General features: G+C 39.2%; 3 protein-coding genes and 1 pseudogene across 3 annotated transcripts; 2 read left to right on the top strand and 2 right to left on the bottom strand.

Moving 5' to 3' along the window:
* Nucleotides 1-14585: 14585 nt before the first annotated feature.
* LOC113276815 lies at nt 14586-14685 on the top strand (annotated as a pseudogene).
* A 5274-nt stretch (nt 14686-19959) lies between these two features.
* LOC113276587 (ABC transporter G family member 28-like) lies at nt 19960-23866 on the top strand. The gene is made up of 3 exons (XM_026526207.1): nt 19960-20063; nt 20189-20261; nt 20354-23866. Exon 3 carries the CDS (start codon nt 20496-20498, stop codon nt 23766-23768), a length of 3273 nt encoding a protein of 1090 aa, XP_026381992.1. The 5' UTR covers nt 19960-20063; nt 20189-20261; nt 20354-20495; the 3' UTR covers nt 23769-23866.
* Nucleotides 23867-24260: 394 nt separating this feature from the next.
* Nucleotides 24261-27817, bottom strand: LOC113276588 (mechanosensitive ion channel protein 10-like). Its single transcript, XM_026526208.1, has 5 exons — nt 25879-27817; nt 25632-25755; nt 25247-25540; nt 24945-25147; nt 24261-24835 (listed from the first exon to the last, which is right to left on the bottom strand). The coding sequence occupies exons 1-5, from the start codon at nt 27516-27518 to the stop codon at nt 24565-24567; spliced, it is 2532 nt and encodes an 843-aa protein (XP_026381993.1). The 5' UTR covers nt 27519-27817; the 3' UTR covers nt 24261-24564.
* Nucleotides 27818-37933: 10116 nt separating this feature from the next.
* LOC113276586 (ribonuclease J-like) lies at nt 37934-44677 on the bottom strand. Its single transcript, XM_026526205.1, has 17 exons — nt 44375-44677; nt 43790-44018; nt 43540-43663; nt 42882-42938; nt 42543-42731; nt 42384-42461; nt 42095-42277; nt 41909-41989; nt 41753-41818; nt 41554-41646; nt 41295-41420; nt 40942-41055; nt 40010-40117; nt 39829-39926; nt 39283-39734; nt 38733-39175; nt 37934-38457 (listed from the first exon to the last, which is right to left on the bottom strand). The coding sequence occupies exons 1-17, from the start codon at nt 44484-44486 to the stop codon at nt 38371-38373; spliced, it is 2640 nt and encodes an 879-aa protein (XP_026381990.1). The 5' UTR covers nt 44487-44677; the 3' UTR covers nt 37934-38370.
* Between the last annotated feature and the right edge of the window lie 27412 nt (nt 44678-72089).

Raw genomic sequence — 72089 nt, 5'->3', positions numbered from 1 at the left:
ATTGAGTTGTAACTTCCTTTGTTTCCCCGCATTTTCATAATCCATGTTGCACATATTTATCGCCCAATAAGCCTTGTGTTCAAGTTCTATATGCCCAAAGTGCATCGTTAAGCCTATAACTCCAATCTTTCCGTGAAGTGTTCACGGTTTTCTCAAGAATGGATTTAATCACACGGTTTGAGATTTCGGCTTGCCACTAGTTTGTGGGTAATACAGAGTACCAACCTTATGTGTTATGTTGTACTTCTTGAGTAGAGCATGGAAGGATTTATGAAAATGTGAGCCTCCGTCACTGATAACCACTCTTGGTATACCATGTCTAGAAAAAATATATTCCGTCACAAACTCACAAACAACTTGAGAATCATTAGTAGGGGTGGCTTTAGCTTCCACCCATTTCGAAACATAATCCACAATAAGAATTATATAAAATTTTCCATTAGAATTGACAAAAGGACCCATAAAATCAATTCCCCACACATCAAATACTTCAACAACAAGAATTGGTGTGAATGTCATTTGATTTCGAGCATCTAGATTGCCCGTTCTTTGAAATCTATCACAAGATTTGCAAAATATATATGCATCCTTAAATAAGATATGCCGATAAAAACCACTTTCAAGTACTTTGAAAGCGGTACGTTTAGAAGCAAAGTGACCACCACATGCATAAGTATGACAAAAAATAAGAATTGATTGAAATTCAGAATTAGGTACGCACCTGCGAATGATTTGATCAGAACCGTATTTCCACAAGTAGGGATCATCCCACACATACTGCTTGGCTATTTTCTTAAGCTTAAGCTTTTGAAAATTAGACATTGTACTAGGTACTTGTCTTGTAACCAAGTAGTTCACTATATCCGCGTACCAAGGTGTTGAATCTTCAACTGAGAAAAGTTGCTCATCCGGAAAACGATCTAGTAAAGGAAGTTCTTCTTTGAAACAACAAGTCTACTAAGGTGATCAGCAACAGTATTTTCAACACCTCTTTTATTTTTTATTTCATAATCAAATTCTTGCAACAGTAGAATCCACCGCATAAGTCTTGGCTTAGCTTCTTTCTTCTTTAGCAGGTACCTAAGTGCTGCATGATCAGAATATACAACCACTTTTGAACCCACTAAATAGGACCTAAATTTTTCTAGTGCAAACACTATAGCCAAAAATTCTTTCTCAGTGGTAGAATAGTTGATTTGTGCATCGTTTAGGGTCCTAAATGCATAATAAATCACATGAGACAGCTTGTCTACTCTTTGACCCAAAACGGATCCAACTGCATAGTCACTTGCATCACACATTAATTCAAATGGAAAACTCCAATCCGGTGACTTGATAATTGGTACAATTGTCAATAATTCTTTCAATTTATCAAAGGCATCCTTGCACTCTTTGTTGAAGTCAAAAATAACCTCCTTTTGCAACAATTTGCACATCGACATTGAGATTTTGGAGAAATCCTTGATAAATCGCCTGTAAAAACCTGCATGACCAAGAAAAGAACGAATCACCCTCACTGAAGTGGGATATTGTAAGTTTCTTATCAAATCTATCTTTTCTTTGTCAACTTCAAGCCCTAGAGAGGACACAATGTGACCTAGCACTATACCATGGTTTACCATAAAGTGACATTTCTCCCAATTTAAAACAAGATTAGTGTCTATGCATCTTTTAAGCACAAGTTCAAGATTTTGTAAACAAATATCAAACGAATCACCATAAACACTAAAATCATCCATAAATACCTCAATGATGCTTTCCACATAGTCAGAAAACATACTAACAATACACCTCTGAGTGACAGGCGCATTGCAAAGACCAAACGACATTCGCCTATAAGCAAACATACCAAAAGGACAAGTGAAAGTAGTCTTCTCTTGATCTTCTGGTGTAATAACAATATGATTGTACCCCGAATAACCGTCCAAAGCAATAATGTGAGTGTCTCGCTAACCTTTCTGACATCTGATCAATGAAAGGCAAAGGAAAGTGATCCTTTCGGGTTACGGCATTAAGCTTTCTGTAGTCTATGCACACTCTCCATCCAGTTTGAACTCTTGTAGGAACAAGTTCATCATCTTGATTTCTAACAACAGTGACGCATGCTTACTTAGGTACCACCTGTAGCAGACTAACTCATTTGCTGTCAGAAATTGGGTAAATCACCCCCACACTTAGTAATTTGAGGATCTCTTTCTTCACGACTTCCTTCATTGGGGGGTTAAGCCTACGTTGAGAATCACGTACGGGCTTAAAATCATCTTCCATTAGGATTCTATGCATGCACATGGATGGACTAATGCCTTTGATATCAGCAGTTGTCCACCCAATAGCCGTTTTGTGCTCTTTCAGAACCCTAAGTAGACGTTCTTCTTGTATTGGGGTGAGATTATTTGCAACAATCACCGGAAGTTCTTCTTTGTCACCCAAGTACACGTACTTTAGGTGGTCAGGAAGTGGCTTCAATTCTAGTTTCGGTTCCTGCACAATAGAAGGTAATGGAACCTCATTAGTTATAAGTAACGAAATATAAGAAATATTACCCGTTTTTCCTTCTTGTATTGCTGTTAAGGCACCACACATCTCTACTATATCTTTGGCTAAGTAAACATCCAGGTTCGGCTATCCGTGAACGTCCAAATCAATATTGTTCCGTAATACAACTCCAAGTTCATCTCCATTATTCAAATCAAATATTTGTTGCGCTAACGAACCAATAACATCAATAGAGAAAGCTGAGTGAACATCACTAGGATAGCGCATGGTTTCAAAAATATTGAACCGTATGATCTCCTTATCAAATTCCATAGTGAGTGCACCACTATCAACATCAATCTTCGTCTTTGCAGTTTTCATGAACGGTCTCCTAAGAAGTAACGAAGTAGATGAACAATTATCTCCATTGTGCATATCCACAATGTAAAAATCAACCGGAAAGATTAATTGATTCACTTGTACTAACACATCCTCCACGACTCCCTTAGGATATATATTGGACTTGTTAGCCAATTGAATAGTAATATTTTCCTCTTTTAAAGGTCCAAGATTCAAAGAATCATAAACATCGGCTGACATAACACTTATGGAAGCTCTCAAAAGCAAAGCACGCTCGAATCATCGGTTACCAATGGTAACGGGAACTGTGAAGCCGCCAGGATCTTCACATTTTGTAGGCATCTTCTTAAGTAACATTGCTGTAGCACTCTCTCTTACTTGAGTAATCTCATTAGAGATCAACCTATCCTTCCTTGTATACAAATACTTCAAAACCTTGGCATACCTGGGTACGGTTATGATGGCCTCAATAAATAGAATATTAATGTGTATCTTGCTGAAAATGTCCATGATTTCCTTGTCTTGAGATTGCTTCTTCGACTTGGCAAAACGACTAGGGAAAGGAGGTGGTATGGTAAAAGTGGGAACCATATCCTTAGGTTGGCCGTTTGAGGTTGGATTTTCCTTTGGGACGGTTTCCTCTTCTATTTCCTTTTCGATGTCGTTACTAACATGTTTTTGTTGATGTGGCTCTTCAGTTTGTCTCCCACTTCTTAGAGTTATTGCATTAACATGCTCTCTTGGATTCACAAAAGGTTGAGATGGGAGTGTTATAGACGCATGATCCTTCATAAGATTCATATATGTTTCCAATTCCCCAATCTGAGTATGCAAATCTTTAATGGAAGCATCGTTCTTTTGTTGATTTTTCATTATTGTTTCCTTAATACCCTCATTAGAAGAAGCAAAACTCTGCATAGTTCGCAAGATGTTATTGAGCTTATCTTCTACAGATGAATCTGTATTTTGTGCTTGATTCTATTGTGGTTGCTGAAACTGTTGTTGAAAACCACCCTGTCTTGCATATGGATTAGGAGTTGCAGCTTGCTTGTTAGCATAACTGAAATTATGATGATCTTTCCAACCAGGATTATAAGTACTAGAATATGGATCATACTGGCCTCTGATTAGGAAATATAGCATTTACCTCAGCTTCATCTTCATATGAAGGAATGATCACTGCTGCCATCCTTTGTATTACCTTCTCCATGTTGTTCATTCGTTACTCTGATTGCGAAGTTTCTTCCATGTTGCTAACTCTTCTAACATTTGAGTCATGTATGGTGTAAAATTGTTGAGCATTCGAAACCATACTCTCAATCAAACGGGTTGCCTGCGAGGTTGTCTTTTCAGTTAGTGAACCACCAGCAGCCGCATCAATCAAATTTCGTTGCTCTGGAAATAATCCTTCGTAGAAATATTCAATGATGAGTGTTGGTGATATGTTGTGGTGAGGGCAACTCGCCACTAACTTTTTGTACCTATCCTAGTATTCATAAAGAGATTCCCCAGTAATATGAAGAATACCACTAATCTATTTACGAACAGAGGCTGCCTTAGAAGCAGGAAAATATTTCTCTAAAAATAGCTTTTTCATCTCATTCCATGTTGTAATACTCCCTGGAGGAAGGTAATAAAACCATTCTACCGCCGAATCTATTAAAGAGAATTGAAAAGCTTGCAACAATGTTGTATCACTGTTTTCGGTACTTTGCCTAAGACTCGTCATCTTATGTTGAAATTTCCCAAGATGATGATTCAGATCTTCACATGGAATTCCCTTGAACTTTGGTAGATGCTGAAGAACATTCAATTTCAGTTCTGTTGGGTTAGTGATTGTAATACACAATAGTTGCGAATCTAAACATGGAGATGTCAACTCTCGCAGCTTCCTCACCTGAGGTGGAGGAGGATCTATCTCGTCGTATGTATTAACCATCTCTTCTGTAGAGGGTTCTAGTTGCGTTTGCTAACGTGCTTGTAATACCGTTCCTTTATGGGTTTTTATTCTGCACCTCTGGTATTCCCAGTCTTTTGGTGCCAGAGATTAAGTACCTGAAACAAAAATCTAGAAAAAAAAATTAAAAGCTAAAAAGAAATTCTAAAAACAAGATCAAAACTAAAAAATAACAACTAAATCTACCGACTGCTCCCCGGCAGCGGCGCCAAAATTTGGTGGGTGTCGTAGCTCAATCAAATTAATAATATTATTTCCACACAATTAACTGGTAATATAATGGAAGTAAGGATCGTTCCCACAAAGAGCAGTGAGTTTTAGTTGTCAAAGTGTCACAAAGGGAGGGGGTTTTGTTTTTAGATTGTGAACAAAATAAATAATCAAAGCAAATAAAATTGTATTGTAATCAATATAGAGAGATATGATCGAGGAATCTTTCTTCGTTAATAAACCGTCAATGAGTTATTATAGTTGCCTACTCGTCGTTAATCATATATTATCACCAACCTTAGAATAACAGCTAGATCAGTGCTATCCCCTAAATTCCTTACATCACTGGATACGGAAGTTCTCGCCTACCAGATTCTATTCAACGAACCACCAAGTAGTAGATCACCCAAGGTGTAATCCAATCGAATGCTTTTTCTTTTGTGAATTTATAGGTTGATCCTACTAGTTAGACTCTTAGATCAAGGTCCACTTTTTAGTGTTGTTTATACACACAATCGCTCCACAGAATCCCTATTTAAGGTTTTGTGTTCTCTACTTGTGTACAAGTTATTAGACGATTACTTATCTCCTAACTCAATACTATCAATAGATTGAATCAACAAATCAATTTAGTTGGCCACCTAAACAATCTATCAATCAATCATAGATATTCAAATAGTATAATCAAACGATAATCATATGAAGAACTTCAAAGTAGATTAATATAATAACTCAAATATTGTTTACAACTTAGAATTCATCCTCAATCAATAGATGTTTAGATACTCATGGATGTAGAAACATCCATGATATACATATGAGAAAAGTGAAGAGATAACGTTACGATTGATAATCGCTCCGTATGATGTTCGTTCTCTCCAAACCCTAACAATTTTCGTGACCTAATGATATGATCATATTTCACATAGCCTAATACCTTTTTATAGGTTTACATTGCTTGGTCTTCACGTATTTAATTTGGTCCGAAATAACGAATCCAAACCTGCCCTTAGGCTTTCCAAGGTGTGAATACACGTTTTCCATTTGCTAAGTGCGCGAACCCAGTCCGCGAAATTCAAAATACAGCAGAAATTTTCGGAATTAAGTCTGCGAACCCAGTCCGTGAACCCAGTTCGCGGACTTCACTGTCTTCGGTATTTGATAAAAACTGTTTTGGCCACAACTTCTTCATCCGAACTCCGAATGACCTCATTCTTTTTGAATTCTTTTTATATTTTAATTATCTTAAAGATTATGATGATAAATACTTAATTTGAATGAGTTAACATCGGTTTTTGTCCCTTCTCTTGATTATGTGTGTTTTGCTCCTTTTCGTCGCATTTCTTCCACTTCTCTTGGAATTGGACACTTGGAATACTTCTCTTCCTATATATTTTCAGTAATTTTTAGCTCCTTTGTGGATGATTCACCTAATAGAGTAAAACAAAAGAAAACAAGAGTAATAATACAAAAATATGCAAGAATAATAGCTAAAACAAGTATGGAATGGACCCTAAAATCATATGAATTATGCACTTATCAGCCTCCAACAGAAAGATGAATCCAACAGTAAGCCATGAGTCAGTAATACCCAGAAAATTCAGAAATGCTAGAAGGAACCCTCTTAAAATACTAAAAATGCTTTCATGGGGAAAATATATACCTTGAGGCATATTGCAACTTCCATAGCATGCAATACAGTTGCAATCTTAGATTGTGAAAATGCCTACCATATACAATACCTGTAAGATTTTTTTTTACTTTCTTTTTTACCTAAAAGGTTAAAATTCATTGAGAAAATGTAGAGTTCAGTACCTATAAGATAAAGAGAGAATAAATCAAGTAATACTACAAGGCAGTGATGCTTAAGCCATTTTGCATATTGAGAAAAGGTAGAGAACACCAGAACAACTTGTTGTAGATATCACAAGGAATTTTGCATATTGGCATCCACAAACTCTTAACATTGACACAACAGAACCTAGAATTAAGACAGTGATGCTTAATCCATGGAACTTTCCTGCAAAAGATACTCCCAAATTAAACTGTGATGCCTCTTGGGTTTCAAAATACACTGATGCAAAGGAGCAGGAATGGGAGTTTTCAGAGCATCAACAGCTGAAGAAGAAGAAGCTCTAGCTCTCCTGCAAACTACCAGATGGGCTAATCAGAATAATCTACATAATCTGGTCATAGAGGGAGACAATCAACTCACTATCAACTATCTGCAGGGGAAATCTGTTTCAGTTTAATGGTTGTCTGCTTCGAAATTGGTTAGGAACAGGTAAAGGAGCATGAATGGGAGTTTTCAGAGCATCAACAGCTGAAGAAGCAGAAGCTCTAGCTCTCCTGCAAACTACCAGATGGGCTAATCAGAATAATCTACATAATTTGGTCATAGAGGGAGACAATCAACTCACTATCAACTATCTGCAGGGGAAATCTGTTTCAGTTTAATGGCAAAGTATACCTATTTTGGAAGAAGTAAAATCGGAATCAACTAAACTAGTTTCTTTTTTGGGATGTAAACATGTCGACAGGCGATCCAACAAGGTTGCAGACTTATTAGCAAAGAAAGGGAGAAAGGAACACTTGACGACACGTTGGTTTAATTATGTACCTACGTTTTTATTTCCTTTAATTTCTTATGACTCTGTCAAAGCACAACAACTATGTAACAATCAAAACTCTCTTGTAATCATTACAGAAACTGTTAATTCTGAAGATTCAGTCACCAGCAGAACAACTTTTACAAAGTTGATTCCAAATGGGTCTGAATCAAGGAATTAATTTTCTGCTTAGCAATATATATTATTTTCAAAAAAAAAGTAATACTACAAACCTGATCCCAACTGCAGAGGTCTTCTGAATAAACTACTATCAACTTGCTTCCACCTAACTTTTCACATTAACTGATCACAACCGCTTACACCCTTCGATTTATTGGTTGTGTAAGCTACTATTTGTTGCCGCATAGGATAAGGGTTAAGTTTATATTCCGATTTAAACGTATGTCAATCCTAAAACAGAATCAAACTATATGAACCAAAGATTTAGTTCAATAACCATGATTTAAAAAAAAACTAAAAAAAACATAATGATCCACGCAACTATGTACTTCCAGGGTCTCTTGATATTCCCACGATGACTACAAAATAAACATACAAATAGACAAATTAAAATCTAGCTAGCATCTCCTTCAAAGAAAAGAAAAAAAAGAAACGAAAACCTAGCTAGGATCACCAGTATAAACAATTTCATTAGTTAAAGAGTTGAAACCAAATGAGGAATATACCTTCACATAAGAGAAAGAATTCTTCTTTACCCATCTCTATGTTTGTTGTTTCAGCAAAGAAGAGTAACACCTCTCGCATTGATGAAGGAAATTATTTTGACATGGATTTTGTATTGACCTGAATAGTTTCACGGTGACGATGGCAGGAAAATAGTGACGGATTTGACATAATAATAAGAAGCTCCATCTAGGCCATTCTTTATATACCCAAAATGTAGATTTCCATCGAGTAAACTACGAATGTGTATTATTTGGTGGCTCAATCTGGAACGTCCTTTATATATGCAATTTTTTGAGAGCCGCCGGTGTAGCAAAACACCATTGTCCCTTATAATATAGATATGTTTTATTTAACACCCATCCTCATTAAAATGGAGGAGGTGAACTATATAAGTTGGAGCTTCATTATGAGCCCATCATCCGTTTACATAATTAGATATTGTAATTGACATAAATCATGAGCAATTGATTTGTGCATCTTGGAACATCAGTGGATATGGCTTCACTAAAGTCCTCGATATGATCTTTAATATACAAGACAATAGGAATGCATACACCAAGGAATGTCTTGAATATTTCCAGTAATGAAAACTGGAATAGCCATGGCATGCCCTTCTATTAGATTTGTGATACGAGAATAGACAACGATTAAAGTGGTTCGCCACTAACGCCTCCGTCCACTGACAAACCCTGTAGGGTGAATAATATTGATGATCATCAGAAATACTGAGATGAGATTTACAGTTATATAGATATTCCTATTTATAAGAATATAGGATAATCAGAAACCCTAGAGGATTAACAACTAATTGATGACTAGCTAGGTTAAGCTTATCTAGCTACATTATAGAAATCTTGTTACTGACTTGGTCTTCTGATCCTGTCAGTGACTTGGGTTTCCTATTACTGACTTGGTCTTGTTACTTGCATACGCCATATATTCCAATACCTACAACGATGATGTTTGAAAATTTGAGTCTTTGAGCTAGCTGTAGACCCAACTTATACGCATGTGCTTCGGAAACTACTAGAGAAAAAGCATCGAAGCGTATAGTGCCGTAAATACCAAAAGAATCTCGAGATGATGTATTTTCAAAAGTTGTTGTAGATAGTGGTTTTAAAACAGGGTTCTTTTCAGACTTGTGAAGATAGATTTTTTTTTAAACTTAGAAATGTAACAAAATTAAACAAAGTGATGTGAATTTTTATGGAGAAAAATAGAGGTGAAGATTCCACCATTCAACAATATTTATGTAATGTTATTTAATTTTTAATTATGCAAATTAAACAATTGATTTGATTCTTAATAATTGCCAAAAGCAGATTTCCAAAATATCAAATGTTAGTCGCAAGCATAATGCATCAAGAGCATAAAACTAAGCATGCATTATCAAGAGAAAATACAATTGATTAATAAAAACCATTTAAATCATTTTTTTTTCAATGCAATTAATCATATAAAAATATTGCAAAAATTAAATAAATAACAATTACCACATAAATATTGTGTGAATGGCTTCCTCCGTCACCCCTGGGATTGGGTTTAGCTCATCATGGTGTAATGCATCTCAAAATATATTATTATTGCTCCAAAGTTGATTACAAATGAGTAAACAATGCAACAGAGAAATCGCAACAGCAGTTCCTGTTGCGAAGACGATGTTGAACTATTACAGAGAAACAATTGGTGACGGAAATTAAAGTTTTGTGGTTGAATATGCTGTTGCAAATCGGATGAAGGAACCGTGGCCGATTCCTTGTTCTTCAGAGCAGCAGCAACGTGTATTTCTGTCAAGTTTTCTCTTGATGATTTCGACCTCTTCTTTTGATTCTCTCGGCTCTAACTCTCTCCCAATGACTTGCCAACCCCCTTCTACTCGACCCAAGGGGTCCTTTTATACCCTCCAGAAGCCTTTAATCCCTCTCATTAACTCGTATAAATCTTCATAACTCGGAATATTTTTTTTATTTTCTTGAGCAAAAGTTTCCTGAATTAGATTCTTCACGCGTTATATATCCCCCAGCACGTTCCAAATCATCTAGTCATCACCCAAGATGTTGCTCGAACCCTCACACATCATCAGAACACACATTGATCCTCCCAGAACTCACGATTATCCCTTTCCTTCACGTGCAGCTCTGTTTTCTGCCCGTGACTTCCCTAGCTAATCCTAGCCAAATTCGATCGACCAGAGCGCAACCAATAGATTTATACATGTCCCAGGAACAATCCCACCAAGTTTCAGCCATTGAATCTCTTTGTAGATCGTTCAAAAATCGAAACAAAAATCTGCCAGAACCTGTTCTTGGTTTCCCGCCATTTCTCAAAATTTGAATTTTTGAGAACAAAATGTCCTCCCCCTAATCCTGTACGGGTGTCCCTTTAGCAATTTGGGCTGAAATAGTAATTCTTGGGTGGAAATAGTAATTTTTCTGGGTTCCTCCGGGACATTTCTGGGACGTTTCCGGTGCATTTCTGGGGTGCCTTTAGTACTTTTCTCCGGGGTGTAAATCATCACTTTTTGAGCAACTCTTTCCATACAAGGGTATTTTCTCCAAAAACATATAAACAAACATAAAAACACCATAATGAGAACAAATGGGTACTAATAAAATACATAAAAGAGATCAAAATAGACACATAAATGCGTCTATCAAATACCCCCAAACTTATTATTTGCTAGTCCTCGAGCAAAATTTATTCTTGAAAAGTGACCGAGTTAATCTCGGGTGGGTTTATCAGAGGTGTACCCACAAAAACCAATACTCTAGACCCTATCTATCTACGCAGAACCTTGGAAAGCACTAAAGAACCTCCTTGGTTGGCATACAATTATTGACTCTAAGAGGAAGAACCCTGATACGAAATTCCAATTGTTGTACACGAGTTTGCACTCAAGCATACTAAAATTCATATAAGTGACAGAGCTCTACTAAGATAGTTTCACAATGTACATCATACTCGGAGTCAGACTAATCACATGAAAAGATTAAGAAGATGGAAAAAGAAAAATGTAGATGGTTGAAAAGTGAACGGTGTTTCCCATATCTGTCTGAAGGCCTCTGCCAAGATGAACCTAACCTAAATGATTGAGATACCGGTCTGACTAATATTAACACACTGGCATATACAAGGGAACCAGTGGTCAATAACTTAAATCTAGATCAACAAACTGGCAAATACAAGGGAACCAGCAGTTGACTACACATAACAATAACCATTTTTTATTTTTTTATTATTTTTTTTTTATTTTTTTTTAACTTAACGGCATGAATAGATCTTTTTGATCCAAGCGCATGCTTCTTGTCAGCAGATTACACGATAGTTCCCACGGGTCCTGCATTCCACGCTTGCTTAGGCGACGGAAACAGGGAGAACACACGCATATTGCTATCTAAGTGTTAATACTTATTCCGATTGGTCTAACTGGTCCGGTCTTTTTTTTTTTTTGGTGTAACTCAGTCACTCTATTTCACCCTAGCAAAGGTAACAACTTGAATCGTGTGCCCCACCAAATCACTTGAAATAAAAGAAAACTAAAAATAGAAAGTGAAAAGGACTCGACGAGATATGGCGAAACTATCATGTTATTTCTAACACCTGAGCTCTGTGCTTTTATGAATAGAATCTATAGATGTTTCCATCTAGTCAGGTTGGTTCCTCAACTCCTAAAACAAAAATGTTTCCATCCACTTAGATTGGTTAGTGCTATCCTTAATAGGCGTAAATTTCTAGGCTCTGGAGTTTATTTATTGCAACTTAAAACTAACAAAAAGTTTCTTCCCCACCCCCAAACTTAAATCTAACATTGTCCTCAATGTTCTAAAGATAAAATTAAAAGCATGAACAAGGAGAAACTGTTACCACTTGAAGAAAAAGAGTTAAGGAAAGATATTACCATGTTGCATGAGATTGGGTTACCTCCCAAGAAGTGCTAAGTTTAAAGTCTTCAGCCAGACATCAAATACCACAAAAAGTATTGTCACCTTCCCAAGTCATATACCAATAGCCGAAAAAGCTGCGGGTCCTCGGAACCAAAAAGAGCTGACACAAATATAGAACTACCATCTTGAATTATAAAAATGAGCAACCAGACCCTAACTTTATCTAGGGCTTTTCTCAAGGCAACTAGATTTATCTGGGGTGTCCCTTTGGGCTCTATATGAGTGTCTAGGAAATTAGGTTCAACTGGATGACTTGTTTCTAAGAACTGGATTTCCTCATGGAAAGTATCGGGAGGATCAGGTAGCAGAGTTTGAAGAAACTCAAGTAAGACCTTAGAGGCACAAAGCTCGAGTCCCAAGTTAGGGACTTCAATTAGGGATGCTTTCCGATCACTAGAATCATCATTACCCCAAAACTTAGGGTGAACACTATCCTCAAATGGACCAAAATCTATGGGATGGATTCTAGGGTCCATAAAGTCAACACAATGTCTAACTTCTCTTGGGGATTGGTCATCTAAACGAACAACATCATCGTATAAAGGATTATCGAAGAAAATCTCTATCATAGGCTCATCAACTAAGGTGTTCGTCATGTTTATCTCCTCCGAATCAGTAAAGGGTTCCTCAAATAAAGGATTATCAAACATACTGCAGGCTAACTGATCAGGAGCTACAGTGCTAATCATGTTCACCACTTCTAAATCATCTATTTCAGAAGACTTAATGACATTAAATACATTTAGCTCAGAAGTCATATTACCAAAAGATATGTTCATAAGTCCGGTTCTACAATTGATGACAGCATTAGATGTGGCCAAAAATGGGCGACCTAAAATCACCGGGATTTGAGCACCTTGGTTCTGAACAGGCTGGGTATCTAGAACAACAAAATACACTGGGTATATAAACCTATCGACCTCAATGAGAACATCTTCTATGACACCACGAGGCACTTTGATAGACCTATCAGCTAATTGAAGTGTCAAATTGGTCGGTTTCAGCTTACCAAGACCTAGCTGGGTGTACACATGATACGGGAGTAAGTTAACACTAGCTCCTAAGTCAAGCAATGCCTTATCAACTACATGATTACCAATAACACAAGATATGGTGGGGCATCCAGGGTATTTATACTTAGGGGGTGTTTGGTTCAGAAGAATTGAACTTACTTGACCAGCTAAAAAGGCTTTCTTATGGACATTCAGCTTACGCTTTCTTGTACAAAGATCTTTAAGGAACTTGTCATAAGCAGGCATTTGCCTAATTGCTTCTAATAATGGAATGTTGATGTTCACCTGCTTAAATGTTTCCATTATCTCGTTGAAAATCGACTCCTTCTTTGTTGGGGCTAACAACTGTGGATATGGGGCTCTAGGCACAAAGGCAGTCCTATGATAAATTTCTTGGGAATCCTTAGATATTGTTTCAGTTTCCTCAGCTGCGGGTTCCTCTTGGGAAGTAGAAGGTGGAACTACAGTATGTTCACTTTCAGGCATGGTGACCTTGTTGTCAATTTTCTTTACACTCCTAAGGGTTGTAATAGAATTCACATGATTGTACGGTTTCTCTCCTTTAGGATTGGGTTGAGTTTGACTAGGAAACTTACCTTTTTCCCTAAAAGACTCATTTATATGATTAACCTGGGTTTTCAACTCGGAAATAGCCTGAGAGTCAGCCTGACCTATTCTCTTATTTTCTTCTATACCTTGAGCAACAGATTGCTGAAACTGCATAGTGTTACGAGTTAACAAAGCAAGAGACTCTTCTAAACTCATAATCTTCTCATCCGAAGGGTTCTGAAATTGTGCCGGGGCTGAAGGATTCTTAGGATAGCCAAAACCTGGGGGAGCTTGAGAGTTACTATACTGACCTTGATTCTGGCCCTTAGACCAAGAAAGGTTGGGATGGTTTCTCCATCCAGGGTTATAGGTTTCTGAATAAGGGTCAAACTTCTGACGGTTATCGAATCTAGTGTGGTTATAAAGAGCATTTGCTTGCTCTTCAACAGTATGGTCTTCCCTAAAAGGCTCTATTCTACCACTAGTACCACTAGAATGACCTAATTCCAACGCTTCTAACCTTTTGGCTATGGCTGCTATTTTAGCATCTGACTCATAGGATCCTTCTACCCTATTGACATTTCCTCTACTTAGAAGAATTGTTTTCTGGGGTTCCCTAATATTTTCCCATTGTTGGGTCTTATTGGCGATTTCATTCAAAAATGTCAACGCCTCATCAACAGTTTTATTCTCAAACCCACCTGTGCATAAGGACTCAACCATGGTCGTTGTTGAATAGTCTAAACCCTCGTAGAGGATCTGAACTAACCTAACCTTCTCTAAACCATGATGAGGACATTGAGAAATTAAGTCATTGAACCTTTCTAAATACCTATATAAAGATTCTCCCTCTTGTTGAGAAAAAGTACAAATTTGTGTCCTAATAGACGATGTTTTGTGCCTTGGGAAAAACTTATGTATAAAGGCAGATGTAAGTTGTTCATAGGTTTCAATTGACTCAGAATCCAAACTATACAGCCAAGATTTGGCTTTATCTTTTAAGGAAAAGGGGAATAACCTAAGTTTCAGTGCATCATCACTAAGGTTTTTAATTTTCAGAGTACTACATATTTCCTCAAATTCCCTAACATGAAAATAGGGGTTCTCATTCTCTTTTCCTAAAAAGGTTGGGAGCATCTGTAAAGTCCCAGGTTTGAGTTCATAATTTGCCTCGGTTTCAGCTAACTTTATACAAGACGGACGAGAGGTCCTAATTGGGTTCAATAAAGCTTTTAAAGTTGCCATTTCTGGCACTACCAAAGGACTAGGAGAAATTTCTTCACAAAGACGCAGATTCTCAAAACTGAAGTTTCCAAAAACAGGGCTCTCAAAAGAACAATCTTCGAGCTCCCTGCTTATATCAGAAGAACTACTAGGTTTTTTGCTAATCAATCGACCTAGAGTATCTCTTTTGCAAGCCCTATTAACAAAATCGGGCATACACTAAAAAAAAATCAAAAAAGAAATAAAAATCCTAACAGGAAGGTTCTAGCAATCACACAGCAGGCTGACTCGACTTTACCACAGCAAACCTAGAGATTTCTAGCAAACAACAAGCATGATGGCTCACTTAGATTGTTTCTAGACTAGCTTCTATATCTCGAAAGGGAATTCGTTACAATTTAAGAAAACCCCTCTGGAATCAATCCGAGTCAAAGTAAGTTGAATTGAGGCGAGGGAAGCTCAGTGGAGCTTTGATACCCAAGGCCTCACCGCAGTACAAGGCGGGGCAGTCACGCATTCAACTGACAGAAACCGTCATGAACTTCGAAGTATGCTAAAAGAATAACCAATATCCTTCGAAAATTTTTCCTAACAAGCTTGATACCCTATAGGTCTCTTTCTAATCAGATTTTAAAGCTTGGGTTCGCGTTAGGTTTTGTTCTCCTAAAGCGGGCAAGAAGGGAGCGGTGATGAAATCCGAACCCTTATCTTGTTTAGGCCAGGCCTTGCCCTTTACTAGGAAAATAAAGACAGTCCAAATTCGTCCTCAATCAATGATCACCTTAAGGAATACAGTAACTCGCTTACAGGAGATTCGCGAGTGTTTCGATTGGACTTACCTCCCGTACCAGACGGGGGATGAACCGTTGTCGTCGACTCGGGCCACGACTCCTATGCCGTGTGCGAACCCGAGGGGCCGAGGTGATATTGTAATCACCGTCCTTCCCTGCACACAGTTTGTAATTAACTACCCTTCCGTAGGGTTTAAAAAAATATAATAATAAAGTCCAAGAGTCCAGTCCAAAGTCCAAATAAAGTAAAGTGCAAAAGAAAAAGAAAAATACCCTAAAAAATATATATATATAAAAATCTCTCTTTTTTTTTCTCTCTTTTCTATATATAAAACAAAAAAAAAATTCCTCTTTCGCTCCTTTCGGTTTAAGCTTTTCCTTCCAAGGTCCCTAGTACTCCACTCTGAACCTGCAAATCAAAGAAAAAAGAAACGTAAAAAGGAAAAAAAAAATAATAAACCTAAAAAAAAAAATCTACCTAAGCACAGGTCCGCGTCGGCGGCGCCAAAAATTTGATGTATTTTCAAAAGTTGTTGTAGATAGTGGTTTTAAAACAGGGTTCTTTTCAGACTTGTGAAGATAGATTTTTTTTTAAAACTTAGAAATGTAACAAAATTAAACAAAGTGATGTGAATTTTTATGGAGAAAAATAGAGGTGAAGATTCCACCATTATGTAATGTTATTTAATTTTTAATTATGCAAATTAAACAATTGATTTGATTCTTAATAATTGCCAAAAGCAGATTTCCAAAATATCAAATGTTAGTCGCAAGCATAATGCATCAAGAGTATAAAACTAAGCATGCATTATCAAGAGAAAATACAATTGATTAATAAAAACCATTTAAATCATTGTTTTTTCAATGCAATTAATCATATAAAAATATTGCAAAAATTAAATAAATAACAATTACCACATAAATATTGTGTGAATGGCTTCCTCCGTCACCCCTGGGATTGGGTTTAGCTCATCATGGTGTAATGCATCTCAAAATATATTATTATTGCTCCAAAGTTGATTACAAATGAGTAAACAATGCAACAGAGAAATCGCAACAGCAGTTCCTGTTGCGAAGACGATGTTGAACTGTTACAGAGAAACAATTGGTGACGGAAATTAAAGTTTTGTGGTTGAATATGCTGTTGCAAATCGGATGAAGGAACCGTGGCCGATTCCTTGTTCTTCAGAGCAGCAGCAACGTGTATTTCTGTCAAGTTTTCTCTTGATGATTTCGACCTCTTCTTTTGATTCTCTCGGCTCTAACTCTCTCCCAATGACTTGCCAACCCCCTTCTACTCGACCCAAGGGGTCCTTTTATACCCTCCAGAAGCCTTTAATCCCTCTCATTAACTCGTATAAATCTTCATAACTCGGAATATTTTTTTTATTTTCTTGAGCAAAAGTTTCCTGAATTAGATTCTTCACGCGTTATATATCCCCCAGCACGTTCCAAATCATCTAGTCATCACCCAAGATGTTGCTCGAACCCTCACACATCATAGAACACACATTGATCCTCCCAGAACTCACGATTATCCCTTTCCTGCACGTGCAGCTCTGTTTTCTGCCCGTGACTTCCCTAGCTAATCCTAGCCAAATTCGATCGACCAGAGCGCAACCAATAGATTTATACATGTCCCAGGAACAATCCCACCAAGTTTCAGCCATTGAATCTCTTTGTAGATCGTTCAAAAATCGAAACAAAAATCTGCCAGAACCTGTTCTTGGTTTCCCGCCATTTCTCAAAATTTGAATTTTTGAGAACAAAATGTCCTCCCCCTAATCCTGTACGGGTGTCCCTTTAGCAATTTGGGCTGAAATAGTAATTCTTGGGTGGAAATAGTAATTTTTCTGGGTTCCTCCGGGACATTTCTGGGACGTTTCCGGTGCATTTCTGGGGTGCCTTTAGTACTTTTCTCCGGGGTGTAAATCATCACTTTTTGAGCAACTCTTTTCATACAAGGGTATTTTCTCCAAAAACACATAAACAAACATAAAAACACCATAATGAGAACAAATGGGTACTAATAAAATACATAAAAGAGATCAAAATAGACACATAAATGCGTCTATCACGAGCCACTGCTCATGATGCGCCTCTTCCACTATCAAAAGATCCATCCACGTAATCTTCACAAATAGAGGAGGAGGAGTTTCCCAAATAATATAGAGAAGGAGTTTCCAAAAGTAGGAAATACCATATAGTCCTAGGAATAATATATTAGAGTGAGTCTAGTCCAATTGACCTAGTCAATTGTCTGTTTGGTCCTTTTTGTAAATATAAATTATAGTTTGGTCCTAGAAATAATGATTTGGTCCTAGGGTGGACAATACCCACGCGAGATGATGTCATGGATGATGTAATTGTCAAATGGTAGTGGCAGAAATACCCTTTTAATTGGGACCATATATATACTCATTATTAAGAGAGAAGAGAATAATTTTCAAATTTATTTTCTCTCACCTCTATTTTTCTAGGTCTACTTTTTTTCTTCTTCTTTTTTCTTTCTCTTTTCTCTTTCCGCTGCTACTGTTGAAGATTAAAGATGAAGATTTATTTTTAAAGATTGATTTTATTTGATTATAGAGACCGATTTGATTTTTGATTACAAAGATTTTGATTTTTGAGTACGTAAATCTTGATTTGATTATAAAAATCGAAGATGAATTCATGTTGAAGATGATGACGAAGAAGATGAAGATTTGTGTGTTTTTTCGTCGTTTTTGTTGCTGCTGTTGTTGAAGATGAATGAAGACGATGATTTTGATGAAGTTCATTGTTGCTGTTGTTGTTGAAGATGACGAAGAATTTATTTCTGCTATTGTTGAAGACGACGAAGACGATGAAGAAGATGATGCTGCAGTTCATTCCAGAAATGAACTCTATTTTTTTAGGTTTTTATATGGAGTTCATTTCTGGGATGAACTCTGTTTTTTTAGGTTTTATATGGAGTTCATTTCTGGAATGAACTCTGTTTTTTTTTTTAGGTTTTTATATGGAGTTCATTTCTGGAATGAACTTTGTTTTCTTAGGTTTTTATATGGAGTTCATTTCTGGGATGAACTCTGTTTTTTTTTTTAGGTTTTTATATGGAGTTCATTTCTGGGATGAACTCTGTTTTTTTAGGTTTTATTTGGAGTTCATTTCTGGAATGAACTCTGTTTTTTTTAGGTTTTTATATGGAGTTCATTTCTGGAATGAACTTTGTTTTTTAGGTTTTTATAAGGAGTTCATTTCTGGAATGAACTCTGTTTTTTTTTAGGTTTTTATATGGAGTTCATTTCTGGAATGAAGCTCTAGTTTTTTTAGGTTTTTATATGGATGAACTCAGTTTTTTTAGGTTTTTACATGGAGTTCATTTCTGGAATGAACTCTCGGTTTTCGTAGGTTTTTATATGGATTTCATTTCTGGAATGAATTTCGGTTTATATGTTTTCTGAAAAAATAAGTAGAAATTAACAGGAGTTCATTTTGACGAATGAATTGTTACAAAAAAAATAAGTAAAAATTAACACAGAAGGGTAATTTTGTCTATTTTATATTTTTAAATTATTATGGACCAAACAGTAAAGGCGTTTTCCCAAATGACTAAACAGACATGAGTCCACCTAAAAAAGGACCAAAGGATATTTTTCCCTTTCCAAAACAATATGTGTTGTTATGTAAGATCTGATTATTAGCACTATAGTTGACAGCATTTCTGATCATCAAAAAAATTTGAAGTCCTGAAGGGAGATTTTATTTACAAAAGAAATTGTTCTTTCCCGACAATTTTTCATCTCGCACGCACGCACGTCATAATGGCCGATTGTCTAGTTTTACGAGAATAAAAAGAAAGACTACATTTTCCCGGATATACCTTGAGCCATCGAGGAAACATTAGCCATTTGCTCGTCAGGGTTGATTAGTAAGATCAAAATATGAAAATTTCAAATGTGTTATGAACGTCTGTTCTATTTTTGGGTGTCTACGATTCTTCTATTCATAGGCAAAATGTTTATGGTATACTGAGAAGCCTAGTTTTATGGGTCTAGAGCAAATAATTTGGTGGAAAACGAAAACCATTTGATGAGGAACCGAAAAAAATGTTGGACTGAGAAATATGATCCCCGAATTCCTCGTTAATTTGTTTCTTGATCTTCCAAAAAAAAGAAAAAAGAAAAAAAAAAAAAAAAGAGAAAGAGAAAGCACCATTGATGTCTTCAATCTCAAGTGGAATTGGAATTCAATCACTTTATCTGGTAATTTACGTACACTTTTGGTTCAAATCTTATTTTTAATCGGCCTATAGAAATTATGGTGTCGAGGAGTAAGCCTTTTCATTAATTATGTCTTACTATTGTAAATTTTCGACGGATGCAAACAGTGATGGCCGCTGCAGTTTAAGAGCGATGCAATGTTTCATTCTCACTTGTCATCATCCATTTTCCAAGCCAAAGGTATTATTGGAATTCATTCATTTTTCTGTTTAATTTGCATATCACTATTTTGGTTGGATCACTGTTATCTTTTCTTATTGGTGACTCTGTAGGAATTAAGAGATTGACGAGTTCCGAACTCAAGTCTTGTATGTATCATCAACATCACCGGACGTATTTTGCAGTTGGATTATAATTTTAGATTCAACCAGAAGATAGAAAAATCTATTACAATCGGGATATATAAATTCAGAAATGAAAAGAGAAAGATATTTTACAATCTGTTGGATTGTAATTCCGATACTTATTATTTTGAATTTTCAATTCGTAAAATGTCAAGACAGTGGTGAGTTTAGTGAGACGGGCAATACTTTAGCGGTTCCAATTATCACAGCGGCTATCAATGCTAAGCTTGCCAATCTCACACCAATATTCCGTGCCGAAATTACAAAGAATCTCAATTTTTGCATTATGGATTTCGATGCTGATTGGGATGGAGCTTTCAATTTTACCAAGAATCTGGATTTCATAGCTTCCTGCATTAAGAAAACAAAAGGAGATCTCCCTCAGCGCCTGTGCACAGCAGCAGAATTGAAGTTCTACTTTGAGGGTTTATTTGAAAGGAGCAGTTCAGGGAATGCCAATTTCTTGAAGCTTAACAGTAATTGTAACTTGACTTCCTGGGTTGATGGATGTGAGCCAGGATGGGCTTGTAGTGCTGGGGCTAACCAAAAGATTGACATGAAAGACAAGCAGCATGTTCCTTCTAGAACCACCGACTGTCAGCCTTGTTGCGAGGGTTTCTTCTGCCCTCAGGGCTTGACGTGCATGATGCCTTGCCCATTAGGTGCTTACTGCCCTCTTGCAAAACTCAATCAAAGTTCTGGAGTATGTGAACCCTACCATTACCAATTACCTCCCGGGAGGCCGAATCATACTTGCGGAGGAGCAAATTTTTGGGCGGATGTTAGAAGTAGCAGCGAGATATTCTGCTCTGCTGGATCATTCTGTCCAAGTACCACCAAGGAAACTCCTTGCACCCCTGGGCACTACTGCAGAATGGGATCAACTTCTGAGACAAAGTGCTTCAAGTTGGCCTCCTGTGGCTCGAACACTACAAACCAAGATATTACCGCATATGGTGTCATTCTTTTCGCTAGCTTGAGTGCCTTGCTAATCATATTTTACAACTGTTCGGACCAAGTCCTCACCACTAGGGAGAGAAGGCAGGCTAAATCAAGGGAAGCAGCAGCAAGGAGTGCGAGAGAAACTGCACAAGCACGTGAAAGGTGGAAATCCGCGAAAGAAGTTGCAAAGAAGGGTGCGATTGGACTGCAGTCACAATTTTCACGAACATTTTCTCGCAAAAAGTCTACAAGATCGGGGTCATCGAGGTTTTTCGGTCTGGGGAAAAGTGGACCACTGCCACCAAGTGTTCCCAAGACAAGTAAAAGGGAACCAAGTAACCTGACAAAGATGATGAAAGAGCTCGAGGAGAATCCTGATAGTAACGAGGGATTCAATCTGGAAATTGGAGATAAGAATATAAAGAAGCATATGCCGAAAGGTAAACAAATGCACACACAGAGCCAGATTTTCAAGTATGCATATGGGCAGCTTGAGAAAGAAAAAGCTCTGCAACAGCAAAACAAGAATTTGACCTTTTCAGGAGTAATTTCAATGGCTGCTGATATTGAGATAAGGCCTAGGCCTGTGATAGAGGTTGCCTTCAAAGATTTAACACTAACTTTGAAAGGAAAACACATACATCTCTTGAGGTCTGTTACGGGGAAAATCATGCCTGGTCGTGTTTCTGCTGTCATGGGGCCATCTGGTGCTGGGAAAACAACATTTCTTAGTGCTCTGGCAGGAAAGGTGACTGGATGTATTGTGAGCGGTTTAGTTCTCATTAACGGAAAGATTGAACCCATACACTTTTACAAAAAGATCATTGGCTTTGTACCACAAGATGATATCGTTCACGGGAACTTAACAGTTGAAGAGAATCTTTGGTTCAGTGCTAGGTGTAGACTATCGGCTGACTTATCGAAACCAGATAAAGTTCTGGTTGTGGAAAGAGTTATCGAGTCCTTGGGTCTGCAAGGAATACGAGAGTCATTAGTTGGAACAGTTGAAAAGAGAGGAATATCTGGAGGACAAAGGAAGAGAGTGAATGTTGGTTTGGAAATGGTCATGGAACCGTCGCTGCTAATCTTAGACGAACCTACATCAGGTCTAGACAGTTCCTCTTCTCAATTGCTCCTAAGAGCACTCCGCAGGGAGGCTCTTGAAGGTGTCAACATCTGCATGGTTGTTCATCAACCAAGTTATGCTTTGTTCAAAATGTTTGACGATTTAATACTACTAGCCAAGGGTGGTCTTACTGTCTATCATGGACCTGTAAAGAAAGTTGAAGAATACTTCTCCAGCCTGGGAATCAACGTCCCTGACCGTATAAATCCTCCAGATTACTTCATCGACATTCTAGAAGGTATAGTAAAACCAACGGGCGGCACAAGTATTAAACAGCTTCCTATTAGATGGATGCTTCACAACGGCTACAAAGTACCTCCAGATATGCTGCATACTGCTGATGCCATTGCTTCTTCTGCAAAAGCAACAGATCCTAGCGCCGAAACTGAAGAAACTTCTTTTGCTGGAGAGTTATGGAAGGATGTCAAGACTAACGTTGAGATTGAAAAGGATCTACTACAGCATAATTTCTTGAAGTCTAAGGACTTATCTAACCGGGTAACTCCTGGGGTACTTCGGCAATACAGATACTTTCTGGGACGGGTGACAAAGCAACGGTTGCGAGAGGCTAGGATACAGGCTGTTGATTTTCTTCTTTTACTACTTGCTGGAATCTGCTTAGGAACATTAGCTAAGGTGAGTGATGAGACATTCGGGGCGCTTGGTTATACCTATACCGTTATTGCTGTTTCTTTACTAAGCAAGATTGCAGCTTTGAGGTCATTCGCTTTGGACAAGCTAATCTACCGGAGAGAGAGGGCTTCCGGAATGAGCAGCCTGGCTTATTTTCTCTCCAAGGATACAATTGATCATTTCAATACACTCATCAAGCCTTTGGTTTACCTCTCCATGTTCTATTTCTTCAACAATCCACGGTCTTCCTTTACAGATAACTACATCATTTTGGTCTGCCTTGTCTACTGTGTGACCGGTATAGCATATGTACTTGCCATTTTCCTCGAACCTGGTCCGGCCCAGCTTTGGTCCGTGCTTCTTCCTGTTGTTTTAACGCTGATTGCAACTCAAGATGACAAAAAAGATCATGTAATGGAGAACATAGCTAACTTGTGTTACACAAAATGGGCATTGGAGGCGTTCGTGATTGCAAATGCTAAAAGGTACTCTGGAGTGTGGTTGATAACACGATGTGGTTCGCTGACGAAAAGTGGCTATGATCTTCATGATTGGGGTCTTTGTATAGCAATCCTCCTCCTTTGGGGTGTAGTTAGTCGTTTGATAGCTTTCTTTTGTTTGGTTACCTTCATAAAGAAGTGATTAAAAAAGAAAAAAAAGAGAGGAGGATAAACTAATCTGTAGTTATTCATTTGTATCAAAAACAAGAAACAGGCGGGAGAGGCTGTTGTTGCATACTAGAGATGAAAATTTAACCGTGATACCCTCCTTGTAGAGAAGAAAATGCAATTTTACTGGCTTTCTGAAAGTAAAAATACGTGGAAGCGAAATATACACCAAGATATATAGCTTCAATCTTGGAACTGCTAAAAGTCTTCTTCTTTCAGTTGTATGTACTGCACAACCATGTATCACAAAAACCCATTTCCCCCAAATGCTTTGGACATGTTCAATTTCAAAGATTAGTTTATAGGAAGTATTGCACAAGGAAATATCTTGTCAACATTATACGTGTCAGTGTGAACTGAAACCAGGTCTATGGTTGGTATCAATGCAATATCATCCACTAGCTTTACCAAAGTATGTATTTTTGAAGGCAGCGCCAACGAAACTGGCTCAGAAATGTTGGCAAACTGAAAAAAGAAGTAAATAGTAATGAATATTGATACTGAGACAAGGAATGGGATTACATAGTATTACATTGCCAGGATGCCAGCAAATTGTGTTCTTAATTGGAAGTTTGAATGTCATAATCAAGTGAATGACATAAAAGCTTGATATTGCAGCAACTCTTTGCCCATCTTTCAATGTAGTCTGGTAGACTTGAAAGCCCCCGTGGTTGATCAAAAAATTTCTCCAGGACCAATAACCGTCTTTCTTCAATTTCTCCAGTACATGCATATAGAAGAAGCCTTTGAAGTTCATAAGAATAACGACATTATCCAATCACTACTGGTGCTGTTGTTGGTGAACCAGCATATGTAACATAAACTTCTTGGGGGAGAAGTTTGAATTCAATTTTGAGCTCTACAAATATTTTCTTCAACTCAAAGACGAGATCCGACCTTCGGTTGTTTTTCTCTCCCATGTTTTGGTGATTCATTGTGTGACTGAGATACAAAGCCATCTTCAGGTCATGCACATTTACAATCTCCAACACCACTACAGTGTGATTAGGACTCCAATGCTGTGGTTTGCTTTCTATGTACCTGAAGTTCCAAACAAAAAACAAAAATTTGTTCAGCTGTAGAAACACGAAAAAAGTACTAGGAACTTGGAGCTACAAATAAGCAGAGAAAAATATGAAAAGTGGCATACATCTTTATTCTAGCTTTCAGTTCTCCAATAGTTTCAACTGAAGTTGCAACATTGACATTGAATTCCACAGCGTCACCCATGAAGGGACTTCTATTGAAGTTTCCGATGATTTTAGTTGCCAAGACAGAATTGGGGAAGTACATTTTCTGATTGTCATATCTCAGAAAAACTGTTGATAATATGTTCATTTCTTCAACAACCATCTGAAACAATTGCACAACTGATTATCAAGCACAAGTATTATAAGTGAACTGAAATATCAATAGAAAGGATACGGGATTCCCTTTTTAGAGAGTTATTACCTGAACATTATCAACCAGACAACGGTCACCAACATCAAACGGGTGCATTATGAACACGAATATGATGCCTTCAAATACCGTCTTAGCCATGTTTCCAAACACAAAAACAACCAGTAACATCTGAGATGAAATGAAAACTAGAAATTGTGTTGTAGCGATTCCCATTAAAAGAACCCATACTATGACAATCATTACAAGCACAATCACAGATGCTATCTTGTTCAGCTCTCTTACAGCTGTTTGTGCATCATTCAAAGAATGTCCAAGCGATTTACGTTCAAGGTAGACCTTCACCTGTGAAAACCAGGCATATGAATCCTTTTGACATACGCACGACAGACAATTAAACATCAAGGAAACAAAAACGTTGCAGAAGATTCATTACCACCCAGTTCCTCAACATTGATTTCTTTATCTTTCCAGCCTCCACCGCTCCTTCAAAGAGTGGGTAGACATTAGCCACCTCTTCTTTGGTTAAGAATTTTAAGAGGTCTTCTTCATAAATATACCTATTCCACATAAAACAAGTGAGAGCTGGAAATCGGCTACGAATTTGGTAGTTCATCCAAGCACTGATGATACCGTATAACTAACAGAATGCATATCACAAGAAAGTGGAGAGGTAATCTTACTTTTCACGAGGTTTTGCAACGTTTTTGAAAATCCGAAAAGCAGCAGCCTTTGCTTGCCACTCGCAAGTAATCTCCACATCTTTCTGCTCTTCATCATAAAGGTCTTCAATTTCATCCGAGAGTGTAGAAAGACCTGTAGTACTTACCATATCACATAATAATTTCATGGTCCAAGCTGATACCTTCTCTTGCTTAAGTTTATGAAGCTTGTTCACATCGATTTCCTGTACTTGGCCTTCTTTCCCTTTCTTCGTTGTACTACGCACACTCAACGTTCCTATAGTCTTTGTACGCCCAATGTTCTCGGCCAGCTGCATTTTTGGAGGTCCAGAGAGCACCTGAAGGACATACTGGTGAAACAATGATTCTTGAATCCTGTCAAAGAACGTATTGACATGAAAAGAAGAGGCTAAAATCTTCAATAAAAGAGTCTTGAGTAGCCAAATACCAGCTCCAGCTAGAGAAGAAACAAGAGCCCTTGTAACATATCTAATAAACTTGTTATCGTCTTTGGATAGCTTTAGCTTCCCATCAAAGAACAAAGTCCATGAAAGAAGAACCAAAGCCAACCAAATGCAAACCTGGACACTCTTCTTCAACCCATAAACAAAATACAGAACCTTCTTTTTGAGAATGAATCTCTTCTCAACCAGGAAAACCAAACCTTTCACTAACCAATCTGTAAACAGCCGACCGCAAACAATCACCAATAGTAGCACACACCATTTCCAAAGATGCAACTCTGAAATCCTTAAATTCTTCAACTTGGAAATTGTTAAGCTTAATATGAACGTAGCCGTTACACCAAGTAATGCTATCCACTCGAGGACAGTCCAAAATTTCATTTTCTTACGACAACTCTGCATCAAAGTAGCTGCTTTCTCACTCGAGTAAATATCTTCATCTTCTTCTTCTTCGTCTTCTTCTTCTCCTCCTCCTCCACCCGGGCCTGGAGATGCCATTAACGGCGTTTTTGGCGTAACCGGAGCTGTTTTTGTAATATCCTTTGGAGTAGTAGCAGCACTGGATCTGTTGTTATTTGGGGATGCCTTGTAAGGTGAACTCCGACCGTTTGTATTGTTGTTCGGGGATGCTCTGTAAGGTGTATTCTGACTTTCTTGCATCAAGGCAGCCTTCTTCAAATCATCCACCGGATTAAAACCAGCTGGTACAGGCGGCTCTGAGAATCTCGATTTCGCCTTGGAAAAAACAGACGTCGTGCCTGGTACTAGTACTGCTGTTCGAGGAGTTGTTGGAACTTTTGGCGGTCTGTCCATATTTGGACTGAAATTCTTTATCTCGGGAGACGGTTGTCCAGAAATGGATGTAAGTTGAACTTGAGGACTCAAACTCTCAAGTTCTGTGAGTCTCAAATTCGATCCGAATGACGGTGTCTTCTTAATATTAGAAAAGGTTAAACCCGAAACACCTGATGATTCGAAACTATTCTGCTGAACAACCGCTGCTTCCGGAATCAGAGGCATAGCAAAGCTTGGACCTGATGTTGAGCTGTTATTGTTGTTGTTTTGTACTTGATCACCTTGAATGTTCAAGACCACATCAGTTGATGCAGTTGTTGCTTTACTTGCCAAAACGATGGCTGCAGCTGCATTATTCCCACTTAATCCTCCTGTTGCCATATCCTTCCTTCCTAGTCTAAAATCTCTACAATTTTGATCAAACTCATGTTTTCATCGAACTCTTGACATAAACTAATCTGTACCTAAAATTTTGACATTCATGATATGGCAAAAACTGAAAAATGATGAATGAGCTGGGTTATGATCTAAACCTTAAATTTTTTCTCCTCTCAGAATATGTTAATAAGATGTGATTACTTTAGTTGGAGCAGGTAAATTAATGTAGCAAACACGTTTAGAGAATTCAACAATTAAAGGTCTCTTCTGGCAAGTAACAAACTTTTCAAGTGGAGACAAACTACGGCATAAGAGACAGATGATTTAAGGAATTTCTTAATATGAATGAGATGAGTAGACGCATGGAGGAGAATTGGGTAGTTGCCATTGTTGATGATAAATGTCACGTGTATTTCTCAGGAAAATTGTAGCTTCTGGTTGACTATAATAAAACAAGGTGGGACTGGTGATTGAATAACATAACCGGAAATAGTACATTGTGTAGCCAAACAGGCCTCCGACCGTTATCTAATTTCATTTCCAGCTACAACAAAGTAGTAATTCTTTTTTAAAGAGTCTCTCCTGGAATGTATTTACTCATTGAAGCCGCCATTTAAAAGTGTCAGAATCTATTTAACCCCACCATGGTCTCACACTTGGAATAGTCATAAGAAGATTAGTTTCACTTTTCGGAACCCAACGAAACTTTTAAATTAGTGGGGTTAGTAATCTTATCTTCTTGATTATAATAATAATGTAGAGGTTAAATATCGCATCCATAGGTATCATGCGGAGGGATACTATTATAAGGGAGCGAAAGTATTCGCACGTAATATATCCCGGATGACGGAATCAATGACGTCATGAAGTCACGAGTAAAGTGTGGAAGTTGTGCGAGGTTGAAGAGAACGTGCGAGTAGATACAGTATAAATGTGCGAGAGTATCGCATGTCAGATCCGAAAATATGGGTTTTATTAGCTGTCCTCCACTATGTAAACTCCTATATATAGGACCAACCACTACTATGTTGAGGGAGAGATCTTTTTGGAGAGTTTAGACAAAACTTTAAGAGAGAGAAAGTTGTTTGCTCCCCAAGTTAAGGATTTTTACTTTACTTCTGTGTATTGATTTCCAAACTTAATAAGATTTCTTCCAAGTGTTCTTCATAATGATTTCTTAGTTGATTGTATAGATTATCTAAGGGGTGTGGTAGTGGGATTTTCCGCCACTACATTTTGGCGCTAGAATACAGCTCGGGAAGGGGATTGTACCTGTTTGTGAAAGTTTTAAGTTGATTTTTTGAAAAAAATCTTATTGTCCTTGTTTTTGTGAAAGCGTTCGATTATTTTCTTGGAATTTCGACGTTTGGATTCACTCATTTAAAACGCAGTTTTCATTTAGGAAGGAAGTTTTGGATTTGCATAAGCTTAGGGTTTGTTATTTCAGGAACACAAAATGGTGAGACGAACATCTGCAGGAGAAAATATAACACCGATTAGGAGGAGTAGAAGAATTACAGGTAGAAGAAGAGGCGAAATTGCAGAGACATCAAGAATGGGAGAGAGGAACAACAGATCTCAGATCCAACATGAACAAAGGGAGAACGACTAAAGAAATCTTGATAAAATAAGTGTTCACACTATGGATGCAGATACTGCAGAAGAGAATGAAGAGGGAACACAGGAGGAAGGAGCAGTAGGAGAAAATGAAGACAACATGACCATTGGAGAACTAAGGCAGCGATTGGCAGATGAAAGAAGAAGATAAGAGGAACTAGTGCGAACTTGACGCGAAAAAATGATGATCTAAGAGTGGAAAATCAGCTATTACAAGAGCAAATGTCACAATCACGATCTAGAACAACACGTGCGAGCTCAAGATCGAGAACAAGCAGGCGTACCACTAGGAGAAGTAGATCTGAGCACGGAGATAATACACAGGGACAATTTATAGATAATAATTTGGATGACAATTTTCAGGTGAACGAAAACTCGCAGGATGAGAACGAACGCAATCGCATAGAAGATTGGTATGTCCAAGTAGGTGAGGATGAACCCAGGCGAAGGCATCGTAGAGAAGGTAGATTGGAGCGAAATAGAGAATATAACCGCATGCATGATGAAGAACAGCGAGAGAATGACGTAGAACAGGCTAGGATGATATTTCATGGAAGAGAGATGCTGAGGCAACAAAATGAGAGGGATAGAGCTGCACAGGAGCACACGAGAAATGAAAGAGAAAGGCGGAGAGAAAGAAGAGACGATGAAGAACGGCGAGAACTAAAAGAAGACATACGACAAAGCAGGCACGAAAACAGATTGAGGCAAGCCCGGTTGAAAAGACCTAGGAAAAAAAAAGAAGATATATTCCCAAACGGAGAAATATTAAGAGAAATAGCAGAGCTAAGATAATTAGTAACAAAAGGGAAAGATAGAGGAAGCAGACAGCTAAAAGAAGCAATAGAGGAAGCAGCAAGGACACCCTTCGCGCTGCGAATACAATTAGTAACAATACCAAGAAAGTGCACGCTACCCACGTTTCCTAGCATCTTTGATGGATCTACATGTGCGATCCAACATATTAAGACCTACAACTTAGTTTTGTTACAATATGAGGATAACGACGCGGTCCTATGCAAGTATTTTCTATCAAGCCTCGCAGGAGAAGCCTTGAAGTGGTTCGATGAATATACAGTAGGTTCAATAAAGTCATTTGAGAATTTGCGGAGTTTGTTCTTGGGACAATACATCAGCAGCAGTATGCTAAATCCAGGAATTGAAAAAGCATTCAGCCTACGAAGGAGAACGAACGAAAGCCTGCGAGATATAACCAATAGATGGAGGACAATGAGCAGCGAAATGACAGGGCGAGTGGATGAAAGAAATCTCATCTTATCATTTATCAATGCATTGTTTCCAACTGACTTGTTGTTCACACAGCTGTTCATAATGAAAGACAGAGTAACAATGGCGGAGTTGCGCGAATACCAGGAAGAGTATATCGCTCTGGAATAAAAGCAGAGAGATATGGAGTCCTACCCAGTTGCAGTCGCGAGCCAAGGATGACGAACGCTGTTGCGAGCACTTTGCATGGAAACAAAGAGAAGTTAATCGTAGAAGACCAACAAAAGCAGGTAGCCATGAGTAGTAGAGACCAAGAAATGTATGAGCAAGAATATAGAGAGAGTCAATATAATAATCATGGAGGAAACAACAAAGTCACAAGATACGACAATCATGGAGATGGATATGGAGGAAATAGAAGGTATTACAATCAAGGCACGAACTACAGAGCCCATGAAGAGGTCAGGATGCCACCTCTTAACACAACAGTGTACAAAGTATGGGAAGTTGTTATATTGATGGAGGAGATAACACCGCCACCTAATCTAGGGCAAGAACACCATCTGGAAGGAGAAGCAAAAAATTCTACGCTTATCATCGTTTCCATGGCCACAAAACGAATAACTGCAAGAACATACAACGCATCATATTAAGAATGATTGGACAAGGAAAGCTTAACCACTTCCTAGCTACACCACTACCTCATCCACCACCACCGCAACCAACAACAGGTGGACAAGCGTCAGGAGCGGACAAAGGAAAAAATACCTTTCTGATAGAAGTGGGAGCGAATGCTAAGAATCTACACTGTAACTTAATAATACACTCATTCAAAAGTATAGAAGACTTCCATGACAATGTGTTGAGACACGTACATGCAAGGGATGCTGAAGGAAAAGAAATAATGAACCTAGCAAAGATACCAAAACTCAAAGAATGGCAGAAGCAACCAATCACATTTAGCGCAGAAGAAGTATCTGGAGAAGGCGAACTCCATGAGAGTCCCCCTGGTGGTCAAGTTAGAGATAATACCAAAAGAAAAGCCGGACAAGGAAGAAGGTGAAGAGGATCTCACATGGGCGATAAATAGAATATTAATTGATTCTGGGAGCTCGGTGGATATTTTATTTTATCATACATATAAGACAATGGGAGGAAAAAATGAAGATTTTATTCCTTCAACTTATAAAATATACGGCTTCAATGGATCAGCCAACAAGCCAAAGGGAGAGGTTACCATGCGAATCCCTCTTAAGACAATCTCTACATAAATAACCTTTTGTGTCGTGGACGTCGAATCTCCATAAAATGCATTAATTGGAAGACTGTGGTTACATAGCATTCTAGGTGTGGCTTCCACATATCATCAGTGTATCAAGTTTCTGTTACCACAAGGCGTTGGAATCATCAGAGGAGATGTTAATGAGGCGAAAACATGCCATGAAATTGATGTTGAGAAAAGTTAAGTGCGTGCGAGTAAGAGAAGAAATTGGAAGCGTGACGCAGAAGAAATTTGAAGCGTGACGAAAGATTGATGGTGAATTTCATAGAAAAAGAAGGAGAAGTGGATGATTTCCATGGAGGTGAGGAATCATCAAAGAAAGAAGATGTTGGGATCGGAAAAGAGAACAAAGAAGGAACTAGTACGGTACAAGTTCGGATGAGGAAGCTTAAGATAACAAAAAGGCATGAATACGCGAAGAAATCTGAAAATACAGAGTTCCAACCTAGAGAGTTAGTCATGAGCGAAGTACCACCATATCGCAAGCAAGAGAATAAGAAGAAAGGAAAGGTAACATGGACTGGACCTTATGTGGTGAAGAAATATGTTGGTAATGGGATGTACAAGTTAATGGAAAGAGACGGAAGAAATATGGAGAAAATGGAGAATATGCTTTATAACAAGAAACATCTGACGCAGTTTTACAGTTAGGACGCGCGACAAAACCAATTCAAAAGTACTACCTACATGCGAAGTGGGTGAAGAAGTGAAAAGGGGTGAAGTATCTAATAGATTATTATAAAGTATTAGTAAAGATATTCCTATTTGTGCGAATAAAGAAGAGAAAGGAAAATCATAATTGTACGAGAAAAGATTATTAATAGAAATTTTGTATTCCTTATACAACGAATGCTCCTCGCATGCAAGCAGAAAAATGAGGCAAAAATAAGACCTCACTAGGGGGCAACAAAATTTAAAACCTTTAACTAGGGAGGCTAGGTATCCAATTGTGGCGTGCACCCTAGTTCGCACTTGCGCAATAGGCAATATAAATAAGCCCTAACGCGCGTCATAATTGGGGAAAACCTATTAATGCATGGCTCAGGAGAAATCCATACCATTCCTGGGACCTGAGTCATGGATATTTGGGGAAAAATAAAAGCCTATCCGGTAGGGACTCCTTAGTCGTAAGACTAAGGTACTAAGTTCTCTATCATCGAGTGTAGAAACTCGATCAGGGCGTCGCGGTACACGATTGAGCCAAGGGTATCGGGGGCGTCTGGAGCGTACCTCGCCGCTCTTGGAAAGTCCTGGATATGATACACTCGGTCCTTAAGATACCCCACTTAGGATGCGATCTCGAAACAGACCGCGAAAACAACTGGTTTTTGCATCACTGGATGGGAGGAGCCCACCCCAACCCGGTAGGGGTACGCCTCCTTGAAAGGGCAGCCAAGGGGAAGATAAGGACGACACCATCCATTAGGGAGCTGAATTGTGTCAAAAGACGTCAATATCATGGGACTATAACTCAAACAAGAGTATAGACCTGTCGTATTGGTGCATAAAAAAATCCTGCAGAGGCAATAATACGAAAGATGATAAGACGAAATCAATGGGTCGTTGTGCGAAAGCGTAGAGACTTCCTCCGATTTCGTCGCGAGACCAAAATGAATACCCTGAGGAAAAGATAAGTCCTTTTAACAGGGGAGACTGATTAAGACCTCTAATTAGAGAGGCTCAATAAGACCTCACGCACAAACATTATTTTTGCAGGATGAAATAATAGTAGAGGCAAAGGTACGATCAAAACATAAAATACAACCATGTATGATTTTGAATTACAAAGGTCACATGCATAACTGAGGATTTGGCAGAGGCAATTGCACTCTTGCGAATAACAGAGGCAAGAATGGGATTATAAACACAATATGAATATGTTAGTCGCACTAGCATAATTGCCTCGTGCGAAACATAATAGCAATCATATACTTGTGAATATAATAGATTCATGTACATATATTACTATAGTCGCACACATGATAGACTCATACACATGTATTACTATATGATAAACACATGCACATAATGGACTCACGCACATGTGTTATTATATTTGCTTCTATAAGTTACCATGAAACTAACATGAATTATTAGAAAGGAAAACATCTTCCTTTTGATAAACAGACAGGAGAATGAGGAAGAAGCATAAAAAAGGTGAAATCTATTAAAAATTGGAAGATACTCAATATATGTACAAAGAGGAAGGTATAATACAAAGAACGTAAAAGAAGGAGAGAATCATACAACTACTTCTTTCCAGCATTATCTTCATCAACCTCAGAGTTATGATCTTCTTCATCAGAATCCTCATATTCAGCATCACTATCTGAGATTTCGGAAGTTTCTATATTTTCCGAAGGAGCCTCAAACTCATAATGAGATGGGAAAGGAATGCGAAGTTCAGAGCAAATCTCGCCCACCTCCTCTTTAATAGCACCATCACGTATGCGAATAGCGTCCTTGGTTAAATTGGAAATGGTGGTTTTGAGCTTTTTCTTGAGTCGGCGGCACTTAGTGTCACGAGCTACGAATTTCGCTTCTAACCTCTCAATATCAGCAGAAGACTTCGCATGTAAGCTTTCAATATATCTCTGATACTTCTGCTCCTTTTCAAGAAATTCCTTCTCGGCAGCTGCGAAGAGATAAGAATAAGAGTCAAAATCGCACGTATATAACTCAAAAGATAAAATAGGGGCAAAATTATTAACAAAAATAATAAGAAACCTTCTTTTTCGGAAATGATGGTTTTAACCAAGGATGCATGGTCAGATTCTAAACTAACATTTGTAGCCAACCCCAGCCTAGCATTATCAAGGACTCTAGCAGCCCATTCAAACTCAGCATCATTCCCTATCAGAAGATGATAACAAAGTTTATTTTCACGAGCGATAATAGCATCCCTCTCACTTATGGCACAATCCATTTCTATCTGAATCTTGAGTTGAGGCTCATGAAATTGCTTCAAATCCTTCGCACCATTAGCGATTACCTGATCTTTCTCAGTTATAAGAGTATTCCTTTTGGCTTCTAAAATTCTAATTCTCTCTTTATCATCACGGGTGCGACGTTGAAAGGTCTTATTAGAAATTAATAGTGGTCTATGATAACAAATAAGGGCTTCATATTTCATCCTCAATTCCTTCCAGCTAAGATTCTCAAGACCACGTATGGGAAAATTGTCCACCGAGGCGTTAAGAAGCTCTAAAAGGGCATCATTATCATCAGGAAGTCTAGCCGCCTCTTCTGTCAAATTATAAAGTTCTGCAAGTATAAGTGGTAGAAGAAGTGTGAAGATAAAATGATGACGATAAGGTATAAGGGAGAGAAAAATAACATACCTATCACCTGATCATTCCTCTGGCGAAGTCCATCGGCCTCTTGTGCCTTACGCAAAAGCTCATCCTTGACCTTCTGACACTCAACCTCCAAAGAGTGATTCTTTCTATGTGAGTCAGAGGCAACTTCATGAGAATCTTGCGCCACCTGTAAGGACCAGAAGACAAGGGAATTCAAAATAGTGGAAGTACAAAGAAGAAGTATAAGCTTAAACTCACCCCATTCTACGAGAGAAGAAGAAGAAGACATACCATGGAAGCCATAGCAAATAGGAATTCTTGAGATATGGATGAGGAAGATCCTCGCAGAGATTCATGACTCAAGGTGGGAGCATCACATATGGAAGAAATCATTTGGCAGGTGCGAATTAAGTTGTCATCACCAGCAGCTGCGAAGGAATCTTTGAAGATGAGAGATAATTGGGTCATGGGGGAAGCGGAAGTAGATTCATCAGGGAACGATGGATCGGTTCCCTGAGAGCGAGGAATTAAAGGACTAGGAGGAGAGGTAGTAGAGGCAATTTTTCTATTCTTCTTGGGATTATCTTTCTTGTTGGAATTCTTCGAAGAATACTTGGAAACAACAACTTTTCCCTTAGACTTCGCACGAGTAGAAGCCTCCTCCCCACCCTTAGAGGAGTTTTCATCATTAAAGCTATCAGTATCAATCCCGTCCACCTTCGCACACAGATGAAGATAAGAAATTGAGGCAACAATATTGTTAAAGTAAAATTAAAAGTATTTCTTACTTCATCAGTGATCGAACATAGAGCTTCCAGTGTGCTTTGTTTCTTCTGAACATTACAGTCCTTTTTCATCTTGGCAATCTGGAGATAAAGAAATTAGTGAAACAGAGAAAAAAGAAAAGTAAAATAAAGAAAGGTTGATAAAGAGGCGAAGGATAGACATACCACTTTCTCCTCCTCAATCCAACTAAACTCCCAAGGAGAGCAGGGCGAAAAACCCTCAGGAAGGGGATTTATCGACCTATTGTCACCATAGTCGGTGATGTAGGGACCTTCAAGAATAACAGGGTAAACATCCCAGCGATTGTCATTAGAGTTCCGTGCAGTGCGATTAGTCTTATCGTTAAAATCAACGTCTCGCATAATCCTTTGATTCTCTGCGAGGCTATCTTTTCTCGACAGACGAACAGCCCAGCGAGTTGATTCAGCCTTCATAATCACTATTTTGTAGTTAGCAAAGAAGCTCTCAACAATATATTCAGAAGGAATAATTTCTAAGTGAGCATACGCTTCATTCCAGTATTCTCTAGGATAAAGGGATCCTAATCCATCCGCACGGCGCGCGAACTCCACCATAATCCTTATAGCGTCCCCACTCAACTGAAAAATCGCACGCTTAAATTTATCATGGGATAAGATTTTGTAAAAAAGAGGAATTCGCGGATCCAAGAGAGGGATAGGGAGACCGGCGAGAAGCTGCCCTACGGAGATAATGATTTTATGGTCATTCCATTGATCAATCTTGAACCATTTAGGGTTAAGCGTCAAAGTAGGCCCTGATGAAGGAGGAGTGGATAATGTGAAACCTTTATCTATGAGTTCGACCTGTAACCTATCAAACTGTTCTGCCATTCTCCAACCTGCTTTGTGCCCCATTGTTGATCTTCTAGAATGGGATTATAAATATCAAGATAGCCAAGATGATCAAATGGGCGAAATAATACAACATACGGGAAATAGAAGCAGCAGTTGGAACGAAGAAAGATCAAGAATCAAGACCGAACGAAAAAATAACTACAATAAGAAAAGAAAGTTGCAGAGGAAGTAAGGGAATAGAGTAAAAAGAAGGGATATAAACGAGAAGGGAGCTTATAAAGGATTTCGTTTCCTCCCCACGAAATTCATTTTTATGAATGCATTAATGAGTGAAAGGACATGAAGCGACAGTTGCAGGGATAAATCGCAACGTGTCCAAAGGTGAATCGATAAGAACGACATGTGGAGAAGTTAAAGTCCGAGATCTCGGAATAATGTCAGTTGAGAAATGTGAAAAGTCGATGAGGTGCGGAAAATCACATAAAAGGTGCGAAGAGGATTATAAGAGTAGTTTCTCTCATCGCTCTTTCCATATTAAAGATCGCTAAGAGAAGAGGCAAAATGTAGGGGTTAAATATCGCACCCATAGGTATCATGTGAAGGGATACCATTATAAGGGGGCGAAAGTACTCGCACGTAATATATCCCAGATGACAGAATCAATGACGTCATGAAGTCACGAGTAAAGTGTGGAAGTTGTGCGAGGTTGAAGAGAACGTGCGAGGAGATACAGTATAAATGTGCGAGAGTATCACACGTCAGATCCGAAAATAGGGGTTTTATTAGCTGTCCTTCACTATGTAAACTCCTATATATATATAGGACCAACCACTACTTTGTTGAGGGAGAGATCTTTTTGGAGAGTTTAGACAAAACTTTAAGAGAGAGAAAGTTGTTTTTTTTTTTTTTGATCAATAGAGAGAAAGTTGTTTGCTCCCCAAATTAAGGGTTTTTACTTTACTTCTTTGTATTGATGTCCAAACTTAATAAGATTTCTTCTCAGTAAGGTTGGGTTTTTTTTTGACAGACAAATAGGGATCAAAACTGAGTATGTGTTTAAGAATTTATGTTTTAGGATTTCTTATAAACATGAAGCTGGTGATGTAAGAAATGGTGGGTTACCCGTTCTAATTTGACATATAGCTAATTTAATACTGTACTATGCAATTGTGACTTTTGAGCCACCACCCCATGTTTTTAAATGGACCAAGTTACATTATGCAATCACAAAATGCCAAAACCAAAAACAATGAAATATCAATTACTGATCTATTAATTTTCTTACTAATTAATCATACATATTTAGGTTACTTACAATCTTTATCTTCTACAAGACTCCTTGACTAACTTGAGTTTTGTGTAACTTTGAATAAACAGATTCATGAGCAAGGGTTTTCCCTGAAGTGGGTAAGAATTTACTTTCTCATGTATGGAAACATTTGTGATACAACCACACTTATATGGAGTGTTGTTGTGAAACTCCAAAGGCTGCTAAAAAGTGATAAATCTGTTGACTACTACTGACGCCGACTTACTTACAGCCGTTGCTCAAAGACTGTTTTCGGGAACAAAATTTAGTTCACATGGTTTTTGCTCGAAAACACTTGAACTGGGACAAAACCAAAGGCAAAATTATGGTCCAGATATGGGACCGGAGGAAATGGAGAGAAGAAGTGATGTGGCGCCCATCCATGGCTGCACACAAAAGCAGCCCCCTGCAAATCTATGGTTCCAGGGGCACCACCTCTTGTTCCATAGCTGGACAAGCCCAGTTGTCCCGGCTTTAGCAGCTCCCGTTTTTGCTGACCTCCACTTGCTAATTCTGTTGGTTAAGCCGACTCACGATCAGAGAGAATCTTTTCCATGTCCGTGAAGTATGGCCAGCTACCACTAGTTTTCTCGTCGATCTTGCTTTCCTGTTAACAGCAAAAACTCACCATCAAACAAGCTAAGAATAGACTTGATTATTCTAGACATGTTTTAGAGTTCTGACTTTGTTCCTCCACTTGTAAGGTTACTCTGCAAACGTCACCATAAGATATGAATGTGTTTGATGCTCACCAAACCTTTTACTTTGAAGAAATCATATTGGGGCAAAGATGTTTTAGGCGTGTCTCAAATATCCTATATTTCTTGCATCAAGATTTCCTTTATTTATAACAATGAAATTAGAGGGAGAAAGATGACCAACCTCGTATTTCTGAAGCAGAGATGTCCAAAGAGACTTGCATTGGCTTGGGGTTCGATTAATTCCATAACCCTGCAAATTTGTAGATATCTCCTCCCACAGTACCATCCTGCCCTTCACAACTTGGAACTTCACATCCAAATCCCCACGCATTTTAATTAGTTTCTTAATCTCTTCCGGCTTCCATTTGTTGCGTTTCACGGGCTTGATGGCTTTCTCAGGATTTGACGATTCAACAGACTCATCCTCACTGCTTTCACTTCCATCCTGGTTGAGCACCAAGTTTTTTTCTACCAAACCGCTCTCGCCTTGTATCGGTGATTTTATTACAAATGATTTCCAGAAATCATCTGTGTCACCCTCAACGGATGATGCTGAGCTCGTCGAGTCAGAACTGGAGACTGTCGTGTCTTCCTCCTGCAGTAATCGCTCATCTATACTTTTACCTGAAATGAACAGAACCCAGAAAAAAAATATTAGAAACTAAAGGTGCCTTGTAGAATCCAATCACCAAAATCATCACTTAAACATATCCGCAAGAAATATATATGACCTTTAACATCTTGTTGTGTCGTGTTTTTCCTAAGATAGGTATCAGCCTTGCCCTCTTCAATCCTCTTGCTTGACCTTTTTTTCCTGGGATGTGCGTCATCCGCTTTGTTCAACGCAGATGTCCCATAGTCCCCTCTAGATTTACCAGACAACTTTTCTTTCAACTCCTCAGCTATAACAGCAGATGGGTTCTCCATAGCATTGACAATAACCTCGGGCCTCTTACTACTGTATTTTCTTACCATTTTCCTCAACACCTCAGACACAGTTCTTTCCATATGAGCCAGTGGGCAGTTTATCGGACAGCTTGATAGTGCAGCATTTGCAGTTTTATGTAGTGCATCCAAGAGCTTCCCTTTATCAAGCCATAAACAACGCGTCGTAATTTTAATTTTTCCTTTTATGGTGGGTGCAACTGCACTGTTACTGGTTTCGGGGCGCATAATTTCCATGCTGCAAGAGAAAGTAATTTCAACATATATTATCTTTGTGTTGCAAAACTTCACATCCACTAGACAACAGCATAAATAATAGTGTATCCAAGAACCTGACAATAATGATGCCATCAGTTGCTATTCTTAATCTCTCATCAATACAAAGTTCTGAAGATGTTCCAAAAGCTTTGTCCCCATCGCTGTACATCAGCTGCAACATAGTTGAAAAAGATCTTTTTAGTATTAGCATCTTGCACAAAGAATAAGAAGACCTCCTCAAAGAATCTCACAGACCTGCAAATTCTCCTTTCCCAAAGAAATAAGCCCATTTGCGTACCCTTGAGACAAGACTCTTCTGTTCCTTAGATGTGAAACTCCAAGCATCTCCCCATTCTTTATCACCTGTTATGAGAAAGTTTACATAAGCTCAATTCATATTGTACGATAAACTGCTGCATTTCCCTTGTTATTCTGATGATCTAGCGGGGACCTTAAATGTTAAGATATGAGGGGATTGCAATAAAAACAGAGTTCAGTTTCAAATTTGTGTCAATAAGAAAACAAAATCTAGAGGTATCAGTCACATTATTACAACTGATTTATCCTTAACATGGAGGTTTTGTCCCCAGATAAATACTCATTAATATCTTAAACTTGCGATGCTCTTTATTTTATCTGTTATAAATATACTCCCTCCGTCCCCATTATAAAGGCGGAGAACTAAAATTCTTTAGTCCCTATAGATAGGCATAAAACCAATTCCAATGTGGTTTCTTCCATATTTACCCTTATTGAAGAACATGATATTAACAAACTTAGTTAATGCCTTTAATAATTCCCAAGAACAATTACACTTTCCAATGATAAAAACTCTTAATAAATTGATATTTTCCGTATTTCCTAGATAAATATATTGGAATTGATGGGGTTAAATCAGGGAACATAAGAAATTTTATAAAAACCAAAAACTTTCTTGTTCTAAGAGAATTCCACTTTTCCGCCTATATATAGGGGACGGAGGGAGTATAACTTAATTAACTGATCAAAAATAAATAAATAACTCCGGTGAACTTTTGATGTAGAGATATCCACATTCAAAATTCCATGTGGATCATAGATTTTGTTAAGCTAGTTTAAAAACAGAGTAATAAATATCACCAGAAAAGATATAAGTCATCTATCTGTGAACACTCTTTCTTAAAATCAAGCAATAGGGAATATCTCACAGTTGTATGATTGATGCCAGTTGATTTTCCGAGTAACTCATGCTCTTTCAGAAACAAAAGTTCTCCATGTATGGGAAGAAAATGCTGCGGCTTCACCAGCCTAAGTACTTCCTCCTACAAAAAATAGGTGATATGTTAAAGTATGTCGCGGCACAAAAATATAAAACTGAATTAAGTTAAATAAATACTTGAATAAAATTGTGCAAAAGAAATGACAACCATTTTAAGCGATTAAGCATTCGCAACAAAATTTTATTCATTTTTGTCATCACACAAATAACTAAATTATTCAAAAGTTGGATACAGAATAGCCCAAACCTTATACTAAGTATTCTGGATTTGTGGAAACTTACAAGTTCTCCGCGATATGCATGGCCAGATGTGTGAAGGCCTTCACTCTTTCCCATCACAATTGTTGAACCCAGCTCTGAGATTCGGTTCATCATTTTCATCACTCGAGTCTCATTTCCAGGAATTACCTTGAACAAAATCAATACAGGCCTGTTAATAATGACATGACGAACGGAGCACATCGGATATCGGCAAAACCAAAAACAAACACAGAAGATAAAAATTAAAGTCGGATTCCTAATCAATAGCAGAAATAGTTACCTTGGCTGAATATAGAATCAGGTCATCCTTTGTCAATTTGAGGGAATGACTGCTTCCATATGATGCAAGGTTCAGGGCTGCACGTGGTTCTGCCTAGACATAATACACGAGTCATTCACCATCTTAATGCTTTTAGAAATGTTTTGATTAATTGGAACTAAATTTGTTTTTGGATCAAAATTCACCCAAGTGATCTTACTTGAGATCCTGTTGTAACGATTAGCAAGTCTTTAGGAGCATAGTTATCAATATCTTCCACTTTCACCTACATACAAAATGAAACATGACAATCACATAAAGAACCAATCAAGAAATGATTTTTAAGATAGTGGTTAGTAGTATAGACAACTCATACCAGAGTTGATGGATCAATTGGCGCCTGTCCATCTCTAAAAGCAGCATCCAGGTATGTCCTTAATGACATGCCCACAAATACCTGTTACAATAACTAATAATTCTAAAATCTCCATAAAGATAAATTATCTGGCTTCAGAATTCTGAAGTTGCAGACTACGTGGGGGAAAAAAACTAAGTAGCTCACCAACTTCCGTCCAGTTAAATCTGCTGCAGCTTTAACACTTCCAAGGCGATGTATATTAGATGCAAACTGAGTAGTGATTACTCGTCCAGTAGCAGCTGAAATATTTCTCAGAAGTGCATCTCTCACAACATTCTCACTGATAGTCCTTCCAGGTGAAAGCACATTTGTAGAGTCACTCATCATCTGACGAGGAGTTTATTAATTCAATAAACTCAACAATTTTAAGGGAGAAATGAAATGAGAAGAAGAAACATGCGACAGAACATCATAAAGAGTCCAAGTAACTTACTAACGTAACTCCTTCTTTTGACAAATCCTCTAAAGTTTCTCGATCAAAAACTTTTCCATCCAACGGTGATTCATCAATCTGATAAGGAAAAAGTTCTCAGTGTATCGGTGCCCACATATTGCATGCTAAACTCATATAGAGTAGAGGAGTTGGAGTTACCTTCCAGTCTCCTGTATGTAGAATTGTACCATCTTTACAACGTAGTACCAATCCACAACAATCAGGAATAGAATGGGTAACCCGGATAGGCTCTACTTCAAATGGCCCGGCGGTGAACTTCTTTTTCGCCTTAAATGGCTTTAGCCTAGAGGTAAAGATTCCAAACTCCTTCAAACGCTTTTTAATGAGCTGACAGGAAGAAGAAATAAAAGAGGGGCAAATCATCTTTACCGAAATTAGCTGATTAAAAAGGTCAGAAAACATTTTAAGGCAAGCAAACACAAGATATTACAAGCAACCTCTCTAGACTGAAAAAGAAATATATATTTAACAAGTTACCTCCATTGTGAAGGATGAAGCAAATATTGGAGTATGAGAATCCAACGCTGGGATAACCTGTTTAGTGGCACCACAATCAGTTCGAAATTTTCCTAACTTGATATACTGTAAGCTCAAACCTCACTTGGTAAATGGTTAACAAACAGATATGCAAATTGAACCTGAGAATAACGAAAACCACGGACCAGTTTACTGCAGAGACCTAACACTTCCCTGACATAATAGCTTAAATGCAGGTACCCATATTCTTCGTGTCTCTACATCCCTACTACGCAATATCAAGAGGGTGGAAAACTAATTGAATAGAACATGATTTATAGATAGGAAAGCAACAAATTACTTCACTGGAACCAGGCAATCGACTCCTCGTGAGGATTGCAGGAGAGACCCCTATGTAAAGTACAACCAGAGATGCAAAGAGACAGTCTATGACAATGGTGTGTAAATGATGCATGCAGAGGCGTAACTGTTAATCCTTCAGGCAAAATTTCCTGTAACATATCTCATCAATTTCTGCAGTTTGCACCTTGCGGGCGTTTGAGAACTAACAAGCCCAATACTGAAAAGAGGATGTCCACAACCCTAGATTACAGTTGCCTAGCATTTCGATCACTGTAAAATGAAAAGTAAAACTCAAGAAGCAGAAAGGAAACATTACCCAGGGCAACGCACCAATGTGATCCTCATGCCCATGTGTTATAACTACTGCTTCAATTTTATGGCTCCACCTCCTTATGAATGTTGTGTCGGGTATAATCTTCTGGACACCTAGCTCGTCATCACTGATACACAAATCAGCCACCCAACCACAGTTAACATATCAGTGAATGATTTTTTTAAAGTACCACAGTATGACCATAACAGCTAACAAAACATATATTTTACTTTGTTATTTCTCCCAAACTTACTCTGGAAACATTACTCCTGCATCAATCAAGATATATCGATCATTATTCCCAACAAGCATACAATTCATCCCTATTTCACCCAGACCACCTATTGGGAGAACTCGAATTGGAGGACCATCAGACCCTTCATAAAACTTTTCCATTTTGCGTTGAACAGAATCCGCCATACTTTTCCCCGGCCCTTCTCTCCTGATTGATTTACTAATAGGTATTCTAGTCCCTGGAGTACCTAATATCGAATCCCAACAAGAAAGTACACATAAAATACAAGATCATTCAATAGCATAAAAATGTTTCAGTTTTAAGCTAAAATCCAAGGTTATGGGGCAAAGAGATGGACACATGGGTGATTGAGGCAGTAGCCCCTCTGGACTTAACTCCCTCAAGGAGTTCAACTGAGGGTTTGGACCTTACATTTTAGGTTTTCACAAAAGCCATGGGGAAACTGCCCCACATAGCCTTAACTTCAGAATTTCAACTGAGTGTTTGGACCTGGGATTACCACTGAGGGGCAATTGCACCCTGGAATAACACCCAACAGAACTTGAATACAAGAAATAAGGTTAAGATTTTTAAGTTTTTTACCTGATATAGAAGGAACACCAACAGAACAAGAAACAGAAGGTTTACTTCTGGGATTTCTTAGACAAGAAGAGAATTTGCAAGGGCAAAGAGATAAAGCATTTAAAGCAGCCATTTATTGATTTTATTTCAGCGCCTCCTCAAAATATCATCAACAACCACAACAGTAAAGGAGCTTCAAAGATGAAGAAAAATAAGGGTTTTGGTAGGGTTTTGAGAGATGCCCTAGAACCCCTTCTTCTTGAAATAAGAGTGAAAAGCTTAAAGCGGGAAAAGAATGGAGAGAGTAGTGAATGAGTGAGGATGAAAAAATAATATCTCTTATCATCATATTGTTGCAGGGTGGATAATTATGAAATCCGAACCGGATACAAACGATCGGGTCACAAATAACCGAACTTGGTCCATAAAAAGAACCCTAACCCTTCCTAACCGAACTAAGGTTTGGTAACTTCGCAAAAAAAAATTGCTAACCGAACTAAGGTTTGGTAACTTCGCAAAAAAAAATTCCTAACCGAACTAGGGTTTGATTACGTCGCAATTTTTTTCCTTAAGGTTTGGTAATGTTGCAATATTTTTTACCTAATCGAATTAAGGTTTGGTAAAATCCCAAAAAAAAATTCTTAACCGAACTAAGTTTTGGTAACTTCGCAAAAAAAAATTCCTAACCGAACTAAGGTTTGGTAACTTCGCAAAAAAAAAAATCCTAACCGAACTAGGGTTTGGTTACGTCACAATTTTTTTCCTAACCGAACTAAGGTTTGGTAACTTCGCAAAAAAAATAAATTCCTAACCGAACTAAGGTCTGGTTACCTCGCAATTTTTTTCTCCTAACCAAACTTTTTTCTGAAAACCTATATATTTATTTGATTTTCTTTTTTTTTGATTTAATCTTACACTAATCATTAATTATGTTAACTAATGATTCAACTAATTATTAAACTAACTTAATTGAAAAGGGTAGGTATTAAGATAAATATATGGATAAGGGGTGACTTAGTTTTACTTCAAATATCTTTGCAAAAAAAAACAATTGTCCCCCCAAAAAAAGGCTGGTCCCCAAAAAAATGGTTCTTATTTTATGTGAAACTAGTATAACCCCCTATTATATGGGTTCAACATATAGAAACCACATAAAATGAATCCTTCACTATCAACTCCATTCTTTCACATTTTGATATTTTTAGGCCCAAAACTTTTAATGTTGGGCCCAGATTTTGAATCCTCACGGATTGCTGACGTCATCAACTTTTTTAATAAATCTCTTAATACCAAAACTCCACTATTTATACTTGTTTTATACAGTAACAGAAACGGAAAATCAAATCAGATTTTTTATTTCTTCTTCACTTTTCAGAGCTCTGAGATTAAGTTACGGTTCTTCAATCAATTGAATTAATTTCTTCCATTTGTTTGATCTATTTCATCCCGAGAAGAATCACAATTACAGAGTTTTTGTTGTTCCAAAGCATTTGTTTGATTCACGGTATTAAACTAGCTAAGTTGCAGATTATTGATTTTGAGAAGATTTTTGCAGATCTGAGAAGATGAAGACAATAATTTAGGTATGTTTTTGTTGTTTTTTCTTTTTGATTCTGGGTTTTTTATTTCCGATCTACTAATTTTGATTTTTCTATTGTTTTTAATTCGTAGATAATGATAAGAAGAAGCTTAACCAACATCGTTTTAGAAGAAGAAATACAAATCTAGGTACGAATCTATTGTTGTTTGAGTTTTTTTATTTCGATTTCATGATTTTGATTTTTTCTGATTTTTGATTTTTTTCTGATTTGGAATTTGTTGATACGAAGAACAAAAAGAAGAAACCATATTGTTTTAGATGAATAACAGTAAAATTAGGTACGAATTTTGTTGTTGTTGTTTGATTTCAAGTTTGTTTTGAGTTTTTTACGATTTTTTATTTATTTTTTTTGGATTATTTGCATGTTTGATTTGAGATGAGATTTAGTACTAGATAATATTCGTTTATAATTCTTGTTAGTATTTGTTGATATTGAGAAGAAGAAGAAGAAGAACAACAACAACAAGAACAAGAAACAACATTGGATCTGAAGTAGAACAACAAATCTAGGTATAGATGATGTTTTATAAAATGCATAACTTCAAGTTACACATATTGTCCCGTAGCAGGTGTAACTGTTGTTGTTATTGCATGTTTTGGATTATTTAACATGTGCGATCTGAGAAGAGATTTGAAAAGGATGGGAGTACAACAACCACACCCAATATTTCGATTAGCAATCTGTATGGACTAAATCCAATATACTTTCAAGAGAATCAATAAGACTCAATCTTAATAAAGTATATCGAAGATTTCTAATATCTTTATTTCACAACGTAATCAGCAAATCGAACAGATAGAAATCTGTGAGCCTGATTATTATGTGAAATAACTTGAACGGTACCAAAGACCAATATTCAAGTGTCAATCGATGTAAATCAACAACCAAAGGTTGGATATTCTAATTGATTGATCTTAACGCACAACCTGTGATATTTCAATTATATAACAAAATATAATGCGGAAAAGAAATAACACAGACACCAGAATTTTGTTAACGAGGAAACCGCAAATGCGGAAAAACCCCGGGACCTAGTACAGACTGAATACACACTGTAATAAGCCGCTACAGATACTAGCTTACTACAAACTAACTTCGGTCTAGACTGTAGTTGAACCCCAATCAATCTCACATTGATCCAAGGTACAATTTCGCTTCTTACGTCTCAGATCCCAGCAGGATACTACACACTTGATTCCCTTAGTTGATCTCACCCACAACTAAGAGTTGCTAATAAACAAATCTGTATCACACAGAAAAGTCTACAATAATAGATAAATCTGTCTCCCACAGAAATACCTACAAGTTTTGTTCCGTATTTTGATAAATCAAGGTGAACATGAACCAATTGATAACCCGGACTTATATTCCCGAAGAACAGCCTAGTATTATCAATCACCTCATAATAATCTTAATCGAAGCGGCGAAAGGATATTATGGAATCACAAACGATGAGACGAAGATGTTTGTGACTACTTTTATATCTTGCCTATCGGAGATAACAATCTCAAGCCAATCGTTAAGATTGTACTCAACACGATATAATCAGCAAGATCAGATCACACAACTACAAGAAAGTAGTATCGGTCTGGCTTCACAATCCCAATGAAGTCTTCAAGTGGTTAACCTACAGGGTCTCGAGAAGAAACCTAAGGTTAAAAGAGAATCAACTATAGCTTATACAACTAGTATCACACAGGAGGTGTAAGGATTAGTTTTCCCAGTTGCTAGAGTTCTCCTTTATATAGTCTTTCAAATCAGGGTTTGCAATCAATGTTAACTTGGTAACAAAGCATTCAATATTCAACGTTAGATGAAAACCTGATTAGATTCAAGATAATATATTTCAACCGTTGGATCGAAAACTTAGCTTGTTACACACAAATGAAATGCACGATTTTAGGTTTGTGTAACCGTACCAAAACATGTACATTTGTTGGTTCAAAAGTAGTTAACCAAATGGTTAGCCATATGAGCACTTTCATATCAACCATATTCTTCTTCACCATAACTAGTTTAAATGAATCATATGAACTAGTTAGAGAGTTGTTCAATTATATAAATCTTATATAACTATACAAGTGTTTGAGGGTGAAAATGGTTTCTGCTGATTTTGGTAATTTCGGGTGTGTGGGTGAGAAACGAATTTAAACCCTAAACAATGTACTGCAAGGGAGTACTTTAGATTCGAGAGATGAATCTATACAAATACGGCCTAAACCAAGAAATGGTCATTCCAGACTTGCTTCGATCACAAAGTGAAAGAGAAGGGTTGGTTTTGGGAGGGAAGCGAAGAAAGTGTTGAGACCAGAATAGTTGATTCTGGAAGAGTAGTTGTTTCATGACTTGTATAAGAATGTGGGAAGCTAACAGATGGAAAGCTAGCAAATGTTTTCTGAGTGTTGTATCCTCCTGACCTGAACTTGTTGTTCGGTGGAAATATGTAATGCCTATTTATACAAGTCGAAGTGAAACGTACTCTGGTCTCATTAAGAAATGGAAAACGGGTGAGTAAATGGGAGGAGGTGGTAACCGGTAACGCTTGGAATTGATGTTCCATAAAAGCAAGTGTTTCACCATTACTCCCCGTATTTGCTAACCACCAAACCAATACCCAATGAGCATCCCCCAGTTTGTGACATGTGTTTATGTCTCGAGTGTTTTCGTGGAAAACATGTAGCATGTTGTTGTTGTATGGCAAGTTGATCTTGAGAGACTTGTCGGCTCGGTGGTGACCTTCAATGGTCGAGATCTTGCATCTTAAGAGGAAGGTAGTCGTTGATTATTGCAACCTTTCATTTGGTAGCCACTGGCATGAAAGTATGATCAGTATGGCTTTAATATGGCCCAGTTTAGGCGCGGCCAAAAGTTAGGGTTTTGGCTTTGTTTAGGCACGCCAAACTAGGGCCAAAGGTTTCCATGTGTTAGTTGGTAACCTTGGACGGCTAAGATCTGCATCTTAGATGAAAAAGTGGTCGTTGATTGTTGCAGGCCTTCGTTTTGGTAGCCTCATAGGGAAGGCCGACATGGTATGCGCGACAAGGTGGTTGGCATGGCATGCCTTGGCGCGGTTTGGTGTGGCCAAAACTAAGGTTTTGGGCGACCTTGAACGGCTAGGATTTGCATCTAAGATGGAAGGGTGGTCGTTGATTATAGCACGCCTTCGTTTTGGTAGCCGCATGGGGAAGGCCGGCAAGGTATGGCGAGGAAAGGTGGTTGGCATGCCATTGGCACATGTGGCATGGCATGCCTTGGCGCGGTTTAGCGTGGCCAAAACTAGGATTTTGGGCCAAAGGTTACCATGCGTTGTTTGACGACCTTGGACGGCTAGGATTTGCATCCAGGATGGAAGGGTGGTCGTTGATCGTCGCACGCCTTCGTTTTTGTAGCCTCATGGGGCAAGACCGGCATGGTATGGCGCGGCAAGGTGGTTGGCATGCCATTGGCACATGTGGCATGGCATGCCTTGGCGCGGTTTGGCGTGGCCAAAACTAGGGTTTTGGGCCAAAGGTTACCATGCGTTGTTTGGCGACCTTGGACGGCTAGGATTTGCATCTAGGATGGAAGGGTGGCCGTTGATCGTCGCACGCCTTCGTTTTGGTAGCCGCATAGGAAAGGCCGGCATGGTGGGGCCAAGGCCAATGGCGCAGATGGCTTGGCATAGTGGGGCCTAGGGTTTGGTACGGACGGCTTGGCATGGTGGGGCCAAGGCAAGGTGCAGTTGGCTTGGCATGGTGGGGAAAAGGGTTTGGCATGCCATTGGCGCATGGTGGGCTTGCATGGTTGGGGCCAAGGCAAGGCGCGGCCAAGGGTTTGGCATGCCATTGGCGCATGGTGCGGCTAGCATGGTTGGGGTCAAGGCAAGGTGCGGTTGGCTTGGCATGGTGGGGCCAAGGGTTTGGCATGCCATTGGCGCATGGTGCGGCTAGCATGGTTGGCATGCCTTGGTGCGGTAGACGTGGCTGGCATGGTTTTCCATTGGCACAGTGGTGTGGCTGGCATGGTTGGCATGCCTTGGCGCGGAGATGTGGCTGGCATAGTTTGTCATTGGCACAGTGGTGCGGCTGGCATGGTTGGCGTGCCTTGGCGCGGAGATGTGGCTGGCATGGTTTGCTATTGGTACAGTGGTGCGGCTGGCATGGTTGGCATGCCTTGGCGCAGAGATGTGGCTTGCATGGTTTTCCATTGGCACGGTGGTGCGGCTAGCATGGTTGGCATGCCTTGGCGCGGAGATGTGGCTGGCATGGTTGCCATGACTTGGCGCGGAGATGTGGCTGGCATGGTTTTCTATTTGCACAGTGGTGCGGCTGGCATGGTTGGCATGCCTTGGCGTGGTAGCATGAGAGTTAGGGTTTGGCATAGATGATATCGGTCAATGTTAAGGGTTCTTCCGTGGAACATGACAGATAAAAAAAAGGTACCTTGGTAATTCTTACGTAGGCATGATGATCGATTCAATAAATGTGCCAATGGTCATTGTGACGTCATTTCAGTTGTACGGTTTTACGATTTTAACCCTAAGCTAAAAACCACCATCAATATTAAGTCCCCTGCTTAGCTCGGAACAGGAGGATTGTTGCGAGGTAAGCATAAGATGGTAACGGGCAAGGACAAAAATCGAAACGAGAAGTCGTGGAAAGATGGTCAGGAAGGTCCAACTAACCTTTTTCGAGAGGTAAGGAGAGTCCATGATCCACGTGTTTGGCGGCCTTGCATAGATTCTATTCGTGGTGTAGACCGTGAAGTGGTGAGATGAAGATCGTCGGCTTAGTCTGGTTATGCATCACCTTGGATGGGTTAGGGAACATCATGATGCTGGCTTGGCGAGTTGTCGGTGTTGGTGCGGCAAGTCATGGCGCGGACGGCTTGGCATGGTGGGGCCAAGGCAATGGCGCAGTTTAGTGAGGCAAACCATACGCGGACAACTTGGCATGTGGGGCCAAGGCATGGCGCGATCCTGGAGAGGCAAGAATGGAGGACGGCTTGGCGTGGTGGGGCCAAGGCAATGGCGCGGACGGTCTTGGCATGGTGATTGGTCTTCGCGGGCCCGGTTGCCTCTTTTCCTTACTTGACTCAAATAGGAAATCCTTTCCTTATTCAAACTCCCAAGTATCACACCTATAAAAGGAGGGACGACCTCTCCTTTTACTTCACACCTATATATTTTTTTTTATTCTGGCCGTGTGCTAACAGTAAAGCAGACGAGCGAATCCCAGGTATGTCTTCCAACACTTCCTCTTTAACTTGTTTTTTTTTGTGTTAGTGCAAACCCTAGTTGTAGGCGTACCTTTTCATGAACTTGTAGAAATATTGTCCTTCTGTGTTGGTATGAATCCTAGCCGTAGGTATGCTTTGTACGAAGTTTTAGTAACATTTAGGCGTGAATACCGTAGTGATGTTGGCCGCCTCAATTACCGTGCAAAGTAGGCATGCATGAGCTGGTAATTGTCATTCCCTTCCCGCGAAAACCTAGATTCTAGGGTTTACTCCTTTTTCCTGGTGTGACCGTATGTGTGGTTCCCGTGGTGGGGAGCGCCTCCTCGGCCGGGCGTAAATTTCCCGCTGTGGGGTACGGTCTTGGCATGAGTTGGTGATGCAGGGTCTGTCGGTCCCCATTTCTTTTCCTATGCGCATTATGACTTTGAAACAAATTGGCTTGCGTCCAGGATGGATCTCCTGTGTATGATAAAATAATTTCCATGCACTTTCCGTAATTATTTCTCTTCGTATTGTTCCATTATAGTTATTTCGAAGGTGGAAGTAGCGTGAGAGAATTTTCGTTAGGATGTCATTTGTGAAAAGTTCTTCCGTACCGACAGATGTTGGCAATTCCAATCCAAACATAGATGATGAGTTCTTTACAACATCCGCCACGATTAGGAGAAATCATCCCAAGTATATGTCGATTCTTCTGACTGGTCCGGAAAGTGAAGGAGAGGCCCGGTCGGTTCGGCCAAGAGGTGTAATGAGGTTTTGTCTTCGGAGGAAAGAGTATCATGCTTCTCCTATTGACTTTAAAATTTTTGCGAGTCTGTTGCGTCCCTTTGAGAAATGGATGTGATTCATGATGAGTAAAAGCCAGTTTGACCAAGGCGCAGATCATTGATGCTGTCGCGGCTTCCGCAGTGCTTCAAATTAGGAAAGATATTCCAGGCTTGGTTGCTTTTATTTCCAGATGGTGTCCAGACGCTCACACGGCCATATGCAGGTGGGGTGAAATGACTATCTCCTTAGAGAGCGTGGCCGTGTTGCTGAACCTTCCTGTAATAGGAAACCTCGATGTCAAATTGTATGCAGATGAAGAAGAAATGCACGGCGCTCTGGTTGCGAAATCAAAAGGATTCGTTCGGAAAGAAAACGAGACGAGGTGTTCTATGGTTGGTGGGTGTCTTAGTGGTTTCCCGATGAGTTGGAGCCGAATCAAAAGAATAGTACGCTTCATGTCGCGGCGTTCTTGGCTCTTTGGTTATCCAAAGATACTTTCGATGACGGCTCGGGTAAGAAGGAGACTTATCAAGTTTGCCATAAAATTGGAAAAAGGTGTCGTTCTCCCTATTGAAGGCTTGTTTCTTGGTTCTATGTACACATACTTGGATCAGCTGGTCACGGACAAGTGCGCTTCAAATGGTTACATGAAAGTGGATTCGTATATTGATGTTGCCTTTCTCCAAGCGTGGTGGTGGGAGCATTTCGAAAGGTATGCTCCAAAACCGTTGGCCGTACTTCCCGAGTCTTGAGGTGGCTCTAGGATACTGCGCTGGTCGAATAGGCGCCCAAAGATTGGTTCGAACCTGGTTGGATTCCTTGACAACTCGCACACGGTCAATTTTCGTGCATGGGCTCCAGTGCATGCGTCCATAACTCAGATCAGTACCTTTGCTCCTGCTCCGAGCATGTCTTTGTCTTCTGATAAAGAGGATATGAGTGTTGGAGAGATGGTGTTCATGCGAAGCTGCACGCCCGGTTATGTGTCGTCTTTCCTTCGAGGATCTTGCAAAGCAGTCTCTTACAATATCGATAGGGCGGCTCGGCATATGGGTTTTGACCAAGGGGTCCCACTTGTTCGTCAGCCGGTTGTTCCAGAAGTCTCGTTGCCAACTGTTCTCGATGCTACTGTTCTTTTGTCGGGTAAAAGTCTTCCTTTCCTGCTTGCGGAACGAAATCCATCAACAACCTCCAAATATAACATATTTTGGCAGGATGAGTTTCTCGTTTTCCATGGATTCGTGAATGATGTGGTAGAAAACCGTCGCGGTAAGCCTTCTCCTGTGGTTTTAGCGGAGCATCCACTACTGAGGGATCCTTCTTCGCCCAAACGAAAATCCGTTAGCCCGAATGCAGATAGTCCCCAAGTGAAGGAGCGAAGATCTAAAAGCCGTGAAGATGGTTCCCAGTCAGTTTCGACATCCCTACCGACTTTCAGTTCGTCCAATATGCGGGTACGTGTGATTTTCCTCTTGACTTTAGTTGGATCGTGTATATCCTTGTTTCTTTCCTGAGTATCTATCTTTGTATCTTGCCTAGGGTCTCAGCAGCGTGAACGCCTTTACCAAACTTGCAAGTAGTCAGAAAACATCGCTTCTCGAGACGGAGGGTGGCGGTGCTGAGCCTATCAGTGGCGATGGGGAACCCGAGAAGGATGAAAGCTCAGAGTTCAGTGATAGCGAGAGGAATTCTTCCGACAGCAGTGCTGAATCTTCCTCTAGCCAGCCGTTTCTGAAGATGGCCCTGAGACGGAGACTGGTGGTGATACAGCTTTGTCTCCAGTTGTGGAAGCCGCACCAGGAGACCTTAGAATGGATTTTGATCGAGATGAAAACGTCGTTGTGACTCAGACAATGGAGAGTACTCCAGTGTCCGCAGGTGCAATTGTCGTTAGGAATCCTTTGCTGGTTGTTGATGTAGACGCGGGCGCCACTTTCAACCCTCCATACCCGGTTCCTTATCCGGATTATGTATTGATCGGGGGATTTAGCGTGCCAGCCAAACATACGGTTCTATACACCAAGATATGGGAAAGCTACGAACATATCGCCACGACCAAGAAGGTTACTAGTCGATTTGCATTGGTTAAGCGTGTGGAGGAAGCTTTGTCTTCGATTGACGACATGTGCAACGTGACCGGTGATACTGTTTCTGAGGATGTAATCTCGAGCTGGAGGTTCCATCGTAACATGTGTGTAAACTTCGAGTTCAATGTTCCTTGGTTCGTTGAAGGTTTCTCTGAGGTTGAAAAGTTGTTGGTCGAAACAGCCGAAGGTCCTTCTGCGGATATGGTGAAGAAGCGGAAGTCGAAAATTTTTCCAGGAAGTTGAAGTTGAAGAGGGCGGCTTTCCAAAGCACGAAGGATACTCTTGCTAAGAAGAGCAAGCCATTGTTGAAAAACTTTCCTTGAATGTATTTCTGTCTTCTGAACTTCTTATTTTTAGGTTTTTTTTTTTGAAAGGAAAATGAAACGCCTAGTTTATGGTTTTGATTTCCTGGATTTTTGGGTTGATAGACAAATGTTACCTTGAGGGTTTTGGATTATTCTTTTAGAATGAATTGTTTTGGAATGTATTGTTTTTGGAATGATGATGTCTTGGTTACGATTGCAAGTGACGCAAACATCCCAGGAAAACCATGGAACTGTGAGCGTTGCGTGTCAGTAGATGACATGGGGTGAAACATAACATGGATATCGGTTTTATTATTCCCGTGAAAACTTGAAATAACAAACCATGTATTTTGTCTAGGTAAGATTTACTCGGTTTTTCAGGTCTCCTGATGAAAAGGGAATCTTCCGGGTGTAAGACCGAGTTTTACGAGAGGAACCGCCGTGATTGTGGAAAGTCCCCAGTCATCTCATTTGATAATCGAGTCGTCGATCCCTGGTTGGATCGTTCGCTTTTAACCTCTAGGCAGTCCCCAGTCATCCATCCCCGTGTCAAGACTGATAATCGGGTCGTCTGGTAACTGAGTCGTCGATCCCTGAGCGGATCGCCTGCTTCTACCGCCTTGATGTATGGGTTGAAGCATGAGATCAATGGTCGAAAATTGATATTGTAACCGAAAGATCAATCTCCCACTGTGGTAGCCAATTGTTTTAGGGTGAAAACGGTTTCAGCTGATTTTGGTAATTTCGGGTGTCTGGGTGAGAAACGAATTTAAACCCTAAACAATGTACTGCAAGGGAGTATTTTAGATTCGAGAGATCAATCTGTACAACTCCGGTCTAAACCAAGAAATGGTCGTTCCAGACTTGTTTCGTTCACAAAGTGAAGGACAAGGGTTGGTTTTGGAGAGGGAAGCGAAGAAAGTGTTGAGACCGGAATAGTTGATTCTGGAAGAGTAGTTGTTTCATGACTTGTATCAGAAAGTGGGAAGCTAACAGATGGAAAGCTAGCAAATGTTTTCTGAGTGTTGTATCCTCCTGACCTGAACTTGTTGTTCGGTGGAAATAGGTAATGCCTATTTATACAAGTCGAAGTGAAACGTACTCTGGTCTCATTAAGAAATGGAAAACGGGTGAGTAAATGGGAGGAGGTGGTAACCGGTAACGCTTGTAATTGATGTTCCATAAAAAAAAGCGTTTCACCATTACTCCCTGTATTTACTAACAGCCTCATCCTTATGACACTTTCTTATAACGAGCGTAGTGTACGCCGCACGCTGTAAACCGCCAAAACAATACCCAATGAGCATCCCCCAGTTTGTGACATGTGTTGATGTCTCGAGTATTTGCGTGGAAAATATGTAGCATGTTGCTGTTGTCTTGCAATTTGAGCTTGGGAGACTTGCCAGCTCGGTGGTGACCTTCAATGGTCGAGATCTTGCATCTTAAGAGGAAGTTAGCCGTTGATTATTGCAACCTTTCTTTTGGTAGCCAGTGGAATGAAAGTATGATCAGTATGGCTTTAATATGGCCCAGTTTAGGCGCGGCCAAAAGTTAGGGTTTTGGATTTGTTTAGGCACGACCAAACTAGGGCCAAAGGTTGCCATGTGTTAGTTGGTAACCTTGGACGTCTAAGATCTGCATCTTAGATGACAAAGTGGTCGTTGATTGTTGCAGGCCTTCGTTTTGGTAGCCGCATATGGAAGGTCGACATGGTATGGCGCCGCAAGGTGGTTAGCATGCCATTGGCACATGTGGCATGACATGCCTTGGGCGGTTTGGTGTGGCCAAAACTAGGTTTTTGGGCCAAAGGTTACCATGCGTTGTTTGGAGACCTTGGACGGCTAGGATTTGCATCTAGGATGGAAGGGTGGCCGTTGATCGTCGCGCGCCTTCGTTTTGGTAGCCGCATGGGGAAGGCCGGCATGGTATGGCGCGACAAGGTGGTTGGCATGCCATTGGCACATGTGGCATGTTATGCGTTGGCGCGGTTTGGCGTCCCCAAAACCAAGGTTTTGGGCCAATGGTTACCATGCGTTGTTTGGCGACCTTGGACGGCTAGGATTTGCATCCAGGATGGAAGGGTGGTCGTTGATAGTCGCACGCCTTCGTTTTGGTATCCGCATGGGGAAGGCCGGCATGGTATGGGGCGGCAGGTGGTTGGCATGCCATTGGAACATGTGGCATGGCATGCCTTGGCGCGGTTTGGCGTGGCCAAAACTAGGGTGTTGGGCCAAAGGTTACCATGCGTTGTTTGGCGACCTTTGACGGATAGGATTTTCATCTAGGATGAAAGGGTGGTCATTGATCGTCGCACGCCTTCCTTTTGGTAGCCGCATAAGGAAGGCCGGCATGGTGGGGCCAAGGCCAATGGCGCGGATGGCTTGGCGTAGTGGGGCCTAGGGTTTGGTACAGACGTCTTGGTATGGTGGGGACAAGGCAAGGTGCGGTTGGCTTGGCATAGTGAGGCCAAAGGTTTGGCATGCCATTGGCGCATGGTGCGGCTAGCATGGTTGGGGCCAAGGCAAGGCGCGGTTGGCTTGGCATGGTGGGACCAAGGGTTTGGCATGCCATTGGCGCATGGTGCGGCAAGCATGTTGGCATGCCTTGGCGCGGTAGACGTGGATGGCATGGTTTTCCATTGGCACAGTGGTGCGGCTGGCATGGTTGGCATGCCTTGGCACGGAGATGTGGCTGGCATGGTTTGTCATTGGCACAGTGGTGCGGCTGGCATGGTTGGCATGCCTTGGCGCAGAGATGTGGCTGGCATGGTTTTCCATTCACACAGTGGTGCGGTTGGCATGGTTGGCATGCTTTGGCGCAGAGATGTGGCTGGCATGGTTGGCATGCCTTGGCGCGGAGATGTGGCTGGCATAGTTTTCCATTGGCATAGTGGTGCGGCTGGCATGGTTGGCATGCCTTGGCGCGGAGATGTGGCTGGCATGGTTTTCCATTGGCACAGTGGTGCTGCTGGCATGGTTGGCATGCTTTGGCGCGAATATGTGGCTGGCATGCCTTGGCGCGGAGATGTAGCTGGCATGGTTTGCCATTGACACAGTGGTGCGGCTGGCATGGTTGGCATGCCTTTGCACGGAGATGTGGCTGGCATGGTTTGTCATTGGCACAGTGGTGCGGCTGGCATGCCCTTGGCGCGGAGATGTGGCTGGCATAGTTTTCCATTGGCATAGTGGTGCGGCTGGCATGGTTGGCATGCTTTGGCGCCGAGATGTGGCTGGCATGGTTGGCATGCGTTGGCGCGGAGATGTGGCTGGCATGGTTGGCATGCCTTGGCGCGGAGATGTGGCTGGCATGGTTGGCATGCCTTGGCGCGGAGATGTGGCTGGCATGGTTTGCCATTGGCACAGTGGTGCGGCTGGCATGGTTGGCATGCCTTGGCACAGAGATGTGGCTGGCATAGTTTTCCATTGGCACAATGGTGCGGTTGGGATGCCTTGGCACGGAGATGTGGCTGGCATGGTTTGCCATTAGCACAGTGGTGCGGCTGGCATGGTTGGCATGACTTGGTGCGGTAGCATGAGAATTAGGGTTTGGCATATATGATGTCGGTCGATGTTAAGGGTTCTGCCGTGGAACATGACACATAAAAAAAAGGTGTCCTGGTAATTCTTACGTAGGCATGCTGATCGATTCAATAAATGTGCTAATGGTCATAGTGACGTCATGTCAGTTGTAGGGTTTTACGATTTTAACCCTAAGCTAAAAACCACCATCAACAACAAGACACAATCGCAACAAAAATGATTTGGTTCACTCGAATCGATTCTTGGACTTTATATATATGGTTTGCAATTTGCATTCCTTAGTTAATGTAAATATAAGTTCACAAATAATCATTTTTAGATATAACCAACTCAAGTATGCGGACTTAGTTCGCGGACTTAAGTTTCCGAGAGGAGTTCACAAACTCCAGCAGATATTCTCAGGATGATAACCTCCGCCAGTTCACGAGCTGAGTTCACAGCTCTTGTTCCAGTTTTCCTGATCAACAAAGTACGCATACTTTGGTTCAAGGAATAAGGACTTATACATATATGTGTTTCCACACAATGCTTATATCCAACATTGGTTATATAATCTTAACTCTCATTTCAATCATTGAAACATTCTTAGAGGACGTTATATAGTTTTTATTCACAAACCATTTTTCGTCAAAGCCATTTTCAAAGTGATTGAAACATCGTCACTAGGTAAAGATGAACTTGGCCAAAGTGAAAGCTTACAAACACATATTTCGAGAAAAAGATAAGCGAGATAAACTCGGCTCGAAATAGCAAATGTGTATAATCAAAGTCTATATAGCAAAACGACTTTTGTCTCAAGATAAAAGATAGAGTAGATAGACTTTTGAGTGATAGATAAGTTAAAGTATCCACATACCTTTTAGTCGATGAAGTTCCACCAGTCCCTTGAGTATTTCTTCGTCTTGTATGATGCTCGCCATGGGGTTCTTGAGCTCAACTACACTTTTTATCCTAGTCCGAGACTTAGCTATAGTAGACTAGAAATCAAGACTTATAGTTTTGATCACTAACATTGACAAACATGCTTGAGATAGCAACGCATGGGAGTTCGACCGAGCAGTGCTCTAATAATCTTCCCCTTTGTCAATTTTAGTGACAAAACTATCATTACATATGGAATACAAAAATAAATGAATAAACTTTTGTAGCTCCTATTCCACATGCCTAATCTTCAATATTACTCGAAATCTTCGTCACTTCCAAGTACTCCAATGATCCCAAAGGTTATAAGTTCAGCATCATCGTTGTTGAAAATCCGTAGCTATAACAATGAGAAAAAAAATATTCTCAATCATTGTTATACAATGCAATAGTATTATTACACATCGTCATATTTCAATTGTATCACAATTTCAACAACAATACTATGGTGATATGTATCACTCCCCCTTAGTCAATACTCCATCTCACATGGAAACCACTCCCCCTTACATAATGATCCGAAAACCATATGTATTTGTAGTGTGAACTACATATTTTTTTCTCCCCCTTTTTGTCAATAAAATTGGCAAAGGTACGAAAACGAGATCCTAATGAAATTTCCAAATGAGACATTTCATGACCAAAATAAAGCACATATCAACTTTTTTAGATGCAATCATAAATCCGAAGCTAAATGCTTTCATCAAGGAGTTTATAAGATAACCCATATAATATTCCACAACCGCACTCCCCATAAAGATTTGGCAATTAAGCACAAGTTCAATTAAGAACTCTCCCCCATAATATGTCATTCCCGAAATAACAACAAGAGCGACCTTAATTTCAAAAGAAAAGAAGGATTTCTTTGGACACAACAAATCATATACGAATATGAATCCAAAAATACTCAATTAGATTAATCACAAGAGAACCCATAATTAATCTAATCGGAAATATACAACCAAATTAACCACAAACAGTGATGAATTTAATTGATCATGCTCGGCATAGGAGAACTTACGGAGCCTCATAATATATCATAAAAATATGGATCAGGGAAGATCAATACTGCGGAATATACAAGGATTCATTCTGTCTTCCATCACCATTTGCACAATGACATACAATAGACATAATCCTTGTTATCAAAATATTTTAACCTATCTTCCATCAATAAATGACATAATAGGCTTAACTTTTGTATTTTCAAAATTCCATTCATTCTTTTATCAATACATGCATATCGACTTATGAAAGACTTAATGTTTGACAAGGTATGGGAAAATCATAGTTCACGGATGCAAACACACATATCCCACAACAAATTGCAATATATGAAACCATAAATATTAACACTGCAAAATCATCTTCCAAACTTTTTATAATTTAAACAAATAAACCTAAAAACATGAAGATGAAAACGTTAGACATAGCTATGTGTAATCACAATAATAGCTATTCCAAACTCTAGTTATTCTTTTAAATAAAACAAGAAAAGAAGATTTACTAGAAAAATAAAATCAACAAGCTAAAAAACAAAACAGACTCCTATGCCAAAGCCGAACACGAACTGAAGTCAAATAGACGGTTCTGGATCCTCATGAGTCTTGAAATATTTGAGCTTGTGATTGACAGCATCCTTTGCATCTTCAGAGAAGAGATTCTCTTTGAGAAGATCATTGATGTGAGATTTTATGAGACCAGGGTTAGAGGTAACCTTTTTCAACTCAGTTTTTAACACATCATGACTTTTCAGAGTATCAACGAGCTGCAGTTTTGACTCCGTAAAGTATTTAAGAAAATCATGAACCACTTCAGCAGAAATCATATCCTCCTTATCAACATCCTCATGAGTATATGCATAGTAACATGAGGCATTAGGATGATCTTCATCTACAAGGATTATTTTCTTCCTTCCCATGGACTCGAAACCAATACCTTTGTCAAGAAACCCTTTTGCAAAACCGCTGCAGTTAGATGAAGATATTCTTGACATAAAGAATATAACACCCAGAGTATGCGTACACGACTCAAGGGATTGGTATTTAAAGGTTTCATAGGGAAGGAAGTTTTTTAGGGTTTTCAAACAGTTGACTCGTACCAGAACACAGGTATTCGTGCGAATACAACTCGACCCAAACAGAGACTTTAAAACTAAAAACTCTTGCTACAAAACAAATGGCTCAATAAATTTCATAACTTCAAAGAAGAAATTTAGAGCACAAGATTAGCAGGCATCATAGTTGCAAAGAAAACTTCCTTTAAAAAACAAGAGAACAACAAGGAGCAACTTTAGACACAAACAATACTTAAGCAAAACTTGTCTGCAAACAGTAGTTTAGCTATGGACGATAAGAAAATAGCTCAACTAAACAGAAGCAATTTTGCCAATAGTATACCTGATTATTAACACATCTTACTCAACAGGATTTTTATGAGTAAGTTCTTTAACCCTTGTGATTAATTAGCACAAGTATGAGCTTTGAGCTCATTAAAAGAATTACGATCAAGTCTATTTTTCCTTTCATATCTAGAAAGGAATCCCTTTTGATGTGAGAAATTGTCATAAAACTTAGTGTCATCAAAATACGAGACATTGTTTGAGTTCTTACCAGAAGAATTTTGACTTGAGGAGGTAGACAGTCTATTGACAATTTCTTTATAACCTTTGATTATCTCCTTTAGGTGATTTCTCATATCATCACCTTTTCTCCTTTCTCCTGGGATTTCCTTCACATCAAGGGTAATGTTATCTTTAGAAGAAACGACTTGATCTTTCATTAGACGATTTTTGTTAAGACGTCTGTTCTGCTTTTGAGCATTTGAGGAACTCATTGAACTGACTCTCCTGGTAGCATACACATTGTAAGTACTAAAACAAATTGGCTTAGACATACGAATATCAGTTACACCTTTGATAATTAAGTCTAAGGTGTGTTGAAGTTGAACAATGGAATTGTTATTCAACCTAGAGTTTCTCTTTAGCTTAACAAGCCCTTTTGAATCGCAAAAGAGACATACTTTCTGATCATGAAGATGATTAGAAGGTTTCGTATTAACATCATCGTTTGAAGATTTCCTCCTTCCATTTGATGTGCAACATCCTTGATTAATGGAGATTTCAGGCACATCCCTTTTAATAGGAAGGGATTCCGATTTTACTTCTGAACCTGGAGCTTTGGTTTCAATAGAAGTCGATGGTATAGATGACTTTTTGACACGACCTTGAATAGAGAGTTTATTCAAGCGATGTTCAATTTCCAAAACATCCTTTTCAAGACTTGCCTCAAGTAGGATACGTGAAGACTGATCTTCAGTGTTTTTAGAATTGCAGTCTCTTACTACACCAAGAAGGACATTAACATGGTTTTTCAACCGATTAAATCTATCAGCTTGGATTCTAACAAGATTTAGAATAAGTTCACTCTCTTCAGTTGTTTCCCTTTCATTAATAGAGATGGTCTCTTTTGAAGGGTAATCGGGATCACACATGTCAGTATTTGTATGTCTCGTCAGAACACAAGGTTCGTCTATACTCGGGATTGGAGAATCTTTCTCTTTAATAGAATTAGACGAGGCAGAACTTTTGTTTCTGGTGACGCGTTTATCAGAGATAGTACTCTTGTCCATAGAGTCAGATCGCTATAAAGACAGACTTGTAAGGTCTTTAACGTGTTTGCCTGCTCTAACACCAATTAAAAAGCGGGGGTACAACAACCACACCTAATATTTCGATTAGAAATCTGTATGGACTAACTCCAATATACTTTCAAAAGAACCAACTAGACTTAATCTTAATAAAGTATATCAAGGAGTTCTAATATCTCTATTTCACAATGTAATCAGCAAATCAAACAGATAGAAATCCGTGAGCCTGATTATTATGTGAAATAACTTGAACGGTACCAAGGACCAATGTTCAAGTGTCAATCAATGTAAATCAACAACCAAAGGTTGGATATTATAATTGATTGATATTAACGCACAACCTGTGATATTTCAATTATATAACAGAATATAATGCGGAAAATAAATAACACAGACACCAGAATTTTGTTAACGAGGAAACCGCAAATGCAGAAAATCCCCGGGACCTAGTCCAGATTGAACACACACACTGTATTAAGCCGCTACAGACACTAGCCTACTACAAACTAACTTCGGTATGGACTGTAGTTGAACCCCAATCAATCTCACATTGATCCAAGGTACAGTTGCGCTCCTTACGTCTCTGATCCCAGCAGGATACTACGCACTTGATTCCCTTAGCTGATCTCACCAACAACTAAGAGTTGTTACGACCCAAAGTCGAAGACTTTAATAAACAAATTTGTATCACACAGAAAAGTCTACGATAATAGATAAATCTGTCTCCCACGGAAATATATATAAGTTTTGTTCCGTATTTTGATAAATCAAGGTGAACATGAACCAATTGATAACCCGGACTTATATTCCCGAAGAACAACCTAGTATATTCAATCACCTCACAATAATCTTAATCGACGCGGAGAAAGAAGATATTGTGGAATCACAAACGATGAGACGAAGATGTTTGTGACTACTTTTATATATTTCCTGTTGGAGATAACAATCTCAAAACAATCGTTACGATTGTACTCAACACGATAGAATCGGCAAGATCAGATCACACAACTACAAGAAAGTAGTATCAGTATGGTTTCAGAATCCCAATGAAGTCTTCAAGTCGTTAACCTACAGGGTCTCGAGAAGAAACCTAAGGTTAAAGGAGAATAGACTCTAGCTTATACAACTAGTATCACACAGGAGGTGTGGGGATTAGGTTTCCCAGTTGCTAGAGTTCTCCCTTATATAGTCTTTCAAATCAGCGTTGCAATCAATGTTAGCTTAGTAACAAAGCATTCAATATTCACCGTTAGCGTTGGATCGAAGACTTAGCTTGTTACACACAAATGAAATGCATGATTTTAGGTTGTGTAACCGTACCCAAACATGTACATTTGTTGGTTCAACAGTAGTTAACCAAATGGTTAGCCATATGAGCACTTTCATATCAACCTTATTGTTCTTCACCATAACTAGTTCAAATGACTCAAATGAACTAGTTAGAGAGTTGTTCAATTGTATAAATCTTATATAACTATACAAGACACAATCGAAGTAAAAACGATTTGATTCACTCAAATCGATTCATGAACTTTATAGCCACGGTTTGCAATTTGCATTCCTTAGTTAATATAAATATAAGTTCACAAATAATCGTCATTATATAACCAACTCAAGTATGCGGACTTAGTTCGCGGACTTTAGTTCCCGGAAGGAGTTCACAAACTCCAATAGACATTCTCGGGATGAGAACCTCCGCCAGTTCGCAGACTGAGTTCAGGGCTCTTGTTCCGGTTTTCCTGATCAACAAAGTACGCATACTTTGGTTCAAGGAATAAGGACTTATACATATATGTATTGCCACACAATGCTTATATCGAACAATGGTTATATAATTTAAACTCTCATTTCAATCATTAATTGAAACATTCTTAAAGGATGTTATATATTTGTTATTCACAAACCATTTTTCGTCAAAGCCATTTTCAAGTGATTGAAACTTAACATGACTTTAGTCACTAGGTAAATATAAACTTGGAAAAAGCGAAAGCTTACCAACACATAATTCGAGAAAAAGATAAGCGAGATAAACTCGGCTCGAAATAACAAATATGTATAAACAAAGTCTATATAGCAAAACAACTTTTGTCTCAAGATAGGAGATAGAGTAGATAGACTTTTGAGTGATAGATAAGTTCAAGTCTCCATGTACCTTTTAGTCGATGAAGTTCCACCAGTTCCTTAAGTAGTTCTTCGTCTTGTATGATGATCTCCATGGAGTTCTTGAGCTCAACTACACTTTCTATCATAGTCCGAGACTTAGCTATAGTAGACTAGAAATCAAGACTTATAGTTTTGATCACTAATATTGACAAACATGCTTGAGATAGCAATGTATTCGAGTTCGACCGAGCAGTGCTCTAACAAGATTTATTAGCTGAACTTTGTTTATTATTGTTGATAATATTTGTTGATACAAGAAGAAACCAACAAATCTAGGTAGGCATGCTGTTTTGTAAGATGTGTAACTTAAATATAAGTTCAATGTGTATATTAAGGTTCACTTCAATTGTTTAAACTCTGTGGTTTGAATGTATCATATTGAAATTGTATAAACTTTACGATTTGAGTTAATTGTTCTTTTGTTCAGAATTTGATTAATATTTTAATATGATTGAGTTTCTCATTTTGATGATGATGCACAACATGTTCAACTTTCGTCTACACATCCAAATTGCATGTGTAACTTGCGTCTAGACATCCGAATTACATGTGTAACTTTCCTCTACACATCCACTATATATTTTGTTTGTTAGTTTCGGTTTTGTTTGATTTTTTTGGTTCTCTGTTTTTGATCATCAATTGTTGTTGTTCAACTTGTTTAAACGGATCTGAAGCTGAAACAATTTCAAAACCAGATGAAATTATGAATGAGAATCACAAATCAAAGAATTTTATTATGTGATGATGTACAACATGTGTAACTTTCGTCTACACATCCAAATTACATGTGTAACTTGCGTCTACACATCTGAATTGCTTGTGTAACTAGTCAGATGCATGTGTAACTTATGAGTACACATGATAAATGTATATGTAACTCTCAGTCACGCTAGACAGATCTTTGTTATTTGGTTTACCATTGTTCTATAATTTTCTTTCTTTCTTTTTATTCATCAAACCTAATCTTATTGATGTATATTTTGTTATAGATATGCAAGCATTTTGGAATTTAGGAAGACAATAAGGAAATACAACATGTCTACTGTTTTAACACGTTTGTTATGTTCAATAACAATCGATTATAAACATCGAAATTATTGTAAATGAATATTAAAACAATACATGTATTTTTTGTATGTTTCTTTCTGATGTGTAACTTCTGGATACACATGTAATATAAATGTGTAACTTCTGGATACGCATGCGATATTCATGTGTAACTTCCCTCATTAATGAAATGATGAAATTATTAATAAAATTATACAACTTTTTTTGCATGTCATGTCTGAAAGTACTTTGGAAATACCTTACTTGGCACTTTAGGATGTGTATCAGCAATTACACATGCATTTTAAGGATTTGCACCAACATAAGCATGTGTAACTTCTAATTACACATGTAGTTATGTACATTTAGTTTTCGTACCAACATAGACTGCATTTGTAACTCTTAGTTACACATATTACTTCTAGTTACACCAGTCAGATGCATGTGTAACTTCTGGTTACACATGCTAAAATTAACAAGTAAACTCGGTATAAAGATTTGTAACTCTTACTAGCTGATATATGCATGGTATACAAAAATCAGCAAATTAAGAAAGCTTAACAAACAAAATATAACTGTTAGAGCACTGCTCGGTCGAACTCGCAAGTTTTGCTATCTCAAACTTGTTGTCAAGTTTAGTTGCTAAAACTATAAGTCTTGATTTCTAGTGTACTTATAGCTATGTCTCGGATTAGGATATAATGTGTAGTTGAGCCTTAGACTTCACGACGTTCATCGATTAAGGATGAAGAACTACTAAGTGGAGCTTGTGGAACTTCATCAACAAAAGGTATATGGAGACTTGAACTCATCTATCACTCAGAAGTCTATTTCTATTCTATCTCCTATTGAGACAAAAGTCGTATAGCAATATAGACTTTATATTATACACATTTGATATTTCGAGATGAGTTTAACTCGCTTACATATTTATCGAAATATGTGTTGATAATATTTGCTTTAACCAAGCTCATCTTTATTCTTGATGAAAGTCAAAGGATGATCATGTGAAAATCGCATGGTAACATCTTCCATGATTTGTGTGAGACAGTCATTTGAAGTAGACTCAGAATGTTTCGTATTGATCTATTGATCACTTGAAAATTGCTTTGAAGCTAATAGTTTATGTGAGACAACTATTCTTGTCTTCCAAGAATATTTCAATGATTAAGATGGAGTTTAGAACGACTAACCATTGATTGGATATAGCACAATATGCGCACTTGTATGCTAACTGTTGTAAGTTATTCAAAGTCTGGGAACCATAGTATGCATACCCATATCCGTACTGGTTTGGAAGTTGAAGTCCGGGAACTTAGTATGCATACCCATATGCGTACCGGCTTAAAGTTCAAGTCCAGGAATTCAACTGAGTTTTGTCATGTATGACAGTATGCGTACCCGTTCGCATATTGGCGAACCCATACCAAGTCTGGAACTCTAAGTATGCGTACCCGTTTGCATATTTGATTGGGTTAAGTTCTACAATCGGATATTTCATGAACAAATACATTTCTATATTAAAGAATGCAATCTTTTGCAAACCGTGGCTATAATGTTCATGAATTGATTCAAGTGAATCCAAATCGATTTTGCTTCAACTATGTCTTGTATACTTCTATGAATATAAACAATTGAACAACTCCATAACTAGTTTCATTTGAGTAATTTGAACTAGTTGTGATTAAGATGAACAAGGTTGATATGAAAGTGTTCATATGTCTAACTTCAGTTAACTATTGTTGAGCCAACTATGTGCACACATTTGAATACAGTTACTCATACCTAAATGAAGTCACATTTCATTTGTGTATAACAAGATAAGTTCAATCTAATGGTTGAAAGATATTAACTTGACTCTAATCAGGTTTTCATCTAAAGGTGAATATTGAATGCTTTGTTACCAAGGTAATATTGATTGCAAACCCTGATTTGAAGACTGTATAAGGGAGAACTCTAGCAACTGGGAAACCTAATCCCCACACCTCATGTGTGATACTAGTTACCACTAGAATCGATTCTCCTTTAACCTAGGTTTTTCCTAAAACCGTTATATGTTAACGGCTTAAAGACTTCATTGGGATTCTGAAGCCAAACCCAATTATTTTCTCTGTAGTTGCATGTTCTGATCTTACTTTGTTCTATCGTGTTGAGTACTATCTTTTCTAAGATTTGCTCGAGATTTAATCTCCGATAAGTAAGATAAAAATTAATCACAAACATCTTCGTCTCATCGTTTGTGGTTCCACAATATCTTGTTTCGCTTCCATACGATTAAGATTATTATGAGGTGATTGATATTACTAAGCTGTTCTTCGGGAATATAAGTCTGGTGTATCAATTAGTTCATGTTCACCTTGATTTATCAAAAGACGGAACAAAAAATCGTAGATATTTCTGTGGGAGACAGATTTATCTATTTGTTGATGGTGGTTTTTAGCAGAGGGTTTAAATCGTAAAAGCTCGCATCTGATGTGACGTCACTCTGTAAGGAAACGAAGCCATGAGTGTTAACCTCTCCACTGGCATATTTATTGAGCCATTCAATATATTTACATGAAATTTATCCAGACTGGCGTATTTAGCAACCATCCCAGATGTTCTGTAAATTTCTGCGCCTTGCCCATATTCACTTAATATAAGTTTCTTTGAATGCTTTATATGCTATGTTCCCAGGATGAACCCTTAATGTTGATATGGCATGATAATTCGGGTTCACTCGCAGCAGAGTAGAACGAATTTCCAAATATCAAGGATAAGGTCTTTGCATAAGGTATTCAATCAGAAAGCATGCTGCTCTCTGAAAATGAACTTAAAGAACTCTGTGTCAACACATAGAATTCAATCAATTACTTTTGCGCCTTGCGCAATATACCAAACCTTACTTGTCGAAAGTAAACTACGCAAACTAGGAAATTAATCCGCCATAAATTAGGAGGTGAAAAACCTTTGCCCAGAATCAGAAAACAGGGAGCCGCAGCAGTAAAGGGAGGCGTGGCCATGCCTTAGTCCAACTGGCGCCACTTTCCATTGGCCACGCCCCTTCCTAAACCGACCTTATTTCCCTCGACCAATCGTGTCGCCTCAAATTATCCACGCGCACATAAGTTGTGGTTGGGCCCATACTTGCCGGCCCCACTTCCTATCGACCAATCAGGTCGCTCTAAAGCCGCCACACTCTCGCCAGAAGTGTAGTCGTGCCTTATGTTTGGCTGACCCATTTTCTTGGCCAATCAAGTCGCTCTAAACTTGCCACCATACATTAAAGGCCAAACGCACCCTTCCGTGCTACCATACTAACTGACAAGAAAAACGTGCCCTGCCACAACAACATATTTATTGGCATGCCAAACATGCCACTCTGCCGCGGTAACATGCCAATATACCACTTCGCGGCAACCTGCCATAAATAGCGCCTTATGTGCTAACCTACCTCATGTTCGTGGCCAACGCCATGAAAAGCTTAAGATTAGGGTTTTCTGGTTGAAAGCACTATGCATTAACCAAATCCCTAATTTCCAGTTGTGGCATAAATCATGTCACTTCGACCCCATAACATGCTACGAGCCATGTGGGACCTGGGAAACCCTAGAGTTGGCGCCATATCATATCCACCCACGACAATCCCTATTCCAGTGGACGCTTCCACATTATGGCCTTGCCATAACTCGTTTGGCATAGCTATGGCGCCATTTGCACAAAAGTATCGCCATGCCGCCAAACCCTAGCGTTGGCCATGCCGCCAAACCCCAACCGTGGCCACATCGCCAAACCCTAGCCTTGGCCGTGCCGCCAAGCCCTAACTTTGGTCACGGAGCCAAATTTTAGCTTTGGCCATGCTACAACGCCACTGACATGTCGCAATGCCACGGCTACTGGCATGCCGCTATGCCATGGATACTAGCATGCCGCTATACCACGGCTACGCCACCGTGCCACTGGCATGCACAACCATGCCAGCCATACCACATTGCCACCGGCGTATACCAAAACGCCACTGCGCCATTATCAGGCGCCAACACAAGGTAGCCATAATCAACGGCTACCCTCCTTCATGAGATGTGATCTCAACCATCGAAGTTCGCCACCGAACTGACAAACCTGTGGCAAGTTTAGGCGACCATCCAAAACGAGCCTAATAACATTACATGCTATTTTCTTGCGGTAAGTCCCTTGAATTTGACTTGCCACACGTAGCGAAGTGCTACATGTTTTCCACGAAAACACTCGAGACATCAAACATGTCACAAACTGGGGGATGCTCATCAGGGTATTGGTCTGGCGGTTTACAGCGTGCGGCGTGCAATGCGCCTGTTACAAGAAAGTGTCATGAAGAGGGACAATTAGTGGTGGTGAAAAGTAACGGTGTAAACAAATTCATTTCCTTCATCATGGAAGCATAACGTCTGACGGTTACACCTTTACTCTTTTCTTCCACCACTCAATCGTTTCCACTTCCTACGAGACCAGGGTACGTTTCAATATAACTTGTATAAATAGGCTTCACCTATTTTCACCAAGCAACAAGTTTTGGTCGGCAAAAATACAGTATCTATAAATCACCTGGTAGATTTTCATTCTGCTATCCAGTTCTACTTTCAGATACAAGTCATAAACAACCACACCTTCAGAATCAACGATTCTGGTCTCAACACTCTATTCGCTTCCCTCCCTAAGACCAACCCTTCTCCTTCACTTTGTGACCGAAGCAAGCCTGGAACGACCATTTCTTGGTTTAGTCCAGGATTGTACAGGTTGATCTATCGAATTAAAAGTACTCCCGTGCAGTGCATTGTTTAGGGTTTAGATTCGTTTCTCATCCACACACACGAATTTACCAAAACCGGCAGAAACAGTTTTCACCCACAAATAATTGGCGACCACAGTGGGATATTAATCTCTCGGTTGCAAATTCAACTCTCAAATTCCATCATCCTACTAGTGTACACAATGCTTCGAAGCGCATCGTCCAAGAAAAGAAGGATTCAGGAGAATTGCGTCTGGGGACTAGAGATTCTCCGCCTTATCGCGGATCGACATAAAGATGTTCCACAAATAATAAAGAATTACTGAGGACTTCTCGAGGAAATGAGGGCATCACATAATGACTCGAATTTACTCCCTGAAGATTCAGTTTTGGTGAAGGACCCTAAAGCGAGTAAGTTTTGTCAGACAATCCTTTGGGATTTCACATTTACAATGGGAGCTGATAATCCAATCATCCCAAGATTCATATCATCCCATATTTTTTTCCATTCTCACGCAACATTCACGGTTTCACAATCTTCCCAAATGAGTTTTCTACTTACATTCGCAATTCGGATTTCGATGTATCGATTGATCAACGGGTCATTATTCCAAAATAATCCAAAAACTCTTATAAGAAACAATCATCTATCAATCCAAAAACCAGAAAATCAAACCATAAACTAGGCGTCTCTTTTGCCTTTCAAAAAAAAAAACTCTAAGAAAAGGAAGTTCAGGAAATAAAAACATTCAAGGAAAATTGCCCAACAAAGGCTCATTCTTCTTGGAGAAAACGTCCTTCATGCTTTGAAAAGCCGCTCGTTTCAGTTTCAACTCCCCGGACAACTTCTCGACTTCTGCCTCCTGTTGATTAATCAAATCCGCGGGAGGACCATCAACCGCTTCAGCCTGCAGCCTTTGGATCTCGGAAAATCCCTCACAGAACCAGGAGACGTAAAACTCAAAGTTTACACACATATCCCGATGGAACTTCTAGCTTGAGATTACATCTCCAGTAACAATGTGACCAGTCATGTTGCACATATCACGAATTGAAGATAATGTTTCTTCCACCCGCTTAACCAACGCGAACCGGCTGGTGATCTTTTTGGTTGTTGCGATGTGTCCATACTTTTCCCATATTCTGGTATACAACTCCGCATACTTAGCTGGTATATTGAAGCCTCCGGTCATCACATGATCTTCATAAGGAGCCAAAAATGGAGGGCCAAAAGTGGCGCCTGCAACTGATTTCACGACCAACAGGGGTTCCTTGGTGACAATCGCACCCACAGCCGCGGGGGCGTTTTCCCACATCTGAAGCGCGGCAGCATCTTCACGACGATCGATCTCTATCTCCAGATTGCTAGCAGGTACGACTTCCATGGTTGGAGACAACACCACATACTTATCACGACGAAGCTCCATCTCAGGGTTATATTCAATGGCTTCCTCCTGTGATAACACCGATTGAGTATTTATTGAATAAATAAATGACCTAAAGAAGAAGAAAAAAGGTGTGGAAAACTCACCGACTCATTTGTGGGCCCACTAGAAGAAGATTCGTTGTTGTATACAGAAGTGCTCCTCTCATCACCGGATCTTGAACTTTCTTCCTCTTAGGATTCTTCTTCAATAGATTCAGTCTTGTCGCTTCCTCCCTTAAGAGGCGCCGTCTTTTGGCCGTGGGCAAG

The sequence above is a fragment of the Papaver somniferum genome, chromosome 4 (genome assembly GCF_003573695.1).
Source record: "Papaver somniferum cultivar HN1 chromosome 4, ASM357369v1, whole genome shotgun sequence".
Taxonomy (NCBI): Eukaryota; Viridiplantae; Streptophyta; class Magnoliopsida; order Ranunculales; family Papaveraceae; genus Papaver; species Papaver somniferum.
Note: the sequence above shows the minus strand (reverse complement) of the source record. Positions and strands in the feature narration are given on the sequence as shown.

Excerpts from the sequence above, each read along its gene's own strand:
- LOC113276587 (XM_026526207.1), top strand. The coding sequence starts at position 20,496 with ATGAAAAGAGAAAGATATTTTACAATCTGTTGGATTGTAATTCCGATA.
- LOC113276588 (XM_026526208.1), bottom strand. The coding sequence starts at position 27,518 with ATGGCAACAGGAGGATTAAGTGGGAATAATGCAGCTGCAGCCATCGTT. Across the intron at positions 25,541-25,631 it reads CAATGTTGAGGAACTGGGTG|GTGAAGGTCTACCTTGAACG; the intron begins GTAATGAATCTT and ends TGGTTTTCACAG. Across the intron at positions 24,836-24,944 it reads CTGAAAGCTAGAATAAAGAT|GTACATAGAAAGCAAACCAC; the intron begins GTATGCCACTTT and ends TTGGAACTTCAG.
- LOC113276586 (XM_026526205.1), bottom strand. The coding sequence starts at position 44,486 with ATGGCTGCTTTAAATGCTTTATCTCTTTGCCCTTGCAAATTCTCTTCT. Across the intron at positions 43,664-43,789 it reads GCAGGAGTAATGTTTCCAGA|TGATGACGAGCTAGGTGTCC; the intron begins GTAAGTTTGGGA and ends TTTGTGTATCAG. Across the intron at positions 39,176-39,282 it reads GACACAACAAGATGTTAAAG|GTAAAAGTATAGATGAGCGA; the intron begins GTCATATATATT and ends TGTTCATTTCAG.